Source organism: Miniopterus schreibersii (assembly GCF_964146895.1).
Source record: "Miniopterus schreibersii genome assembly, chromosome: 2".
NCBI lineage: Eukaryota > Metazoa > Chordata > Mammalia > Chiroptera > Miniopteridae > Miniopterus > Miniopterus schreibersii.
The window spans coordinates 107919680-107980627 of record NC_138102.1 but is presented as its reverse complement, the minus strand read 5'-3'; the positions used below and the strand labels follow the sequence as shown (position 1 = coordinate 107980627).

At 47.2% G+C, this 60948-nt stretch overlaps 1 protein-coding gene across 2 annotated transcripts; it reads right to left on the bottom strand.

Annotated features, from left to right (window-relative positions):
• Positions 1-10537: 10537 nt before the first annotated feature.
• CCND2 (cyclin D2) lies at positions 10538-38726 on the bottom strand. Of its 2 annotated transcripts, none has more exons than XM_081127616.1 (5): positions 38262-38726; positions 36246-36461; positions 33478-33637; positions 24155-24306; positions 10538-14077 (listed from the first exon to the last, which is right to left on the bottom strand). In XM_081127616.1, exons 1-5 carry the CDS (start codon positions 38454-38456, stop codon positions 13928-13930), a joined length of 873 nt encoding a protein of 290 aa, XP_080983742.1. In that variant the 5' UTR covers positions 38457-38726; the 3' UTR covers positions 10538-13927. The 2 variants fall into 2 exon arrangements, with proteins under 2 accessions (XP_080983742.1, XP_080983743.1); XM_081127617.1 differs by having other exon boundaries at positions 24155-24303; positions 38262-38725.
• Positions 38727-60948: the final 22222 nt, after the last annotated feature.

Here is a 60948-nt window from a genome sequence, read left to right as displayed (position 1 = left end):
TTTTACTAGAGGGATTTTCTTGCGCCACCCACTGTCATGATTGATTATATGCTGTACCCTGATGGAGGAACAGAATTTCTCGGCCAACAGAACATCACAAATACATGGTAAACCATCTGCTTTGTCCAGCAACTGAAAAATAATAATGTGACCAGTGATCCAAGAGAGAAGGGGCTGCCAGGCCAACTGTGCCCAGTCTTCCATCAGCTTGATGTCTGAAGGTGGGAGGAGATTTGTTTTGGCAGCTGCCCTGCCAACATCTGACATCTGTCACCCATAGTTCCCCATTATTGCTGGTTCCAAAAAATCATATCTGCCAGTCAAACAGCTTTTCTGCTGATGGACAGTCGAAGGATGCCTTCTAGGCCTGACATGCTTCTGGGGAACTCCCCTTTATTTGAATACATGCACCCACTAATCCCTTTTCATGCCTTGCCTTTTGGTCTGTCACTTAGTGGGGAAAAAGATTTCTCCCCAAGCCCAAGTTCATTGCTCTTTGGAAGAATGGCTGAAGCACTAAGGGGATACTAGGAAAGTTGTAAATGCTTATGGTTTTACTTTTATGGGATCAAGAGTCATTTCCTCCTTCAGGATCCACAGAAAAACAATATCCCCCTCTACCTCTGCCTTTTGGGGAAGTTAACATTTGCATATATAACTCCTTTAAAAATAATTAACATGGTATTTGGTGTGTTTGCATGAATTCTTGTTGAAGCTTCCTATGTATTAGGCACTTTGCATAGACTACCTCATTTAATGCTCTAGCAATCCAGTGAGGTTTTGTATTTTATAAAAGACCAAGCAGAGGCGCAGCACTCCTATAGCTAGTACGTGGTAACTCTGGGGTTCAAACCCAGATCTTCCTGCTTAAATGAAACTCTCTGCCACAGCATCCTGACCCTCCCTGTCACGACATTCATGACAATTTATATGAAATATATAAATATATGATAGAGTCAGCAATACTCCAGGCAGGTAGCAAGCACTGGGGTATTATTTGGGAAGGCCAAGACTCTTGCTTTGGCCACAGCTCTGACAGAATGCTAAGGAAAAGAGAAGATGTTTGGGCCCTAAAATCCTGATTCCCTGGCCCTGGTTCTGGAAAAGACTCGGGGTATAAAGAAGTAAGGTGGTAGGAAGTGTCGTATCAAAGCAAATCTTCCGTAGTCCCTTCACTTTGATTTTACAGAGACGTGTGGGAAATATGAGCGATTGCTACTAAAACGTCTGAAGCATCAAGACATCCCAGGAAAGCATTAACCCAGACGTCCAGAGGCTCACTGAAGTGAGCCATGAATGGAAACCTGTGGAAGCTCGTTTTCTTATCACTTTAACTTCTCCATGGCTGGGTGACGCTAAACTGAGAATGGCACGAACCCTCGAAGGGCCTCAGGAGATCACATCTGCTGCAGAATGACATATTTTGAAATAGCAATCAATGTTTTTCCTCCAGTATCTCCCCTTGTTGTTTTGGCCCTTTATCCTGTGTCCCATTTTTCAGGGAAGGGAAGGTGACAAAAGAGCCAAGGAAAAGAATATCTCTCCTTGGAAGGTAATGAAAAGAATCTTGATGTAAAGGGCTTCAGAGAATGTGATGAGAAGAGCAAGGCTCCCTGTCCCCCGGACTGAGCAGGGGAGGGGTGTTGGAGAATAGATACGAGCCTGGATGTTGGTGGGTCCCTGCGCAGGAGGGACAAACTAGAAATGTGATTTTTTTTTTAAGTGGCATATGTTGGGGTTTGAGAGGAAATCAAAACCCATGCCCTTTCCCCACATGGAGTTCTGAGGTGGCGAGATCCCGGAGAAGTGGCTGTGCAGCGTGCTAGACAGGGCCTTAGACAACCTTTTGGCTCCAAGCCCCAGCATGGTGTGGGAGCAGCACAATCTGTCTTTTGCACCTAAGAGCAAAATGTCCAGAAAGCCACAGTTACAATGTTTGTGATTTTTAAAAAACGATTTCAGAATATGCAGCCAAAGTGGGTGATTTAGGTAAGCTATACCCCCGATGCTACAAGTATTATCTTAGTCAGCGCAGGCTGCTATAACAGAATACCACAGACTGCGTGGCTTAGACAACAGACGTTTATTTCTCACAGTCCTGGAGGCTGGAAGTCAAGATCAGGCTGCCAGCATGGTCCAGTTCTGGTGAGAGCCCTCTTCCAGGCTGCAGAAAGAGCAAGCTGGCTCTCTGGCTTCTTATTAGGGCACTAATCCCACTCATGAGGGCTTTATCCTCATGACCTAATCACCTCCCAAAGGCCCCACCTCCAAATACCATCTCATTGAGATTAGGTTTCAACATATGAATTTTGGGGGGACACACTTAGTCCATAACATATTCTAATCAAGAATGTACAATCTAAGGATGTTCTCCTAAACGGGAGAACCAGAGTCCACAAGAACTTCTGTATCTGCCTCTTGTTTGATAATGAATGCTTTGCTAATTCGTATGCTAAATTTCAGAAATGAAATTGTGTTGGTGAAAACAGCAGCCTGTCTACTATCACGATGCAAGAGAGACACGGGCCTCCCTGAAATCGAGACAGGTGCATTGGCTTACTTAGACATTGTGGAGACACTGGTCACCCTGAGTGGGCAGGGTGAAGAATCTAGGGAGACTGGCCTGCAGGCTCAGGACCTTGTTGAGCCTGTCACTTTAACAGCCCTTCCTCCAACCACAGGATCAGGAGGCCTTCTGCAATCTTGTTGCTGACTCTAAAGAAAGAGAATCCTACCTTTAAAATATCTGCCTGGAGAAGTGATTCTTTCATACAAGCTGGTGGTGGTTGAGACAGAGCCCTGGGGTGTCACACACTAGGGGCCAGAAGGTGTGAACTGTTTTGGATCTGCCCTTTGGTTTGCTAAATTTTGGATGTTCTGCAAAATTCAGTCTCAGCCAAAAGTAGGTTTACAGTTGTGAGTATGCAAAACACAGAGGATTTCCTTGTACTGTTTTCCACACAAACAACTGTAAACCTACTTTTGCCCCACCCTATAAGTTGATAACCAAGTTGTGAGGGAATGGCCAACGCTCACCCACTTTAAATTTTTTACTGACAGCAAATATCGATCAAAAGAATTTAAGTATTTACTTAATGTCAGTATGCAAAAATTGTTGATCCTGAAGAGGCTCTGCAGGCTTGAGCTGGAGGCCTGCTCCAGCCCCTCCATCCCACCCTGAGCGCTGTGGCTAGGTGACCCCAAACTAGAATGCAAACCTGGGGAGGAGAGAGTCCATGCTTAATGGCCTGGGAGTCAGATTCTTCTTCTCAAAAGGAGCTTTCGGGGAAGACAGTTACATTCCTGCACATGTGAGTTCTGGGCTCAGAACCATAGTATCTACCATTTATAAGCCACATGTCCTGGGAGAAAACTGAACAGAATTACTGTGAATAATCAAGAAGCAAGGCCAAAATGCCGGGAAAGGAAACGCTACTTCCAGACTATAAATCCCCAACAAGCTTCTCCTCCAACTGTGAGAGGCTGAGGTGGTGGTGCGCCTGCAGGCTACATAGCCTCTCAGGCAGCGAATAAAGAGAAACTGAATTTATTTAAGGAAAAGGGGGTGGGGGATGGGGCTATCCAAAGGGAAGGGCTACACAGCAGTGAGTCAAAGAGCATTGGGTCCACAATGGCAGCAAAATATACTTAGGACAGTGAAACAAGGAAGAGCACAGGAGAACAATAGGAGAACCTAGGCTGGGCTGCTTTGGCTCACTGAGGAGTCAGAGAGAGAAGCGGGCCTTGGAGACAGGTTCAGGGGATTAGCCCAGGATGAGCTGCCGCCGCCCACTGCTCCCCTCGGTGCAAGTGTCCTGGGGTCCCTTTGGAGGGATGGAGATGGGGCTCCTGTGCTCAGCCTAGTGGAGAGCTAGGCGCTGAGTCCTTTGCCCTGAGCCTGTTTCTCTCTCTCCTGCAGGAGGAAATCTTAGGGGAGGTCTCAGGGCAGTGTCCCAATAGGATATTCATCAGCTCTCCAGGTGTGCTCTTTCAGGGTCGAGGTCTACCCTGACTTGTTGGTGCCAGGGCAGGGGATCATTTGTCAATGTATCTGGTCCGGAGGCAGCCACAGGTGTCACTTGTTTGGTTTTGCTGCTTTCCTGGGCCTGGAGCTGAAATACAACTGAGGCCTAAAGGTTTTTTTTAGGGAGGAAATGCTTAAGGGGTCTAAACTGCATGACCTGTGATATTCTGGGGGAGGACAGTTTACCCTGGGGACAAGGTTCTTGTTTTCCCAGTTTTGCCCCTTGTTAGGCATCCGGGGCTTTCTGCCCTTGTGAGTCTCTGTACCTGGCCCATCGTTCCTTGCTCTGCTCATGTCTAACAGATTGTAAGACCCTTTTCTTTCTTCTTGGGCTTTGTGTACATTGAAGGTGACAGTCCATTTTTCGATGATTTCAACATACAGCTCACCCCCACCTCAGCTGAACATCTCACTCTTCCAGCTCAATTCTCAGTAAGCAAGATAGAAACATATAAAGCAGCCTGTGTGGTAGAAGATGGGTACTATTTGAAGTCAGCCACACTTGGGTTCCAGTCCCAGCCTCACTTCTTGCTGCGAGCAGTGTAACCCTCAGTTTACTCAGCTACAAAATGAGGAATCCAGTTCCCAGGGGGTTGTGAGGATTCCATGAAATGCTTGTGGAAAGCTCTTTTCACACTACAAAGTGCACTTCTCATCTCAGTGCCCAAGCTGGCAGTACGTATTGAGTAGCTAAAGGATTGGTCCTTGTCTGTAAAATTAACTTTTTAAAAAATATATATCTTTATTGATTTCAGAGAGAGGAAAGGAGAGGGAGAGAGAGAGACAGAAACATCAATGATGAGAGAGTCATTGATCAAGCCCGCAACCCGGCGTGTGCCCTGACCGGGAATCGAACCCCAACCGCCTGTATCCTAGGTCGACACTCAACCGCTGAGCCACGCCCGGCCAGGCTGTAGAATTAACTTTTAAAAAGACTGAATTGGGTGCCCCTCCGGCAGTCTGCTTTAGCCTTGAGGACAGATAACATTTATCAAGCTTCCGCTATGTGCCAGGTACCCTGGAAGTGCTAAAATGAATGAACCCAGGAGGTGCTGCTGTGTCACCCCATTTCACAGATGAAGGAAACAAGTCACTGAGGGGCTGAGTAATGTGCCTAGGATTCCAGGGCAGCAGTCTGCCGGAGCCCTGTGTTCTTTACCACCACGTTAAGTAGCAGTTGTCTGTGACTTGTCTGTTTCTATCATTAGAGACAGAGATCAAGGAGTGCCTGGAAAAGCAGGCGCCGAAGAACCATTTGTTGAATGAGGTGTTTGGTGCAGAGTGCCTGGCATACAACCAGCCCTCCTCTGCCGAATGAAGAGCAGAGCCCAGGAGCCCACGTGGAAAAGGGGTGATGAAAAGTCATCCTTATTGATGGATGGGATCATTGAAGCGTAGCCAGGGCATTTGTACTTTTTCAACAGATTCAAGAATCTCACAGCTTTGTCTTCTCATGGGCTCATTAAAGTGCCTTGAGAACTAAAAACAAATGACTGCAAAACCAAGCAAATAGCAGAGAAAAAAACTGACCTTTAACCCAGCCCACCTGGTGACCTCAGGGTGGGCTGACAACTCACCTGGTCTCAAAGGAATTTCAAAAATCTGGCCCAGCACCAACTAAAAACCCATAAAGAGATAAAGGGGATTACGAAGCCTAATAGGGAGTGCAGGTCTTTTTTATCTGGGGTAGAAAAGCCGAGGGAGGGTCTCGGGCCTTTTTGCTCCACCTGAGGCTCACAGGAGTCCAACTTCATAGCCAGAGAGGTGAGACAGACACAGTTTAGGCTGCAGAGCTACAAACTCATTAGGGGACAGTTAGGTGATGTCAATGAGTGAAGCAGGTTTGGTGGGTGCCGGGGAGGGGAGTGGCAGAGTGCAGGGTCCTCAGCTATAGCCCCTACTGCCTCTCAGGCCTGTTGTGGCCAGAGCATAGATTTCCCAAGTAGTTAAAATCCTGACTTGCATGTGAAAGCTCTCATATTAGCAAGCAAGTCCAAAGCAATTTAAATCACGGTGTGAGTCAAACTAAATACATCTACAGGCTGGAATTGGTCTGTAGCAGGCCACCTCAAGAATCGGAAGCCGTCATGAAGCACACCAGCCACTCCCAGGTGGAGTCAGACTGTGGCAGTGCTGAGAAGCAGGCGAGGGGACTGCTGGTGCTGCTGGTCGGCTAGAGAGAGGTGCATGGTTTTGGGCAGGGGACGCAGGCTGCACTGGCTCACGTTGTCTGTGGCACTGGTGTCACCTAGTGGACTTTTCAGGAAGTGCCCTATGTTTAGACCTCCAAGTTGAGTCCTGCAGAGGCCAGAGGGTGGGGGTAGGACCAGGGTGACAAGTAAAACCCAGAGGCAAAGCAAATCAGATGAAATGGAAGTGTGTTTTGGATAAGCTTGCACTCAAAGCTGCAGTGGGATACCGAGGTAGGGTCAGAGGGAAATCAGCCGGGCTCTGTCTCGCTGTTTTCTTAGGCCGCCCAGTCCTGCTGGACTAAGTCTGTGGTCAGAGCTGATAGATTCTGCCCCTCCATTCCGGGAGAGGCCCCCAGAGCCCAGAGCCCAAAGGCCGGCCCAGAGTGGGAAATATAAAAGTTATGAGTGGAGTCATCATCTTGAAACCTCCAGCCTCATTTCTGTAAGCCTCAGGAGAAATTAGGCAGGTGGGAATCCCAAATCAGTGTTTGTGGTGGAGTTTATCCTGTTTCATGAGGGTAACATCTGTGTTTATAGTGTTAAAATCCATTATTTTGTGTGTGCTTGTCAAGTTATTTTAATATTTTTTTCTTCAATTTTAAGATCACTTTTCATCCCTCTATTCTTAGAAAAGGTCAAACTTTGTTTCTACGGTTTACAAACCATGCTGCAACTTAGCAGAAGTGTCTTACTAAAGCCTATTTGCTTGATGACACCTGTCCCAGATCCTCAGAAAGCACCCCTCCCACATTGGGCAACACCTTACTCCGCAGGCATTAGCACTTGGGGTTATGCCTCTGTGCAGTCTCGTGGGCCTGGGTTTTGTCTCCCCGTGGAAAGTTCCTTAAACCATGGGGCATTAGTTTTGTTTTCGGTTTTTCCTTGAGGCCCCACGTACGCATTGCACACACGCTTTAGCTATGGACGCTCAGCTTTCCTTTCCTAGACACTGAACCCTCAAGCCCAGTCACCAGTATTTTTCTACCATTGTTACTGCTGTAAGATCAGGGCGGCAATAATCTTGTGTAATAATCAGCTTGGAATACTTGCTTCATGACAGTATGTTGAGACTATTACTAAGCCAAATGAAACGTTTTGTTTTGGTGTTAGCTCTGTGTACTGAACAAAAAGTTCCAGATCTCTGGAAAATTGTTAGAAATACAAACACTCAGTAGAACACAAACAAAAGACCTTGGGTTTCTAGGTCTTCACTCCGTTGCTGATTTCCACTTTCAGAAGGGGCACTTTGGTCTCAAATTTGAGACTGTGCACTTGTAAGATGAAATGGGTCTGAGCGCGCTTGTAAAGGGGCCGTGAGGTGTATCACGAGCCCACTGTGGGGAGGGGAGTGCCTGCTTTGTCTGTTCTTCCCACCAGTGAACATCCACAGCCCTGAATGGGAGGCACCCCTGGTGTCAGGACGGCATCTGAAAGGCGTGTAGTGTTATTAACAGGCACAGCCCCAACAGTGCAGGGCAAGCCGACGGGGGAGGAGGCAGAGGGGTCGCGCAGAGGGAATTCCGAAGATGGGTAAGAGTGACAACCTGGGAAACTTCCTGGAGGCCCAGCAGACTCCACTAGGCAGAAACTCCCCAGAAAACTTATCCCTGCTTGTCTGCAAGAACAGTGATGTAAGTAGGGGACGGAGACAGAGGGGAACTTTTAGAGTCCTTGTAGGATTAAAAATCCTATTAGGTGTGGTTATTTGAGATGAACAGGGACTGTCTTAACCCAGCTGTTCCCAGTAAGCAGCACTGATCTTACTGCTGACAGCTTGATCATTATTAAGCCGGAAAACAGCTTTCAGTGACTGAGAGAACTACAGAGAAAAGTTTTTAGAGTAACATCAAAATGGTGATTAAGCCACCGCCTTTTGCATTACCCATCACTCCTGGAAAGGAAGCTGGTCTGAGGACTTGAGGTCCAGGAGCTGCTGGGACCAGGGCCTGGCAATTCACCCCCTTCCCCGCCTCTCCACCAAGGGCAGGGAGGGATACAGAGGTCAGGAGTCAGATGGGAACCAGGAGTGCTGCAGGGGTGGGGCTCTCAGGGAACCCCCAGATGTGGAGATAGCACCAAGGCCTGCTGGCACCTCCCAAGACAGAAAACGCTCACACACAGCCAAGAGCGAGTAGCTGGCAATAACTGGGACCAGCATCATGATATATAGTGATTTACACACCTCATGAAGATGGGCTGAGGCTTCTAGTTTATAAAATGGTAGCATGGGTAACAAAAGGGAGAACAAAATGTCATCAATTACTTGGATTTGATAGCACAGATGCACACGTAGGTTACCTTCCAGGTTAGGATTTGTATTCTACATCACTACCGATTGTTGCCAATGGAGTTCTGACACGAGGAAGGTGTATTCCTTTGTGGGAAGTTCTGGTTTATAAATAAGTCAAAATGGCCAGAGGATTTAGGTCAAGGTGAGTTTATTGTCCAAATAGCATTACCTAATCGCATCCAAAACCATTTCCAAATCCATCTTTAAGCTAGTCAGAACAACAGGTTACTATTTCTTAAAATCACTTAACACCGAACAGATAGGACCTCTTCAAAGGCAGCTGACTATACCATGTCACCATCATAACCAATAAAACATTTTCCAAGCTTCCTAAAAACCTTTTCATACTGATCATGCTACTTTAGCACTTGCTAGCATCCCGACCAAATAAACACCCACACCTCTTATAGAGTACATTGTGAGAGAATTACATTGACTCGATATGGCATCACACTCGTTTAAAGCAAAAAAAAAGTTATAATAATAATAAAAGAAGTCCAAGACAAGAAACTGTAACTGAGAGAGAGATCTGAGGTACATGATACAAGGGTAATGAACATAATGGAAAAAATCCAATGGCCCGGTGGTTTGCTGGTGATTTAAGAGTTGGCCAGCAATAAGAACTGAAACCCATTTAAAAAAAAAAACCAACAACAAAAAGAAAACCCAAAAAACCCACCTTTTTTTTTTTTTTTTTTTTTTTAAAGGACAGGCACCTGTTAAAATACATTGGATACTATAATGGCTACACTCAGTAAGGCACTTTTTTCCCCAAAGTAGGCTGCAGGCAAAGGAATAAATGATGCGGCTACAGCATGCATGGATACATTTGCTGATGGCTTCTTGGAACCTGAGCCAAGAATCGGATCTGATAGCCCAGCCAAGCCTAAAGTAGAGACACACAAACGTAGGAGAATAGTTCTGAGAAATGTAGGCTGAATGATGTTCTGGGTTTAGAGTCTAGAATCATGAAAAGCCACATGGCGTGAGGAAGTTATTAACATCCTCGAGTCTTCCTGCCCTATTTTGTACAAATGGACAAATGGCATGAGCGGCTCTTGAAAACTGGTCCAAGCCCACACCAGTAGAAGCCTGCACTCATTCTATAGCTAGTTTGTTGGCTTAAGGGGACTTTACTGTCTCAGCATTAATTTCCCTTTTAAAGCTATTCTCAGGGTTGGACTGTCTCAAAGATAAACAAAAGGAATCCTTTTGGCTTAGAAGCCCACTGGCTTACTCAGACTTCCTCCCCATCCCTACCTCCCATTCCCACACTACCCATATCATCTTCTTGAACTAGAAAATCATTATTTACATGACATAAGGTGCAAGTCTATTTCTTCTCCCAGCCCTGCCCCCTTGGGCCCATGGAGAGAAAATTCCCCTGCCCTCTTTCAGAAGTCATCCAATCCTGCCTAATAGTCTTAACCTGTCCGTCCCAGAGCTCCCAGGGCAGTGTGGAGAGGCCCTAAAGGGGCTGGACTGCAGGAAAGCCAAAGCTCCCTCAGAAGCAAAGCCCACCCTGCTAGCGAGGGGTTTGCAGTCAGGGTAATGCAGTCAGGGTTGCTTCCTCCCCCGGCCATGCCACTTACGCCCCTGCGGGTTTCCGAGCCATGCGTGCCCCTGGTCAAGATGATAGGAGGCAGAACTGAGCCTCTTGTACAAAGCACAATAGACCAAGGAGGACCTGGCTGGAAGACGTGGGGAGCCCTTCTGCGGGGTCCTGGGGCAGTTCCAGCATAGACTCCTCTAAGAGCAGCCCGTTCTCTGAGGAGCTGCTCCCTCAGTACGTGGGACACCTTCTGCTGGGGGATCCATCCCCTGCTTCCACCTACAGGCTTCTTAGCTGATATGAACCCGCACAGAATTAAATTATGCTTAGCATATATTTTTGGCATACTAGGATTTTCCCCACTAGGATTTGGCCAAAATAGGGGAAGGAACAAAATTTGGCAGGCTAGGGGACCAACTTAGGCCCCACTGATGGAGAAAAACAAAAACAGAGAGGAGGAAGTAGAGATTTTTTTGTTATTGTTTAAAGGTAGAAAAAGATCAGAACAGGTTTGGAACCCCTTGAGCAGGAAGTGAAAAAAAAATAAATCACGAGAACTGAGCTTCTCCGAGACAAAATCTCCTACCGGGCAAACCAAGATCCAAGGAGAGGGTATCGGCCACTTAAACAATCAGAGTTCCTTCTTTTGTTTAAAGGAGAGGAAAGTCAGGAAAAGCCAGACAACCTAGCACCTTCCCCATCAGCAGCCTCACACCTAGCACACGAGGCCGCAGGACAGGAACTAGAAAAGGCTAGAAGGCCCCGGTGGCATCCGGGGGCTTCAGGAGAAGTGGAAAGCTACAGGCTGCCGGGAGCCTGTTGGCCTGTTTCCTTCCTCGTCAGGTTCTCTCACCTGCTGCTTCTCCCATCTGAGCTTAAGGGCTGGTGGGTCACTATGGAATAATTTGTACCTCAATTTGTCTTTAGGCTCCAAGACACCCAAGAGCTCTGGGGACCACACCTCCTTCTGTTCTAGGGAACCCCTCAGGGCCCAGAAGAGTGTCCCGTGCAAAGTGGGCTCTTGATAAAAGACCGCCTGCTCAGCCTTCCTCTCCAGAACTTCAGCATTCACCACCCGGTACCCCACCAGAAACTCCCTAGAATTTAGGGTTATACTAACTCACCAAGTCCTGAACCCTCCTAAACACCCTGCGAGAGTCTCGCTCATCGGGACTCGCATCTCTGGAAAGCAGCAGCCTCACCATCTCCCTTCAACTACCATCCAGTAATCATCTGACCTATTTTTTCCAATCATGCCAATTCAATGCGATTTAAGCCTAGAAAACACTGAGTGCTGCTTAGCCAAGGACCTGGCCTTGCCGCCCCCGTCAGAGACAAGTGGAGGAACGCATCCCCGCAGCACTGCGCGCTGCAGACTCAGACCTAGAAAAACCTCTGTCATCACTGTGAACTGGGGATGCTGGCGTCAGGGAAGGACAGAAAGGGAAAGGTCCTTGCAAGATGAGAGGACCCTAGCGACGAAAGCCCTGCTTTGGAAAGGGCTGTAAGATGAGGGTCTCCAAGTAGCCTGCTGGAATTCTCAGCCTGTCTCCTGATACCTAAGTGCAGTAACTTCTTGCCCACTGTGTAAATGTCTGTGCTGAATGTCTGCTGCGGGGGGAGGGAAATCCCTTGGTTCAATTGTATTTTTTCCATCATGAGGAGGATACCAGAGTCAAAATGGAAGCCCGATGACCTTCACGACTGAAAAGGTCCCTGGGTGTGAGACCCGGGGCCAAACCCACTCGCCTGCCAGGGGGGAGGCCTGCAGCCTCGCCCCGCCCTCTTCCCCCGCACTCACGGGCTCCCACGCAGAAACTGTATGGCTGTGAGGTATTATGAAAACAAAACTGTGAATCGCTTTCTTTTGTAGCTACTGATTTTGTCCAGTAAACCTGAGGTAAAGAACACTCTGTCTTACAAGAATGTGATCAGAGAGAAAAAAAAAAACCGAAAAGGAAAAAAAAACAACCAACTGTGAATACGCTACTAGAAGAAAAGCTATGGAAGGGCTTTTCCAGTACAAGGAACTCTTATCTTAACCATCTACTTTGGGACTTGGAGTTTAAGCAGTAAAATAATATATTATAAAAATGTTTATAAAATAGCAGCACACTGTGAAAAACATTACAGCTAGGTACTGTTAATGTGAATAAGGATGGATGATTTTAGCTTCTTAGCAGCGCAAAAAAAAAAAATAATAAAAAAATGAACAATAAAATGAAAGAGAGACCCTTAGATTTTTCACCATCTTCAACCCCTCATACTATGAAACAAGGCAGAATCTGTGTATAATTCTTCAAAGCAGCCCTGTTCTGATTTTTCTTCTTACTTAAAAAAGGCAAATATTTTAACAAATAGCTTCATCACCTGTCAATTATAATTGTGCAACAAAAAAAAAACCCAAAACAAAACAAAACAAAAACCCCAAAACTTGTTGCTCCAACCTCTTTGCTAACTGAATGTGTTTAAGAAGTGGAGAGGAAAAACTTCAAGTACACTGAATACAACTTTGCAATGAAATTAACAAAAAACGGAAAAGGGAACACAATGTCACACTGATGTTCAGCTGTCTGTCTTTGCACCAGCAATAACTTTTCTTTCCATGTCCAAAGGGGAAGTATATAGGTGGGAATTAAGATCCTTACATGCCATCAAAATGATAACAGATCTTTGTTTTCAGGCTTTTCTGAGGAATGTTGTGATGGGAATGTCAGCGGAAAGGGTTGTGTCTCTTCAGTCCTAGTAGGGACACCAGAACTATGTACCAGAGGATGTCAGAATCCAGAAGCGAACAATACCAGGACTGGCGGGGGAGGGGGGGAGGGCACCAAAGAAGGGAGGAGTCTGTTCAGCATAATTTGCATAAACCATCCCATCTATCCCTCAGGAACAAGTTTTTCAAAGTGCTTTGCGAATGGAATGGTTTATAACAACACTAAACTGTGGACCAGACATGCCAATCAGCACCAAAAATTAGTTTTCTCCTAATAAGGGATGCCAAGGTCACATTACTCTCTTTATGCATTGAACGATTCCACTCCAGATCCCACCCACCCCTGGTCTCCATCTGCCTTCATTTCATATGAGTTTTGGTAATGGCCCAGAGCCACACTGCCCCTTTAGACAAAATATGGTGATGGGTGCAATGAACCATGTTTGGAAGGAGAAGCAAGATGTCAAAAAACGTAAAACCCAGGATCTAATCACCTGTGTCCAACTGAAAAGTAAAACATCTTTTTTAGGTAGCAGCTACTGTAGACAGCAAGAGTTCCCAACTAGAGATCCAGCAATGCTCCGGACTTGTAACAGGTGGTCGAGACCAAAAGTGCTTCTACATCCAAATTGGTTCAGTCACGTTGAGAGACTGCTGCCTCCTCCCTCCCCACCATGTCCCTCCTTGTTTCTAATTCCTTCTCGAGCTCATGGCTTTGCAATCTAATCACGCCATAAATGGCATATGCAGTTCCTTGAAATTATCCTAGTAGAGGTGTATCATGTGCTAGTTTATAACATGAAAAAAAAAGCCTCCTCTAATTCGTCCCATATTGCAGGCGTACATTTTCTCTAGCTACTCTGCAGTTTTCCTATAAGCGTTTTACTATTACTTTTAACATAACCAAACAATAACTGTTCGAATACACAAGGGATTCTCTTCTGTTGTACTTCAAATAGGCACCAAATGCTTTTAATCATTCTGGTTATATAGGACCTTTTTCTCTCATTTCTAAAAGACTTTTCAATGATCTAGATGGGGGCAGAATTTTTTTTTTTTTAAGTTTCATCCTAAAACATAAAGAGCAAAACAACCAGAGAGAAGGAGAGAGCAGATGTGAACACGTCTCTCCCATGCGGCCCGACTGACATCCTCACAGGTCAATATCCCGCACGTCTGTAGGGGTGCTGGCTTGGTCCAGTTCATCCTCCGACTTGGATCCTTCCCCCTGCGCCTGCTGGAACTGCTGCAGGCTGCTGAGCAGCACCTCCTCAATCTGCTCCTGGCAGGCTTTGAGGCAATCCTAGAAGGAGAAGGGGCCAGGACAGAGCTGTTAGCAACGTCAACAGGGCACAGAGCATTTGATGAAGACAACACACACAGTTCAAGCCTCCCATTATTCCATGCTAGTTTTCTAGTAGAAATTAATCTAAAGTAAAGAGATGGGTTCATGAGGTGCCGTGGAACCTCATTACTCCAAGTCCATGCTGCAGCGCCACCTGGGAGCCTGTTAGAAATGCAGACTCTCAGGTGATGCGTATGCACAGGAGCATCTGAGAAGAACTGGCCTACATGCTGAGCCACAGATGGGCATGCAGTGCCCAGTAACCTAAGGGCCACACGATGCTTTCTGCTTGGAGAAGTTGGGGGGTGACAGAGAAAAGGGGAAGGCCAGCACTGCAGACAGCACTGGAGTACTAGACAAACAGCACCCGAGGGATAGGAAAAGAATGGGCCCAACTGTACTGGCTCCCACATGCACTGTGCAAGTGCTTAAAAACAAAAATTCTGTTGTTCTGCTTACTTACCATTCCCTTAACTCTCATAAAAATACAACACAGAATGTTTACAAAATTCTGGACACTTGTGCTGTCCAATTTGGATATAAGCAAGAATTTGCAGGATTGCTCTGATATTAGTCTATATTTGGTAGGGAAAATTCCAAATGTCTGCCCCAGACAGAAGCTTCTGTTAGCTGGCTGACGTGGAATGCAATGGCAAGTCATGGTGTCTGTCACTTGGGAGAGACTGGCTCCTACTAACAAGTAGGGAGTGAGCTGAAGAACTTGTTTAGTGGACATTTCCAACCCCTGTGCTGTGAGGCTGCTTTTCTGCACTTTCTTCAGCAGTGTATCATATACATACAGAAAACATTAAAAAAATTTTTTTTAAATATGTCTATTGATTTCAGAGAGAGGAAGGGAGAGGAGGAGAGAGATAGAAACATCAATGATGAGAGAGTTGCTGATCGGCTGTCTTCTGCACACTTACTGAGGATTGAGCCTGAAACCCAGGCATGTACCCTGACTGGAAATCAAACTATGATCTCTTGGATCATAGGCCAACACTCAACCACTGAGCCACACAGGCCAGGCTGTTAAATTGAATCTGCCTGGTTCTTTCCAGTTTCATATATGCTTGCCATTTGTCTGTTTCCACTGTGAGATTTTTCACTGAACAGAGGTGACTGTTTGCCAAGCATATAGGGGTTACCTTTACATTCCAAAATAAAGTTGGGAGTTTACTTGGGAACAAAATTTCCATTCCCCTCTCTCTCATCCACTCCACATTTCAAACTTTTTATTAAGAGTAGGAACAACTGCAGATAAGTGCTAAGGGCAGAGATGAAATATCACCCAGAATGTAAGGAGAACCGAAAGAAGGGTGGGTATTTGCTGTCCTCCCACCACACTTTCAGGCCGCAGCTAAGTTATTTAACTTCTCTGATCTCAGCTCCCCACTTGTACAATAAGAATAATGAAACACTCATAGAGTAAAGATCAACTGAGATGCTATGTATGAAGAGCTAAGTGGCAGTTCAATAAATGATAATTATTAATTATGAATAACAATAGATAATCAGCCCAGGAATCTGAAAGAATGCTTTAGACTTCCTTAAAATGAGTTATGTATTAGCAATTGCTGAAGATTGGTGAATGGGGCACTGTGACTGGCACTGAGGACTGAATGTCAACCAAGACACACATAACCCAGCTGCAGAAGTCCCCATCCCACCCTGAATAAGCTGAGGAGTCAAGGACTAGAGACCAAGAGACTTACTGATATCCCTCAAGTGTCCTGTGGCTTCTCCTGGTCACACCCTCTACCCTAACCGCCCTCACCAGTGATTAGCAAGCTGGTGGGCCTCCCTGCTTGGATCTTCTCCGTTCTCCCCTCCAAGACCACAGAACAGTCTGAGGTTCCTAAGTCACTCACCACTTTTCAAAAGGTCTAGGTGGTGAAAGCTAAGGCCATCATATTTCTAAGGACACTGGCATTTTAGAAAGAGACAATTGAAAACCTTAAAACCTTACAATCTAAGTAATAATAACAAAAATAATAATAATATAAAAGTCAAAGTTAATGTGGGGACTAACACATAAGGCAAAACAATACATGGTGAGTCAAAACTAGTCTTGCCCTGGCCAGTGTGGCTCAGTAGTTGGACTGTCCGCCCATGAACTGAAGGGTCTTGGGTTCGGTTCCCAGGCAAGGGCATATACCTGGGTTGCAGGTTCAATCCCCAGCCCCAATCAGGGCGTGTGCGGGAGGCAACCAATTGATGTGTCTCTCTCACATTGATGTTTCTCTCTCTCTCTCTCCCCCCTCCCTTCCACTCTAAGAAAAAAAAAAAAAATGGAAAAAATATCCTTGGGGTAAGGATTAACAAAACAAACAAACAAACAAACAAACAAAAAATACATCCTCAGGTAAGGATTACTTAAAAAAAAAAAACAACAAAAAATCCACAACTCGTCTCAACTGTCCTTTAGGAAGGTCCTGCAGAGGTGGGCAGTGAGTCCCACTCTGTTGGTTTTCCTTAAGCTGGCACGGACAGCTCATGCTCTATTTGGGCACCGATTGAAGAGCTGACTTGTTCTTAGGAGCCACATGGTGGGCATAACATCCATCTTCAAATGCTAGAACCCTCACGGTGCTGTGAGCTGCTCCCCCAGGAGAGGTGAGAGGAGCAGACTCAACAGCAGCACCCTCCCTCACCCCCAGGGTTCCTCACTGAGGAATTTAATATTATTTTTCTTTCTCTCTTTTTTTTTCTTGCAGAGAATAATGAAATGAATCCAGGCAGTTACTGCATGATGCCTCTTCTACTGTAAAGGTACCTCAGGAGCTATTGAGGGTACATTTAAAGTTTTGTTTTCTCAGAGTCAGGGGAAATGAATCAGAATTTTTCCAAACCACAGAGATAGTAACCATGGCTTCCATGGAAGACAAACCCTATCCAAAGTATATGGTATGAGAGAGCGCGCTTTTGTTATCTAAAAAGAATGGCAGGATTCTCAGTTGTTTGAGGGATCATGAGCACACACAGACACACACACGTATGTATGTTGTGTGTATGGACAGATCATAGCTCTGAACCATTAAATTAAAAAAGGAATGCCCATTAGGTGTCAGCAATGAGATCTTTTTAGAGGGCCTCACTGGGCACAGCCACCCGGTGAAGACATCCCACTGCGAAGTTCCCACGGAGACCTTAGTGCCTCCCGGCCAGTCCTGTCCTGCGTTCCTTCCTCAGAGGCTCCACCTCGCCCCATGGAGAGGTCATCTGATCAACACACCTCTTGCACCAATAATACGACCATCGCAGTGCTTGGCCACACTAGCATCCCCAAGATAGATGGTCTTCCAGATATGGAGACAGGGCTCCAGAAAGCTCAAGAACTACCAATGTTCCTGCTTTTCCTGGTTCTAGCCTTTTCTTCCAGCAGCCTAAGGCCTAAAGGAACATTTCTGAGAAAATCTTACTGGGAAGGCTGAGATATTTGGCAGTCACTTTACTGAGCTTTCAGAGCCATGCGACTGCAACACACACATGCGTGTCAAGTGTCACACCTATGTGAGCCCCAGCCAAGAACACGTGCACAGGTTTTTCTGAATAAAATGAAGATTTCATATGGAACACACACTCTCTGCTTTCTTCAGTCCCATTTTAGTCTCCATCTGAATCATTACTGCCGCTGACCAGTCCTTCATCTTTGATCCTTATGGGAAGGGGAAAGTGACAACTAAAGCAGTTGCCCCAGAAATGAGGGACCCTGAATGCCACCCCTTGGTCTCTCCTAGATTCATCCATGACAGAGCAGGAAGCTAACTTCTCTGGGGCCAATCATGTCCCTTTCCTGGAAAGCTCTCAGGGGTCTCTGCCTAACTCTCCTGCAGGTTCCCCTTCTTCACAACTTGGCCATGATCAGCTCGAGTTTCAACGGCAGGGATCCCTCATTCGTAACTAGAAGGAAAGCTGAAGGGCAGAAGCCTGTCTTGTATGAACGATGTCCAACATCCTACTCTCTGAGGGTGGAGAGATCAGCACCCCCTTCCTTGAGATGGAGCTCACTCCCTGTACATTAACACCCTGGTTTAGCATTTAGATCCCTCCCTGGACTTCCAAGGAGCATGTGAATCTCCTGTGAGCTGGTGGAAAGTGAAGGAGGAGTGGTGGTGCCATTACCTGCAAGCAGGGTGCCAACTGTACTGTACACAGTCCCCTTCCTGCCTCAGGAGCGCCCAGTCTCCCAAGCCGCAGGGCAGGACAATGCCTGGGGTTGGGGCAGGGCAGGCAGGGACCTGGAGGAGAGAGGAGCCCTGCCTCCGATCCTGCTTGTGCTAGGAGGTCAAGCTGAGGGAGGGAAACAGAAGGGGCGGGCCAGCTGGAGAGCTTGAAGGGGAAAGGAGGCAAAGCTAAAAAGAGTGCGATAAAGTATTTCCAAAGGGCAGAATTATAAGCGACATACACAGATAATTATAAAACCTGAGAATTTGGGGGTCCACAGGGATTTGGGCATTAAACATCAAAATGCCCTGAATTTACAGCTAGACACTGAAGCCTGGCTTGTCCCCCAGTTACTAGTGAAAAGCTAAGACTGGCCTTAAAAAGGTAAGCCTCCAGCCCTGGCCAGTTTTGCTCAGTGGTTAGAGCACTGGCCCGAGGACTGAAGGATCTTGGGTTCAATTCCGGCCAAGGGCATGTACCTCGGTTGCAGGCTTGATCCCCGGCCATGGTCGGGGTGCATGCAGGAGGCAACCAGTTGTCTCTCTCTCACATTGATGTTTCTCTCTCTCTCCCTCTTCCATACTTTCTGAAAAAGCAACAGAAAAAATATATACATATACACACACATACATACATACATCCTCTGGGGATGACTTAAAAAAAAAGATAAGCCTCCAGTTTGAGAACTCTTTTCTCTACATCTTCCCTTTCCTCCCCAGCTCCAAGTAAAGCCATATAGGCCCAAAAATCTCCAAGGAAAGGAGACCTAGCTCCAGTGGCTGGGAAAAATGGACAGCACCCCCAATGGAAAGATGCTACGTGCATGTAAAGCGTAGTGACCCTGGGACCTCCGCTTACTCCGGCCTCCGAAAGCACCAGCCACGGTGGTTGGATGCCCCAAATTAAGCTGATTAAGAGGAGAGCCATAATGCTCATCTGTCAGCCAGGACAGGTGGCACTCCACAGCGCTGGAGGTCGGCAAGCCTCCAGCTTGGACGGTGACGGGCCCCTCCTTGCCCACGCCCCCAGCCTTGGAGCCCTGACAGCCGTGCCTGTGACCTCCAGCTCCTTACACGGGCCTCCGACTTCCTCCGCTCGCTGGCTCGGGCCCCGCGCTCTGCACCCTCCTCTGCCTCCATGAATGGGCTGACGGAACTCCTACCATTAGCCCTCAGTGTAACGGCACCACTCCATTGTCACCACACACGCACTGCACTCAACAGGGGGACAAAGGGCTGAATGAGCCCCAGACCCGCGGCCAACTCAGGCAGAGACGACTTAGGAAACTGTCTCATTCTTTCTTTCTTCACAGGCTGTTTGGCCTATTTCCTTGCATACCAAATGAGGCCCGCAGCAAAAATAAGGCAAGAGAGGGAAGCATCAGCCTCCAATTCTGCTCCCCCGCCTCCTACCCCCAGCTTTCTTTCCAGCAACCTTCATGAGGGTCTTGACCACAGGCCCCGTCAAGTCCACAAAGGACGGTCTGGGTGAGACTGGCCGATAGGACACGGTGTGCTGCCAGGCGCTGCTGCTTCTAGCTAAGAAGGACCAACATACAATGCGAGGGACCCTGTGAAAAACCTAAGTCAAAACAGAGACTTCTTGCCCTTCGCTGCTAACTTTTTAAATGGTTCACTAACAATCAGGATAGTAACATGCCAGGAGGACCCTAAGGAAAGGGCATCTTGGAACCTCCCCTGGGCGGTATTTTAGAATGGGACAGAGAGCTCTGATGTAACCTAAGCAGGAGGGGATAAATATAATGACCAGGTGACTAAAGTCTGTGTCTGTTCTGTCAAATGTCTTCCAGTAACTTCATAAAGTCGTCATGGCCTGTCAGTCTCACTTCTATTTTTTCATTAGTGAATCAGTAAAATTGGGCCATTTGAAAATGAAGAGACTTGCTCTAAGACAAAGGCAGGTAACACTTTCTGAGAACCCTGACATATGAGATTAATATTAAGAAATACGTAGCTTTCGAAAAGACCTGGAAAGACCAAAGGATTAGAGACACATTTGAAACGCATGTGCCCAGCCCTTGTCCTCCATTCCTTCCTTCCTCCTTCCCTCGTCTTCAGCATCGTTCCCCAATCACTGTGCCAGGGGCTCTGGGGAGAGAGCTGAGTAAAAGCTGGGTCTTGTTCAGAGGTTCTATAGACAAGCGAACAGTGAGATAAACGTTGGCACAAGGCATGAGCAGAGTGCCCAGGGGACGGAAGAGGAACCCCAATCTGCCTGGGGAAGCAGGGAAAGGTTCACGGGGAACCAGGACAGCCGATCCCTCCTCTCAAACTTACCCTTGGCAACGGAAGCCTGGTAGAGGTTCCCCCGAAAGCCAGAACTGCCTCTCTGGCTGGTGTCTGTTTTTAGCAACACTTATGAGTGGAAGGAAAAGTACTTAAAATATACCACCCTCTGAGACTTTTATTCCCTGTAAAACTGTCAGGCTTCTCACTCAGCTTTCTGTTTGGAATGAAGCGTTCCGGTTTATTTTGGCAACCAGGGGGAGCAACAAAGACCAACTTTCTCAGAGCCACATGGGTCCCTCCTATCAAAGCTTTCTGCTGCGGGCCAGGGAGCCACAGAAGCTTGTCCGGCTGTCTCCAACCAATCAAGGGGACCCCCTTTTCAACAGTTTGATTGCTGACAATCCCTGCATAGTAAACACTGTAAGCTTGAAGAGACCACAAGTAACAAGGTGCATGGGGCAGGCCCAGAGCTGCGGGACTCTAGGGTAAGATGTTGGCTCCTCCCGATTCCCACTCAGAGCCTAGAGCCAGGGGGGCGAAATGCAGTCCTGAGGCTTGACTTCCCCGTGGGGGAGCTCGACACAAACCCAGGGACATTTCACAGTGTGGCCCGAGGACACTATGTATGTGTACTGTATGTATATGTTTTATGTGACAAAATATGGGTAACATAAAATTACCATCTTAATCACTTTTAAGTATGCGGTGGCATTCAGTACAGTCAGTTTGCTGTGCTACCATCTCCAGAACTTCTTCATCAGCCCAAACTGAAACACCACACCCATTAAACAATAGCTCCCCACCCCCCCAGTCCCTAGGCCCCGGTACCCTCCACTCCACTTTCTGTCTCTATGAATTGGACTACTCTAGGTACCTCATATAAGTGGAATTATAAAATATTTGTCTATTTGTGTCTGGATTATTTCACTTATGATTTCAAGGCTCATCCATGTCGTAACGTGTCAGAGCCTCATTTTTTTTTAAGTTGAATAATATTCCTCTGCCTGTACATACCACATTTTATTTCTCCGTTCCAAGGACATTTTCGATCGTCAAGTTTATGCTATGGAGAGGCCTGCATTTTCCATTAGGCCTGGCTTGATTTCCTACTGCATTTATAGTGCCTAACACATGACTTACCCTTCACTCACCTGTGACCTGCATTTGCGAGGGTCTTACGTACTTTACTCTTGATTTTCTTTACCGTGGCTAAGTTCCTTGAAGGCAGGAACCTCATCTTTTCTTTTCCATGCACAACCCACACCCCCAGTTTCTACCATGGTGCCTTGAGTACATGCCTTGCTCATAATGTAAAGTCTGCCTGCATTCAGTACTTCCAGGACTCAATGGAGAGGAAGTGCTTGAATGAAATGCACCACTTAACTCATGAAATGGTGAACAGAGCTCAGGAAGCAGGACTTACCTCCCTCCAAAAGCTGATGCATTCTAAATATTATGTATTTTTTCACTCTGCACTTCAGCCCTTCAGAGAACACAGGCTGACTGATGGGTGGAGGAAGTTAGGCGCACAGACAGCCTGGCCCAGTTCTGCTCAAGCCTTTCCACTAAGAACTTTCCTAGTGAGAAAGTAAGCAAGCCTCTGGGGACTAGAGGTAAGCTTGGGACTTACTGAGGTCTCAAACTGTTATCTGAAAAAATGGTATAAATTTTGGATTCTACTATGTTCATGCTTGGTTTTTAATATTAAAATGTTTAACCCCAGGCCCACCAGTGGGAAGGAGGCATGTCCATGCCTCTGTGGTTCAATAGGTTGATTTACAGAGCTCTGAAGGAGTTTGTATCCATGTAACCCAGTCTGACAGTGGTCTTGAATGGGCTGGCTATATAGTATCTGAAAAGGGCAAGAAGTTTCTCCAGTATGAAATGAGAGACTGGTTTGCAGTCCTGAAAAGCAAGGCATAGCCTGAGAGCCTTGGTGGTAACCCAGCAGTGACCTCTATCTACCCGAAACCAATAAGGGGGGACAAAAAGAGAGATGGGAGAAGTCTGGAGACCCACTGGTGGGCAATCAGCCAATCAGAGCAGGTCTATAAGTATCTGAAAAATGTTACAATGCCTGGGGTCGAACTCTTGTCACTGACATTTGTTTTTGTCTCTAGGGGTCGAGGAAGAGCTTGTCTTAAGCTGGTTAGGAGTCCTTGTTGCAAGGCAGCCTTAATAGGAGATACTCAGAAAAGGGAGGAAGCGAGTCATTTCTATAAACGTTAAGTTCTGTCTCTAGAGGATTCAAAAAGCATTCTCCACCTGGAGCTGCCCTGGAGGGGTCTTTTCAATCTGTGTTTTGGAAACCATGTTTCAAAAGCCAGCATTTTAAAAGCATATCTAAGAACTGTTTCAGAGGAGGATGGGGTTTGTTTTATCACCCCCTCAGCACTTCCCTGCGTCATTTCCTGGAGATGGTCATAAATGGCAAAGCAAAATACAGGTGGGTGGGTGAGAAAACCAGCAAGTGGCAGCCTTGGGCTCCCTGAGGTTTAACCTTCTGCTCAGCGTCCCCGGTGGGGGCATGGGCCACGGGGCCTGTCAAGCACATTATTCCTTAACTTAATATATTCCCACAGCACCGACATTCAGAATCTCCCTGGAACACCCAGAGGGGCCATCATAAAGTCCCCCTGCATTCCAGAGCCTCTCCATGGTGACTCACAAGGGCCTCAGAGCTGACACCCGCTCTGGAGCTGCCTTTAAACCAAAGGCCTTTTTCAAACAAAAAGATCTCAGGGCTGCAGCAAGGGTAGAGAGCAAAGTTCCCAGACCCACGTCAGCGCTTCCAGGTTCTAGTCCCAGCTCCACCACTACCTCCCTGCCCCCCAGGCTGGCTACCTCGGCCCTCTGTGCCCCCCTGACCTCTCAGAACCTCCCTGGCTCAGACCTTCTAAGGACTGGAAACCCCTACCAGCCGAATATGAGCTTCACTTCACCCTGGTCTGTCTCAGAACCTCTCTGCTCATTAGGAGCTTCAAATTCTGACAACCAGAATTACAGCCTCTGGGCCTCCCACAGGGCACACAGCATGGAAAATCTACGTCTAATAATAGTTCCTTCGGTTGGTATGACACTTTATTCTGTTCAAAGTGCCTTTTAATCCATTACCACCTGGAACAAAAGGGAAGTGAGAGGCAGGCGGGGCCGAGAGGCTTGTCAGGGCCCGTTCTCATGGTGGGGACCTCCTGCGTGGCCACTCCCCTCTAGGACAGCAGATCCCTGGCTTTAGTTGTCCCTTCTCTCTGTCCCTCCCAGCCCTAGCGTTAGCAGACACGAAAACTGGAGGAGAGGCAGCCTGGCGTGTACATAAATGGAAATGAAGCAACAATTCAGGTCCATTGGGAAGCCCATGCCATAAAGGAAAATTAGTAACCAGCCTGCCCCCCCCTTGCACCTGCTCGCGAAGTTCCTTCCCCTATTTTATGGCACACAGGCTTTTGAAACCTTAAGAGGAGGCCTCACCTGCTGGATTTTGTACTTCCTTGGATGTCGATCTTAGGAAACAGAAACCAACGACAAAAATACCTCTATACGTTATCATCAAATCAACTGTCTCTTTCTGAGCTGAAAAAGGAGACATCCGGTCTTAACCAAGAAGGTGGCTGTCACCTACCACGTCGGTGTTGGTGATCTTGGCCAGCAGCTCCACCAGGGCATCGCCGGTGAGCGAGCTCACTTCTTCATCCTGCTGCAGCCCACAGATGGCAGCTCCCACACTTCCAGTTGCAATCATCGATGGTGGGTACATGGCAAACTTGAAGTCTGCTAAAAAGGAGAGGGGTGGAAGGTCAGGGCACAGGAAGGACTGGGATCCAGGAGAGCCTCAGAAATAGACCAGGACCCGACAGACCCAACCTCTCCCGAGAATTCCCTTCACAGGACACCCTTCCTTTATTTGCCATCTCAATGGTGGCAGTTTCAGATTTAAAATGAAGACACCGTGGCAGGGAAGGCAGGGAATTCACAGAGGACTCAGGTTCCCAACCCCAGTGACACAATCCTATGAGGGGTTTTCAGCTCTGGTGGAGCAGGATGTTGAATAAGACACAGCGCCCTTTGGGGGTGATGGCAAGAGCAAAGCGGGCAGGTCTGAGACCTGTGTGGATAAGATAACCCATGTGCCATCCAAGTGAGACAAGCCGAGAGCTTTAGGTGGAAGGAGAGACTAGTATAAGCTCGTAAAATACTATGAAGAAAAACGTAACATCCTGATGTGACCATGCCATATTCCTTGGACTAATATGACCCAAAAGAAAAAAAAAAAAGATTTTATAAAGTAAGAGAAGCAGCAATGGTGGGGATGGGGGGACGGCGGCCAAGTCTCACACAATTCCTAACTTCTAGCCCAATGCCCAGACCCTCAGGACACTAGGAGAGTGCACAGGAATTTATCCAAGCACCCTAATCAGATGGATGAGTAGGTTTAGTGTTTAAGGCCTTAAGATCCCACTTTCTTGCTGGACAAAAAAAAAGAGTGGTTTGCTAGAGTAGTGCAAAATGAGGCAAATCTGTGGGGCCCAAACCCTCTCCGCTTCCATTTCTGCAAAAGCAAGTACAGAGGCGGCTCCTGTGCGGAGGGCTCAGCTGGGGAGCGTGGACACCTCCGTCTCCTCTGAGCACTCCCCCAAAGGGGCTGGGCCAAGATCACCACTGCTCTGTCCGTGGAGGGGGAAAATCCACACATCAGCCATATAGGGTGTGCACAATTATGGCCCTAATGTGGAGGAGAAACCCAAGACTTCTGAGTGTCTAAACTGTCCCCATCCCTGCCCTGTGTGGATACGTTAAGGAGGTTAGTGGTTCCTCCTGCATCTTTCAACAGTCCTGGCCTGGAGCAGACCTTCCTGGAGCAGTCTGCTATCTCCAGTGAATCTGCTGTGTGCAGGGGTAAGGGTGTAGAGGGAAGACATGGGTTGCACTTCAACTTATAGCAAAAACATTAGGTTGAACCTTCATAAAATAGTTCAGCCTCTTCTCTCCCCTTCTACCTGTACAATGCCTGATTACAACAGGCCACAGAAGCCCTTTTATCAGTGGCCCCCTGACCAGCACCAAGTTAGTGGTGTTCCTGGAGACACTGCTGGCTCACTGAACCACACTCATACCTCCCTCCCGGCTTGGCCGAATCCACGAACGCAGCAGGCCTGGCCATCTGACGGGCTGGCTCTCTCCCCTTAGCGCAGTCACCATTTCTACCTCTTGAGGGACATACTATCTCTGCCCAAAACTTGCTGTCCACTAGCTCCTCCAGCGGATGCTAACAGCGCCAACCTCCCTGCTCCTGCTCTGCTGTAGGTCTCTGCCCCAGGCGGTCACAGGAGCCTTTCTCTGCCCAATAACCTCATTAGCTTCCCACTGCGACACTCACAATGCACAGGAGGAAGCCAACCCATGGCCCTGGGCCCAAGAAGACCTGGGTGGGAGCATCTGGCAGGGAAAGGCAGGAGGGTATCCCTGGCTTCTCCCTCCACTCAGGCCTCAACCAAGAGGCACACCTCACACACATGCCTATCTTGCTTGTCCCTCTGTATGCAAAACCAACCCTTATTTTTAGCAAATTAACTGCTGGAAGCCAGGAGGTATCTACAGGTGGTCCTGTGGTGCAGCAGGCACTAGAGTTGTCCAGGACTATCTCTTTTTCTTGTTTTGCTAGGAAAACAGAGGGGAGTCCTGGGGACACTGTCCCCTACCTCCCGGAACTGGGGAGCACCGTGTGCATGAACCCACCTGCCTCTCGACAGCTCAGAGCACTCCCATGGCCAGAGGAGCTGCTGGTAGTTACGCTGCTCATTGCCACTCTCTGTGGCAGCACACCAGTGTCTTCCAGAGCCCGGAGCAGCTGCCCAGCTCACCTTCTTAGTCAGACAGGAGGTGATGTTAGCACTAAAAAGCTAGGTCTAGGCTGTGGGTCCTTGAACAAGTCACTTCTTCCCTTGGAACCCCATTAAGATCAGCGTTTTTCTCACCTCCTGTTGCAGCTCATTAATGGGTCATGAAACTCATCAGTGGGGCATGACCAGTGTTTCTGGTTGTTGTTTAATGGAACACATGAGGATAGTGAGTGTAATAAGAGTAAATACCATTATGAGGAACTTTTGTATCAGTCTGATGTATTTGTGTGTCTCTTGAGTTGTGTTATAAAGTATATTTCTTCCTTCAAGGGTTAGGTCAAAAAGTTTAAAGATCTCAGGCTAGCTCATCTCCCAGGTGCCTTCCAGCTCTAATTTGCTTTTACTCAAATATCTGAAATAGGAATGACTCGTCCTAGCCAGTGCGGCTCAGGTGGTTGGAGCGCCATCCCGCACACCAAGGTTGCGGGTTCAGTTCCCTATCAGAGCACAGAGGTTGCCGTTCGGGGTTCGATCACCGGTCAGGGCGCATATGGGAGGCAACCATACTATGTTTCTTTCACACGGATGTTGCTCTCTCCCTCCCTTCCTCTCTCGCAAAAAATCAACAAAAACATATCCTCACGTGAGGATTTAAAACAAAAACAAACAACAACTCCCAAGGAAAAAAGCAAGGAAGAGAGGACAGAATGCAGCAGCCAGCAGTTACAAGGCCCCTCCTTCCACATGGCATCAGGGGCTGCCCCAGCACCACCTCAGGGACGTCCCCTCCGTTGGGAAACAGCAGAGAGAAAAAAACACTAGAATGAAACATCTGAAGGGTCGTGTCCTTGCACTAGCCCTAATTAGCCAACCCCCCACGCTCACCTATGGAACTCTACCCAACCCATGTAGCCATTCTTGGAAACCTTAAAGCTTTGGCCATGTAAGTGGATTGAGAAAGGCTCCCAGTATCATTTGGGGGTGTGTGTGCAGAAACATGCACGGGTGTTAATATTAGGGCCTTTCATAAATATGTAAACACATATATACACATGCATAGGGATGAACTAGGAGTGTACACAGAAAATGTATACAAATTTTACTACCATTAGGTTGGGGAAATAAAATCTTGTAAACTTTCTTCTAGTACTATTTTACTTTAGCAAACAGAAACCAAGTAAAAATCTCGCAAAAATCTCTAAATCTCTTGGTCAAAAATTCCAAGAGGCTTTATCTTGGTGCAGAAGGCCCACTCAGGGCCAGGTTCTATCTCCACCCTCAGCTGCCTACCTGGAAAGGTGAGATTTTTGTGACTTCCCGAGACTCCTCCTCCTGAAGCAGAGTGAGAAGCAATGAACTGGCCAGTGATACATTCCAACTGAGTTATTGCAACGTGATCCTCCCTGCCCCAGGCAACATGGATGGTTCCCACAGGATGTAAAACACAGTAACGGGGTAAAGCACGGTGCATTCCAAATGAATAGGGGTACACATGGTAACTTGTAAAGAAACTTCTCAAAGAAAGGAGGTACTCAAGTGGATAGAAACATTGGAGAGAGTTAGGAGGACTCTCCAAGGAGATGGGTAGAATGTGGACAGCAGAGCCAAGAAGCTCCAAGAATTGTAAAGTAGAATGCATGAAGACTGATGTCCCCCCACCTACAGCTGTGTGGAGTTGGGCAAGTTACTTGACCTCTCTGAGCCTGTTTTCTCACCTGCAGATAAGGATAATAATTCTACCCACCTCATTGGGTTGTTCTGAGGATTAACTAAAATAATCCATGTAAAAGCACAGTGCCTGGCTCACGTAGCAATCTGTCAGCCGCCACCACTGTTCTCATCACTGGAACCTCCTGTGGGATTGTGATGGCAGTTCTCATACTTGGAGAGTCTGCTCAGCAGATGTGAGGAGAAAGGTACCCAGCATCCCTGGACTGCAGGCAGATGCTGAGTGAGAGGAGGCTGGCGAGAATGAGGGCTCTGTGCTACCTGGAGAATCTTTCACTATCAGCTGTGGATGCATCTCAGAAATGACCTCATCCAGGCCCCAAAGCCTCCTGCTGGTTTGTCAGGAGTGGGAGAAACTGAGGCCTCCACAGGGGAATACATAGTCACAAGCATACAAGGAATGAAAGACAGAAGGTGGAAACTCTCCTCCCAGTACAGTCCATATTCATTCACATATGGTTCACCCAGAGCCAAGGAACTAGAAGCCTCTGGCACAAGCTCCCAGCTCCTGGTGAGGTAGTGGGGTTAGGGGCACACCTGAGGGGAATCCAGCTTTAGGGGTGAACAAAGGCAGTTCTGATGCTATCTGTTTGCTCATCCATATGGTAGGGCTGGTGAAGTATTAATAACAATGTAAAATTCATCTATTTGAAACATTTCCTTTTACCAGTGAATCAATGAAGTCTTGAGAGGTTAAGTGATTTTTCTAATGTCTAATGCTGGGCTGGGGTTAAGATCAAGACTTTTGGACTCTGGATCCAGCTTACCAGAAGGTGAACACTCCTCAAGGCCACCTTCCACATCCCAGTAAGGAATACAGGGTCCTCTTTCCTATCAAAAGTGGAAGTGGAAGAAAAGCCACAAAGAGTGAGCCTTGGCTCAAGGGTCAAAGAGATGGGTACTAGTCTCTGCCATGGCACCAGAATGCTGCGTGACCTGCACAAGCCACCCAAGGACACCACAGGATCCTTCATCTGTGCAAGGGCAGTGAGATGTGCTCATATCTGTCAGGTTGGTATTTGTACTTCTTGGTAAGATTTCACTGAAGAAATAGTTATGAGCTTAACAGGTTTAAAAGCAGGGATTCCATGGCCTTGCGGGTAAATTTAGCGCAGATGGTTTTGGCCCTGGCCACCAAGGCCTTGAAGCACAAAAGCAACTGCTCTGCTTGTGCTCACCACTAGGGGGCGAGAGACCCTTGTCCTGAGGCTAAAGAGAAACAGAATTAAACTCCCCCCTCAGGCATTTTCCTGCCCCCCCCCAACCTGCAGTGAGGTGGAAGTTTAGAAGGCCAGAACCCAGGTGGCTCAGTGGCCAATGAATGACACTGGCAGCACACACCTCGCCTGCTACCCCCAGAATAGGCTCAGCACACGCTGTCCTTGTGGGACGGGACTGCCATGACAAGCTAATGCCAATTTAACTCCAAAGGCCCAGGGGGGAGGAAGAGGGGAGGAAGGCTGGAGAAGGGAAGCAGCCTGCTCCCCATTCGTCTGACAGCCAGATGGGAAGTGAGAGAGCCCCAGTCACACTGCCTGTCCCCAAGGAAGCTCTTACAGAACCGAGACTCAGGTTCCTCCCAGTTCAACTCTCTGCTTCCCCTCAGCCCCATGACCTCTCAGCTGTGGAGGCAGCTAGAGACTCACAGCTGGAAAGGTGGTTTCAAGTCTTCCTTCCGGGCAACCATAAAGGGCCAAATCATGGGCCCTCTCTGGGTCTCCAGTGTCTCCCTAGAACTGTACCTGGTGACGCAAAGACATGAAACATCTTTTGGTAAAGCTAGAAGGGCCGGGCGAGCACATGGTTATCACTATCATCATCAAGGAGCTCAGGCCTTGGGAAGGGAACCCAGGGAGGAGCTCTCCCGTAGGTGACACAAATAGCTAAGCGGAGCATCTTGAGGTGGGGCTCCTAGGCAAAAAGAGCTGGGAGATGTGGGGTGCCATGGGTAGGGAGGTTAAGCACCTCCTCCCTGACCCCTACACCAACTTCAAATTCAATGCCATTGGCTCTTCTAGACGAACTGGAATCATCTGCTGAGCATGATTTCATGCATCAAGAATCCCCCAAAGCAGCCCAGCCGGGAGTGGCTCAGCGGTTGAGCATCGACCTAGGACCCAGGAGATCGAGGTTTGATTCCTGGTCAGGGCACATGCCCGGGGTGCGGGCTCGATCCCCAGTTGGGGGTGTGCAGGAAGGCAACTGATCAATGATGACTCTCTTATCACTGATGTTTCAACTCTCTCTCCCCCTTCCTCTCTCTGAAATCAATAAAGATATATTTAAAAAAATAAAAATCTCCCAACGCAGGAGTGCTATCCGGAGTCATCTGAAATGTCTACTTTCCTTGCCTGCAGACCTGGGGGGCCTCGACCATGAGAGCTACGCCAGGGGGTGCCGAGGCTCAGTTCCGCTGCCCCAGGATCAAAGCCCTAAGGAAAGGGAATCCAGGAGCTAGTAGTTACGAAGGCCTCACCTTCACAGCCGTGCCTCCACCGACCAGGACATCTCAGAGAGGGACACCAGGCAGTTTGAGGCAATCTCTTCCAGAAGCCATTTTTGGCTGAACAGGGAAGGGAAGGGATGGAGGGCACCTTTCCGTCTCGCCACCATCTTACCCTTCAGCCCCAAAAGGAAGGCTGACTCCCTGCTACCCTCCTCGTGGCCCCACGGTGCTCTCCGGCTCCCTCTTCCCCTTTTGCACACATTCGCTCTCCACAGGCTGCACAACCACTGCCAGCTCTTTCACAACCAGCTTTCCCCATAAACAGCCGCAGAGCCTGCGGCTGGCTACCACCTCCTCCAGACCCTGCGGGCCTCCAGGCCTTGGCCGCAGGTGCTTCTTCAGCTCCATGAAGACCCAGGGTTGGGGGAGGGACAGAGATGTGATGTGGAACAGCAGGCTGGAGGGGCTCGGTCACCTACCTGTGGTTCGCATTTACCCTGTGCCCGCTACTTACCAGACAGTCCTGGGTGCTCACCCATTTGTCACACTCTGGCCCTAGAATGTGGAATTTCATCTAACTAGAGGGTGTTTTCTCCAAAAACACCCTGTGGCTTTTATACTGTCTGTCCGACTGCATAAACCTGCACACGGTAGGGATACTGCATGACTCGGTCATTCAAACCACTCAAGGGCTGCTCAGAGAAAGAGATAGGAACATCCTTTCTAGGCCCAGAACACTTCTGAGAATCTTCTTTTGCTCTGACTAGTTCACACCTGAGGCTTAGGTGTGAGGTGTTCTTTGGTGAGAGGTGTTCTTTCTCCTATCTGTCCCCAACCCCTGCCCAAAGCCAGCTCGTCATGACTTCCTCTGCCTCCCCTCAGACCTCTGTCCTCAGTCCCCGAATCCCAGGCTCCCTACTCTGGCCCCAAAGTTGGCAGCCACCCCAAGGATCTGGGTAAGAAGGCCAGGAGTGGGGGATGGGATCCCCAATTTTAGAGAATGGGCCTTTACAGAACCTGGGGATCTGACCATGCCTGGATTATTCCACTCACCAGCCCTACCCCAATCAGCAATCAGAGAAGAGAAATGGGTGGACAGACCCCAAAAGATCTGTCAGTCAAGAGACAAGGTCAAAGCACAGCTCTGGCTACCAACAGCTGGGTAATGGGGAGCTTAGGGTCGGGGTCAGCTGTCCTAGGGTCAGAGGAAAAAAGGACTGGTTGACCCCTCCCCCCCCATAGTAAATCATGACAAGGGAGAGGAAAGGGACAGCCGGGCCTGGGAGACAAAATGACAAGTCAATGAGATCTGACCTCTAGGGCCCAGGCTAGACAGCAGAAGGAAGGAAGCAGAAGAAAGGCTACTATCTAAACGCAGCAAGAATCCAGGGGGCTCTGAAGAATGGCCCCCGCGGCTGCAGGGAGGGCAGCTAACTCTCCCACAAAGGCGCACAAGGGCACCCACACACACACCCACCATGAGGTCTGGTCTGGACCTGGAAGGACCAAAGAAAAACAGCAAAAGGAATCCTGAGCCCTGGAATCAAGTGGGTGGCATGGGATCCTCTATTCAAGCCAGCGAAGGCAGAGCACGGGAGTCCCACCGGGGCTGGCTGAGGGCAGCTTGAAGGGTAATCATATCCATCTCAGCCAGAACAGTGAAAGCGGGAGACGGTGGCCCTTTCAATTAGCACCACAGCACACTGTCCTGCACATTCCTTGGTTTGCAAAGTACTTCCCTGCATATCCTCTGCTTTTCATTTTCTTACCACCCTGGAAAGGCTGCAGAATCATGTATCTATAGGTGTGTTTTGCACATGAAGAAGCTGAGGTTCAGATAGTTGAGCAGCCTGTCCAAGGTCTCCCCAGTGATAAGTAGCAAAGCCTGACCTTTTGACTGTGAACACCAAACATATACACTATTGCATACTATAAGACCATCTGAGCACACTTAGAAATAACATGTAACAAGATATTGAAAAAGTTACACCCCCCCATCCCCGAGTCCCACCTCTCGGCCAACGTGAGCTAAACTCCCCTCCCAGCAAAAGGTCTTTACCTAACATTTCTGGCTGTGAAAATATGAATTCCTGACATCTTTCCCCTGCACAATTAAGGTTCCAGGTTCTCTCCCATGGCCACTACCAGGAAGAAAATGGTAGACTGGCCAAGGTTCAGTTTAATGAGACAGGATCAAACCACACTGCCTTTAGTTTATTGGGAAAATGCAATACAAACGGGCCCACAAGAACTATGTATCAATTGTGGGACCAACATGGTGAGTGGAAAGATTTTACCATGAAAAAGCCAGTTGCCGTTGCTATATTAAGGCTGCAGGCGAAGTCAAAACAGCAGCACACGGACGAGGGCATCAGAACCCAGCAGGAAAAGTGAGTCCCTGCTGAAAGCCAACCAGGTTCACTCCCCCACCCAGCAGAGGGGAACAGCCAGGAGGGAACAAATGCCCTACAGTAAGAAGAATTCCTTTGGCCTCCCTCACCACTTATCAGGGCAGACAGTGTATTTATCTTGACAGTGTTCCTTTCACCTGTATTTGCTCCCACCCCCAAATTTCCTCTTGGGCTTATCTCCAAACCATCCTTTTCCTCAAAAGATTAAAGATTTAAACACAACCAGAGGACGGTATATATAATCTGCAAAGAGCACTTTAGACATCATAAAGAATTTTTTAACAGGCACTACTTTTTTTTCCTTACCACACCTGTCCTCATAAACCATTTATGGGTTTAGTAGAAAAACAGAATATGCCAGTTTACATAAAGGAAAAACAGTCCAGGAATGAAACCTTGGACTCTGTATTACTGGAGACCACCCCTCCCCTAAGCCCCAAACTCAGTCTGCCTCCCCTTGACCACCCCCCAAAGGGCTAACTGGACTCTTCAGTACCCGCCCGCCCCAGCCTGCTCATACCGGTGGCGCACAGAGCAATGAAGGTCTGTGCGTGCTTGCGGACCACAGACACCTTCTCACTGGGCTGGGGCAGCCTGCGGAGGATGGGCTCGATGAAGTCGTGAGGAGTGACGGCCGCCAGGTTCCACTTCAATTTCCCCAGCACCACCAGCTCCCACTCCTGGTGGGGAAGGGAGGAGAGAAGAGTATAAAACCCACAGGCCGACCTGGTATTGTGGGGAACTGGGGGACTAGGATCCAGACGGTTTTAATGATTAGGACGCTGCTGGATTGTAAGGCCCCCCATTGGTCAAAGTGCTCCTCAAGCTTTGAAGTTGCTGACGGCTCTTCTTATGCTCCAAATGTCAGGCTCCGCTGAAAATAATGAGCGCTCAGGTAGTGGCTGCCAAGATTCTACTTTCTTCTATTTTTTTCCCTCCCCAGCTCCCCCATCCCCACCCAACTCTGACTTCCATGCAATGCTGTTGCCTGGCCCCCCCAGAACGTTGAACCTACAGCACGATGCTGCCAAGGTCATTATGGCCCTTTGGGAGTAATTTATTATATATGTCTCCATCACTGGGTGAAGTCTCTTTAATCCTCATGGAAAAATGATGCACACAGATAAAACTCAAAATAAGGTTCCTTGGCCCAAATCCTTGGCAACCAATTAGCTTGCTTATAGTTGGTGCCAAAAAGTGCTATTTTTCTCTCTGCTAAAACTTTCCCCTCAACACATAATGCAGAAATCTTGGGGCAATGACACTCAGCCACAGGGCACCCTTCCACCTAAAATGTTTCATAGCCTTTTGCCATCAAGACTGAAGGACCAGGAGAGTCATGAGCAACCCCACTGTGCACCTGGAGGTAGTTCAGGGTAAGGTAGAGGTACTTGTCAAGAGTGACAGGGCCTCTTAGTGCAAATGCTGAGGAGGGAAAATACAACCTTGTCTCTTTTGGGCCTTTTGCCAGTAGCCAACCTTGGAAAAAACAAAACAAAACACAAAAACCTTGCTTTTCTCCTTTATTGAGATGCTTCTGGGGAATTGTGTTCAAAGGGCAACAGGCCAAAAAGAACACCTTAAAAATGTGTAATTGTAGGAAAAATGGGCCTATCAATTGATCATTTTCAGAAGCAGGAGAGGCAGAACCCAGCTTGTCATGTACCCTGCTCTCCCATTCCCTAAGAACACTGAGCGGGCTCTCTTCCATCTGCTACGCCAGCCATGGGGCCCTGTCTTGCTCCTGCAGCATTGACTGGCTGTGGGCCTGGGCTCACTCCCTTCCCGGGGCTCAGCTTTCCCAGTTGTAAAATATGATGACTCCTCAAGACCCTGACTTCTGGGATCCAGAGACAGGGAATGGAAAAGGCATACTTGTTTGGAGCAATATAAATTAGCCTGGTTGGTCCTGGAAAAATGGGGGTGTCTTAAAAAACACCTCAGTCTACCATCACATTGAAACAAATGAACCACATGGAAGATTAGTTTTCCTGGTCTCCCGGGAGAAAAACAAACTGGTTGCCAACTCGAACAATTTTTTTCTTTACAAAATCTAAAGACTGCCTTGGCTTTTTACAGTGTTGGGGCAAAACAAAATCCCTGATAAGGCTACTAAATAACCCGTGTCTTCTGAGATGTCTTGAAATTCCAGCTCTTTCTTCTCCCAGGGGAATGTGAATATAAACCTCTCATCTTGTACCATTATTAAAGGAAGCAGATCTCCCAGTAGAAAGCACCTTTCTGGGCCTCTCGGACCAAACCAGAAGCAGCTGAAATCTGGCAGCGGTTCAAAGGTGAAGTCATTCAGGCCCCTCTACATTCTCGGCAATTCCTCCCCCACCCTTGCACATGTCTGCCACTAGATGGCAGCACAGCCCCAGAAAGGAAGGCCTCTCACAAAGAGCTCAGTCCTAGCAGCCAGTCAGCTCTGTGGACTTTGTGCAGGCCTTGCCAGTAAGGAGGGAGAAAGGGCGGTAGGAGGTGGGGGGGGGGGGGGGGCGAGGGGCCTTTTTCTAAACCCTAGGAGGGAGAAAGGTGTGCAGACCACTGAAGGTGGGTCGCTCTACCATTCCACTGCTGCAACATGGACGTCTTAAGTGTGAAGCTGCAGAGAAAAAGAGTTAGATTAGGTGGCAAAAAGGTTTGCTGGCAGAAATCCAGTCAAGATAGGACCCCTGTGGTTGTAGAGATCACAGCCCCAACCTGAGGCAGGAGCCCATGTCTCAGATTCCTCCAATGAGGGCCACGTTGTGACTTTGATCAAAAGTCAGTGAGCTATTTAGTGAACAGCTACTATGTGCAGGTATCTTGGGACTTTATAGCTATATATAAGGCACTACCTTTGAACCTCAAGTTCTTAGGGGGCACACCACACACATTCCTATCACATGAACACATTCCTGTCTTGTAGTTGGACTGTTTTTTCAGGATTCAGTGACTGAAAATTTAGAATTTTATTAAAATACTATCGTCGTGTTCCATGCCTCCCCTGCGCACACACACACACAGCAAATGAATCTCACCAATACAAATCTCCCTGAGGATCTTATTTGTGGATGTAACCTCAGTACTCAGCACAGTGTCCCGCACACAGTGGGAACACATAAAAAAATCTCTTAAAAGAAATATCTCCCCCATACGTGTGAACATTCCAGTGGTGGGTAATTCTGCATCGTAAGGATCTGACTGGAGAACCGTGATAGAAGTGTAAGAGGCCAGAAGAGAGCTAGGAGAGGGCTGGAAGAGAGGGACAGGATGAAAGGGAGGGAGAAAGGGGACGGTCGTTACCAGCAGTTCCTGAGGCTTGATGGAGTTGTCCGTGTAAATGCACAACTTTTCTGCCGTCAGCGGAATGGTCTCTTTGAGCTTTGAGGCCAGGAACATGCAGACAGCACCCAGGAGCTGAAGGTGGGTCTTAGGGGTTGGGACCCCAGCCAAGAAGCGGTCCAGGTAATTCATGGCCAAAGGGAAGACCTCCTCCTCACACTTCTGCTCCTCACAGACCTACAGTGTGGGAAAGAGTCGGAGGAAGGGGGGATAAAACAATATCAGGAAAAGAGGGGAAAAATGAAAAAAATCATAAGTCTATGGAAATTACCAAAAAATATTTATTTTTTTTTTTGTGGGTGGGAAGTAGAATATGTGATAAGAATAAAGATGAGGAAATTGGGGTAAATCTAAATAGCCCATCCGTGCTGGGGGATTCCCCAAAAGCCTGAAAAAAAGAAAAAAAGAGAGAGAGGTGAAATTAAATATACAAAACGGGGAGGCGAAGAAATGCGCAGCGACCGCCCGCAGCTCCACGCCGCTCCCTCTGGCTACTCACTTCTCCGCTCCCTCTAACTCAGTCACTCTCTTTTTTGGATTTCGTCATCTTTTCAAAAAATCAATAAAAATATTCTGGAGGCTCCGGGGGTCTTCTTCTTGGTCCCATCCGGACCCCCAGACCCTGCTCTATCATTCCCGACAATTGGAAAAAATGTCCCGGGGGGTCCCCGCGGTCCAGGCGCCGCAATTGGGGGGGTGGGTGGGAAGAGGTGGGGGAGGGAGGGGGAGGGCCGAGAGGAGGAAGAGCGCCGCGGCCGCGGAGTCGGAGCGAGGGGGGACGCTTTCAAAAAATAATTAAAAATCGAGGAAATATCCTAGAGAAGCCCTTTTGGCGTGAAAACCCCAAAGAGGATCCAGGCTTCCCGAAATGGAGGTTTCGGGTGCCGGGAAGGTCTGTTTCTCGATCCCTGGGGCTTTGGATCCCGAGGGGAAACTTGGAGGGGTGAGCGCGGCGGCGCGAGTGTCCGGCTGCGGCCCACAAGGGCAGAAACGAGGGGACACGGTGACGAGCTGGGGGAAAAACGAGGACCCGGGAGCCGCCGGAGAGAGGCACGGGGGCTCTGACCGCTTCTTTAGGGGTGCCCCGTATCCCCCCCTACACACACCTCCTCCCCTCCCCTTCCTACCCCACCCAAATCTCCGCGCCGAGGAAACTGGAAAGCCAAACTGTAAGTAACCATTGTGAGGCGGGGGCTGGGGGCGAGGGCGCCGAGAGGAGCGCCGTGGCCGCGATAATGGGGTGCGAGGGGGAGCGGGCGATGTTTTCCAGCCTCTCCAACCAGAGTTTTGCAAAGCAACATGGCGAAACCACGGCAGGTCCAGAGCTGTGCATACGTGGGCACAGGGCTTGCTCTGGGCAAAGATTTGGAGCAAGGGTAAAAAAGTGGGTCTTTTGGTCTCCCCTAGAACACAAACGTTTCTCCAGCGTGACTTCCGGGGCTCCTAAATTCCCCGTTCCCCTCTTCCTCCCTCCCCCTCCCCCCTTAAGTGCCAACGCGGAGTCACGACCACATGCGGGGACCTGAGGCTGGGACGAATTTGCCCTAGCCTTCGGGGGGCCGCTTTTTTTTTTTTTTTTTAAACTTCTGGGTCCTGATTTCACGGTCCTACTCCCTCCTTAAGCGCACCGAAGGCTGCCGCCGCTTCGCCAAGGACAGGTCGGAATGGGGGTGGGAAGACGCAGCAGCCACATGCAAGCGCACACGCGCGGGATGCTCCCCCACCCCCACCCCGGACAGCCTCGTTTCTCCCAGATTTTCCTCCTTCCGCCCCCTCCTCCTCCCCCGGTTAATATTAGCATCCCGCAAGGAACGGAAATAAAGCCACGCGTCTCGCCAAAGGGCTCGGGGTAACCTCGCACTCAGGGGCGGGGAGGCGGGAGAGGCGGCTGTCCTCTCCCAGTTTTAGGGCCCCAACGTGGTGGTGGTGGGGGAGAGAATGCGGGTGGGAACAGACCGCGTGGATCTGCAGACCTACCTCCAGCATCCAGGTGGCCACCATCCTGCGCATGTAGGGCTGGATGTCCTTCTGCACGCATTTGAAGTAGGAGCACTGGGGAAGGTAGCGCTCCTCGATGGTGAGCAAGTTCTGCAAAACGCGGTCGTCGTGGAGCAGGTTGCCGTCGGGCACAGCCCTGCGGACGCGGTCCACCTCGCAGCACAGCAGCTCCATGGCCAGCCGGGTGCCCGCTCGGTCCCCTGCTTTCTCCGGACTTGGAAAAGTTTTTTGAAGGGGGGAGGGGAAAGGGTTCCCCTTACCTCCTTCCTTTGGCTAAGTGGGGTTTTCGGGGGGAAAGTTAAGGGCCGAGAGGGGAGCAGAAGGAGAAGAGAGAAAAGGGATGGGCGATGGGAGAGGAGAGCCGCGGGGTCCGCTGACTCTGCCTGCCCTCCCCTCCAAATTGCCTCGCTCTCCCCAGCTCGCTCTCCTCTTCTGCTCGGCGAGGCGGTGACGCAAACTGGCTGGGCAGTTCTCCTCCCTCTCGCCGCGCTCCCCTCCCCGGTTCCTCCTCCCCTTCCCTCCCCTCCTTTCAATCTCTCCCTCCCTCTCTCCTTTCCCCTCTTGTTATTAAGGAGAACAGCAGCTGGCCCGACCTAACTTCAAACGCGGTCCCCCGCTCCCCCACCCCTCTCCTTAGCTCTCGGAGGCCCTCTCCCTCCATCCAGCCTCTCATGCCAGGGGCCCCGGATAGGGGAACCCACAAAAAAACACCGGTTCCTATTTATTCCCTTTAATTTCGCACATTCTAGATGTATCATACCAAAATACGACCCTCTCCAACTTTGGCTTCTTCGAAACTCATCCTCTCTCGCCTGCCCATATATTAAAGATCCAGGACTGAAGGGTATTTTACTTGAAGATGGGGTGGGCTCGGACAAGCTAAAAATAGATCCCTTAAGTGAAAAATAAAGAGTGCGATTTTAGAAAATTGCAACCTCGCATACCCAGAGATAAAGGTTATGTCTCGGAAATTTATGGTCCTGGTCATTTTGAAGCTGTTTTGTAAGCCCAGCTAAAGGGACCAGAACAACGTCTTCCCTGCATCACCCCCACCGCACCCCCCACCCCCACCCACACCCAGAGTGTGTGGCGAGGGAGGGGAGGGTGATAGGAAGGAGGAGGCTGCTTCTCCGACGTGGTAGAATGTGACCCTGAGCAGAAACCGTCCTGTTTTGGGGGCGCTACGGGCGCCATTGGGACACACGGCGAGGCGCCCAGAGCTGCTGCAGGCCGGGGGCAGGGCTGCCAGCGGTTCCTCCAAGGCCAGCGGCCACGCAGGAAAAACCCGCTTCCTCGCCCTTGCATTTGCTGACAAGCCGCCCGAGGTGTCGGCGCCGAGCGTGGCCACACTGATACAGCTTTCTAGGAAATAGCCCTGGAGGGGGAGGGGAGGAGGGGGAGGGGAGGGCGAGGGGGGCTAGCGAGGGATTAGGTTTGGCTCACCCTCTTTCCCCCTGCACGAACACCACCCTTTCCTCCCCCCGAGGCCCCCGACTTCCACCCGCGGCCCTTCGTCTGCATCCTCGCAGACCCCTCGGGCTCACGCCTCGCTCGCCGACCAGGCTTTCTCCCCGGGAGCGGTGCGGCGGCGGAGGCGCAGCCCGTGCGGGCGGCTGTGACACGTGCTCACAGGCATCCTCGGGTCAGGGCTGCTCTCACTGGGGACATGGTGGCGTCTCCACACCTCTTCCCTCTCGCCACCCCGCACCCTGCCTTTCAGTATGATTTCACTTTGGGAGGGAGGGGAGCGAGCCCAGCACCCCAGTGTGTTGGCCGAGCTGGCACGTGCGGCGAGCGTGGCGTGGGTCCGGGCTCTGGACGCGCGGAGGTCCGCGGAGCGCCGCCCTTACCGAGAACTGGGGCCCGAACCGGGGCGTGCAGAGCAAGTGTGTGCGTGGGGGGGGGGGGCTGGGTGAGCCGCTCACTCGGTTCCCTGAAAGGAGGGGGGAGTGGAATAGAGAAGGCGGGGAGTGAATAAACCAGAGGTGCTAGCGCTGAACTCGGGCCCCGGGGCCAGCCCCTAAACGAGGGTGGGGCGGAAGGGGGAGGGGGAGGGGATATCGCTTTAAAAGGGTGTGTAAGAGTTTGGGGCGCCGTCTCCCCTCCCTCTATTTGCATAGCCAATGGCTCTGGGGCTCCTGCTACTGCGCGCTGATTGTTACCGGGCAGATTACTTTTTTTTCTTTTCTTTTTCTTTTCTTTTTTTTTTCTCTCTCTCTTTTTTTTTTTTTTTAGTAGGAAGAGTTCCCCGCTACATCAAAAGGAAGCCAAGGCGGGGCGGAGGGAGAGCGGGGACGCGCGGGCGAGCTGGGGAGAGGCCGGGCGCCTCCGACCTTATCAATAGCCGCGGGAATTAGTGTTCAATCTACTGTATGGAAAGGGAGGGGAGGGGCGGGGAGGGGCGGGCGAGGAAAATGACTAATTGCTGTGGAAGCCATTAGCTTTCGGGAAGGAAAAAAAAGCTCAATGAAAAACCCAAGTTGCAAACTCAAAATGAAACAGTGCGCTGACAAAGCGAGGACCCTCGGGCCGGGTAGTGTTCCCCGGAGTGCAGTCGGTCCCTAACAATCAGCTATTGATTTTTCTCAGCTTGGACTTCCCGACTCGAGCTTTTGAGTCACTTCGGGTAAATACATTAACTTACGTTTTAAGACCCCCATAAAGGAAATACTCAAACTTAACCTCAGCCACCTTTGAACGGATCAAAGCGAGCTGCTGGGGGCGGGGAGGGGGCCGAGAGAAGTATTTTTAAAGTATAAATCTACCCCCGACAGGAAAGAACAGAAGCCAGGGAGGGCTTCCAGCCTCCTGACATCACTAGATAACTAACCCAGCGGGGTCCTCTCTCCACCTCCCCGCGGGGAATGCACCCCCAGTCCTTGGGTCTGCTGGAGGGGGCGGGGAAGAGGCGGGTGGTCGTCCTCCGGGCCTCGCCCAGCCTGGGGAGAAAGCCTGGGTGGCTAACCCTCAAGTCTCTGGCCCTCTCGCCCCTTCCCTCCGCCCCCAACTCTACCCCCGTCTGGCTTTGCAGAGAAATTCCAGCGGGGAGCGGGGCGGGGGCCGAGGTGGCTGCGAAGGGGAGGGGAGCGGGTGGGTTCCCCCTTCTCAATTCACGCGGACCCCCGAGTTCGGGCGCCTCCCGCGTGGCACACCTCGCCTTTGCAAGTTCCCCCATTCACTTCCCCTTCCTATCACGGACCGCTCCTGAACATCAGCGTCGCAACGAGCGGGTCTCCCAGTCCCCGCTCAGCCTCCGACGCGCGGGGTGGGGCGCCAGAGGGTGCGGAGGTTGGCAGGAATGTCTCCGAGAGGCTTGGACTAGAAACCGAGTTTTCCCTTTTGGTCGCCACTCCGATCATGTGTTAAAATCTTAACGTTGCTGGGTAAAAAAAAGCACTCCATCTAGCACGCCGGGGGAACGCACGTTGCCTCCTGGGCAGAAGTGCGCGTTTTAAGTGCAGACTTGGGCTTAGAGAAGGACCTAGCGCCGGTGCTGGGCTTCGAAGTAACTGGGCACTTGGGGGTGGGGGATGGGGGAGAAAGAAAGAAAGAAAAAAAGAATGTTGGTTCCTTCCTACCCCTTTTTCACGCCTCAAGGGGGTAGGGGGGATATCCTGTCCTTTGCGGGATCAATGATGAACTTGAGCGAACGACTCCCTGCTCCCTACTCTTCGAGTTTTCGAGTTTCGGTTGGAAAGTGTACAAAACCCTGTAGGTGCAGGGTGCAGCCGGGTGTTGGGTGCTTATAGGCACATTTCTGCAAGAACTTGCAACGCTGAGCACACACACTCCCAGGCTCACCTGGCGGATGCCCGCCAGCCAGGTGATCCGGTGGCCTCCAAGCTTCGGAGTCGCGAGGGTTCGAGACCCGCTGCCTCCGCCTCGGGGAGCTCAGGCGGGGGAGGGGGGGTGAGTTCAGGTTCAAGGGTGGGAGCCATCGCCCTCCCCGACCTCCCCCGAAGAGTAGAACTGTGTGTGTGTTTATCCTTTGAGGGATGGACGGTCCGACTACCAAAACCGAAAACCCGACGGTTACTTAAAAATAGATGATGGTATGTGCCAGTCCCAGCTCCGGGCTCCGGGCTCACCGGGCAGGAAACGAGGAAGTACAGAAAGAGGAATGGGGGGGGGGTAATAAGAAGGGAGTAAGAGCAAGCTATAAAAATGTGGGAAAGGTCGGCAACTGGAGAGCACCAGGGGAGGTGGGTGGGTAGGAAGGAGCTGACGGGAGTCCCCCCAAGCCTGGGCAGTGCGATTCCAGGTGTGAATAGGCTTCCGGGGGCCTTCTCGCCGCATCCCCTCGCCCGTCACGTCCCTGGGCGCTTGGGGTCCTGCGGGGGGCACAGTCGGCCCGGCCTGCGCCCTTTAGACGCGCCGCAGCTTGGAGCGGGGCCGCGTGCGGGGGGCAGCAGATGCGACAGGCGTGGGCTAGGAAGAATCGCGCCTGCCGTCTGTTCACCCACCTAGCATCTCTCTCCCCTCCCTTGGAGGGAAAAGAAAAAAAAAAAGTAAAAAGACCCGAACTTCCCTCTCTTCCTGTCTGATTCAGCTATAGGACAGCCTCCCACGGCCGAAAATAGCTCTGGAAATGCATTCGCCTTATAAACGTGAATTTCCCATTACGATTTGGGGCGGGGGGCGTCTGGCTCCGGGGAGGAAAAGGAACGGCCCTGCGCGGGGCCGCGCCCTCCCTGGGGCGCCCCGGGAGGGGCCGCTGGGCCGCGGGATCGCGCCTCCGCTCCGGGAGCCACCACGCGGCTTTTTCGCGGAATTTTGACGTCACCCACACGTGGGGGAAGGGGCTGGGAGAGGGAGAGGAAGCGGCGGGGGAGGGGGCCGGCGCGCGGGCGGGGAGCGGCGCTGGGCGGCGGCGTGTCCGGCTCCACGCGCAGGGCCCGGGGTGGCCGCCCCGCCGACTCCCGGGAGTGCGAGGCTGCGCTCGTTTGCCCGCAAGCCGCAGCGGCCGCGGTGCCCCAGGCCCGCCCCGTCCCCGCCATCTCCTCCCCCCAATCTTCCACCCCCAAAAAGGGGTGTTGTTTTTGTTTTGTTTTTGTTTTGTTTTTGTTCGTGTGGTTTTTTTTACTTTGAAATCGGGAGCAGCTCTTGACTCCGGAAAAGGCTTATTTCTTTGGCTTGCGGTCCAGTTCTGCGCCATGGCGACATCAGCCTGAGTGTCGCGACTGCTGGTCGCGGGACCGCGTCACTTAGCTCTCGACCTTCTCTTCGGGGCGGGAGACGTGGATGTGTGTTTCTGTCCCGCGGGTCACGAGTTCTGCACTTACTTTTACACCAGGAGCGTTTCACGCGCGACCTGTTCCTTCCTGCACCCCGCCCCATCCACCCTTTAAATCCCAGCTCGGTTGGTTGGTCCTGTGATAATCACCTGTGAGATCAATCTGCTGATGGCGGCCGGGCGCGAAACTGGACCGATTTTGTTGTTAGGAGCAAATTCGCCCAGAAGCGTGCTTGTCAAAAGAGTGCCACAAACAGATGGGCAGAAGCGCAGGGGGCTCCTCTTCCACTCGCGGGGCACCCATGTGGCATCCGACTCGTGGAGAACCTTCTAGACTGCAAAGGGCTGGAAACTGCAGCTGCAGAGTGAGCCCACGCACCTTCATTTCCCCTAAACTTGGGCAAAATCTTTTTAATCTTTCAATCTAGGGGATGATACATGAAATATGTCATTTCTAAACCCATGGCAACAATTCTGAAATTATGCTGAAATTTACAATCAACTTCAGTGGGAATGTTTTAAATGTGAACCGGCTTTTACCTCAATGAGGTAAAGAAATTGTGGCAGGAGTCAGATGCAGAAAGCTAGGGGCTTCTTTGAAAATGTGGATTTGAGTTGGAATTATTTGTTTCGAGTGTAAAGGAGAAGCTTTCTGTTAGAATCACATTTCAAGTGTGGAAAAAAAAATTTTTTTTTAAGATGACAGTTTGGTTATGAGCAGTACTTTCTTCATTTTAACACAATCCCTCTATTTTTAACTTATTATTTATTTCTTTTTCGTTTAATGGTTGCTGATCTGACCCAAGTGACTGTGTTTTGTTTCTTCTGGGGGAAAAAAAAGTTAAAATTAATAAAAATGTCAATACTTGCTGTGGATGCTCAGAGTGAGTGAACTGTATTTGAGTGCTTGCCTTTTGGTGCCTGATTTGACCGACACTTGGTTTGTGTGTACAAAGGCAGAAAAATAGGGTAAGTTATTGAAGGGAAAAAAGGAGGAGGAAGGAGCCAAAATAAGTATTTTTAAAAACCGGAAAGACAACTGTTCTTTAAATTTTGCTGCTGCTTAATTTCAGACATTTAAGTGGTGGGAGGTCAAGTTAGGCACTTTATAGATCTAAATTCTTAGTAAAATGTCAAGACTATCCCCACCAGAATTTTTTTTTTGAGCAATAGTCATTTTTATTTGTTTTCTAAACACTTTAATTTTGTCAAAGTTCAGACATTCATTTCCCTTAAAAAATGTCCACTTTCTCAGTATGATTAAATATCTTTCGATTTCATGGTTTTATTCAGCTTTATAACAACCAAATTAAAACAATATAAAATATTTCTAATAAATATTCCTTATTTCATTTTTCAATTTCTAAACATAAGGATTGCCAGCATCTGTTAGTGCCGTTTGTAGCATAATTCTACAACATGCTGAATTCATATTCTCCAAACTTTTAAAAACTAATTAACAAAAAACGGAGAAATAGTTTTCTTATTGAGGCTTTTTTTCTCCTGGTGGCAAATATCAGGAGGCAGATTGAAAATTTTTCTAAAATTATTTTCATGGTGGCTTTTGTTAGCATTAAAAGGAATGAGCTTTGAAATGTGAAACAGGTTGTTTTTTAAAATTTTATCATCTTCAAAATATGCATCTCTAGCGAGATATGTTCTTTCTGTTTTAGGATTAACCCGAAAGCAGGCAGTTCGTATAAGTACGCTAGACAACCCAAACTAAGTTGGATTTAGACTCTTAGGAGGAATGCATTTCCTCTTCGCTCAACCTAAAGTAAGGGCATTTGCTCTTACATGAACTTGAAACAAAGTGTACACCTTAGGAAAGCACAAATCCAGAGCTGAGGGGTTTATGTGGAAGGTGAAATTAGAACAAAAATCCTAATTTTTTTCTGCTGTTAGCCATCTCAAATCACACTTTCACTGTGGTCCCATCAGCTATAAACCAAATAATTCTTGTGATGTACAGAGGTAAGTTCCTTCAAGCCCTATTTAATAATGACGATGATGATGATGATAATTCCACTGCCTCTTCTTTTTTCAATGAGTGTATGTGTGAGCCTTCACATTATTTTTCTTTAAAAATTGTCATCAAATTGTAAAAAAATTATGGATATTAAAGTTAGGTTTTTGTCCTAGAAATAACACCAAAAGCACTCAATTTTAAGCTTTTGAAAATAAAAAGACTAAAATTTAATATACCTATTGCTTAGGTGAAGAAAAAACACACAGGATTAAAGAATAACAAAAGAATTTCTTTGCCTAACTTCCAAATTCTTTCCTTCATCGTGCCCACATATGTTTCTGTTTTTGAGAGCAGATAGTCTATCAGGCAAATGCAAACCCAGGACCAAAACTCTCTCCTGGTGTCAAGGGAAATGTCTAAAGCAAATGTTTTGGATTAGTTTACCTAAGGTTCCAGGTGAAATGTCTTACATCTGGCATCCTATGGACACCAATTCTTTCAGGATTGTGAGATATTATTTTTTAAAAATATTTTGAGAGAGGGGAGTCTAAATCTTAGGTTAGATGTGTGCAGACCGTTGTTTTTTTGTGTGTGTGTGGATCTTCCTGAAATTTAGTTGTATCCAGGAGCAGCACATGAGATCTTTATTGTGTGATTCCAATTAACTGGTAAATAGCAAGTTTTTCTTCCCCTTACTTCTGAAGATATACTCTTCTAATGTTTCTCTTTTTAAATAAAATGGTATATCTAATGTAAAATTCCCTCAGCAGAACATTGAATAAGGCTTCCATTTACTTGCCTTTGTACAAGAAAAGTTCATAAAATTACTCTTTATAGTGTAATTACCAGCAATTTTATGTCATCTGGCAAATTATTTAAGTCAGTCCGTAATGGAACACCAGTGAAATTTGCTACACTTGAGATGAAAACCACACTTACCTTAAGAAATCAAAGTCTGACCTCTCGTTTAGACACGTAGGACTTCACCTAGGCTCCCTGTAAATTTTGCTGAGTGGAAATCTTTCAGATTTAGGCAAACCTTGTTCTCTGCCATGGATTAGATGCAGTCGTGTCTGGAAACAAGGGAATAGACTATAGAGCCTCATGCCGTTTTGGCCAGTCATAGAATATGCCTTCTGTGTCTGGGAGTCTGAGATTGAAATCCTATATAGTATTCATCAAGGTTATTCAGGCTGAGCGATCACTTGTGTTAAACTGATAACATCACAGGTCTGTGCACAGATACATCAGAGCATGCGGGGGGCATGCTTCGGATTTGTAAGGTACAATGTAAATGGTTTTAATGGAGAAGTCAAGTACACTGAGATTTCTGTGCTTCGGAAATGCCTTTGGTTTTTGTGATTTATTCATTCATTTATTTGATAAGAACTGAGTCCTTAACATGTGCCAAACTGTGCTAGGCACTGGGGATGTAGTGGGCACATAGATACTCAGTGAATACTTTAAAAGGCAGGCAGGAAGGAAAAAGAGTTGAATAATACAGTCCCTGTCCCTGAGAACCACATTGTTTAGTGATTAAGTATGGGAAAGAATTAATATCCCATAAATGGATGCTTTAAAAAACACACCAATAAAACCAAAGAACAAAGGACATAGAACAAGATGCCATGTTTTTATTCATGTTACACAGTCTACCTTAAACCAAGAACGTGGAAATTTACCTTCCCTTAAAACTAGTCTAATCAAATAATTATTACTTGGATTACATAGTATTTTTATTATGTTCTTAAATTATGTCCTTAATTTGTTTATAATTTATTGGAACTACCAGTTGGTTGGGTGTCTGGGTCACATGTTTGGGGTTTGTTATGAGTCCTTTTAAAGTAGCCAAAGATAGAGCAGCTTTCTTAGTCTACCATTCTAAGAGCATTCCTTTCTTTGAGTAGCTGTATTTCCCAGAGCATCTGTTTCTTGTCTGAATGAACCCACCCTGAATCTGACAGGGTATTGATTAGTGTTTCACTTCTTTGGTTAGGGAAGCTGATGTCAGAGTGGCTCATTAACTTGTCCTGGGTCACCTACACATGGGCAGAGCAGAATATAGACCACTGATTATTAGCTTGGATGTCTCCTAAAATTGATACAGAAAATGTTGTCCTTGTCATTGGCACCATGTTGGTGAAATTACACTAGGCTAGAAGTCAGAATACTTGCACTCTGGTTCCAACTCTGCCACCAACCAGCACTGTGTGCCCTGGGAACAGCTTAAATGTTTTCATTTCTGAAGTTCCTCATCTATAAAATTTAGCTAGCTGTAGTAAAAGACATTAACTTCCCTTTCAGCTCTAGGTTTCTCAAGTCCCAAATGGCTTTATCAGTCATCATCATAAAAATAAGAATCATATCTTACAGCATGTTTTATATATTTTATGTTTTACATAACATCCTTAAATTGTGGAGTTAGGTGTATTCTCACTCCCTAGGTATCTGGGAGATACTAACTCATCATGAGTTGGAAAGTTTTAAATTCATTTCCTTCTATAGGTAGACACAGTGCATGTTGTCAGGTGAAAGAGAACACAGTTTTTCTTATCCTAAGTCAGTAGAATAGAATGGCAGTTTTCAAAATTACATGGAATGTAAAAATATATGGAACATATCACTGTTCCAGGGTGCTTAAGGCAATCCCAGCCCATAAGTTAAACTAACATGCTTATTCCTACAACTCAACAGAGCTCCCATTAGAGCACATACTGACATTCAGTTTTGAATAGACCCTAATTTGTAGATCCTTCTTTAAGTGACTAAGTGACAGCTCAGGGCCACTGTGGGACTCATTAAGTGAGGGTCATCCTGAGCTACATGGAACTCATGGAACATCAGGTGGCTCTTTTGGTAACAATGGTGTAAAGCAAATTTCCTAGAGTTGTAACTTTAGACAAGACATCCCTCTTCAGTTTCTGACATGTTCTAATAACTAAGGACAAGCAAGTAAAGCTGTCTGCTGTACCCCACTTTTCTTCCCACTTTTCATTACTTTGAATGTGTGAGAAACTTCACACACCAGGGTCCTTTGTACTCCAATAAAATCCACTTAGGTATAAATTATTTCCTTTACAAATTTATGTTTTGTAGACATATTTTCTTCCTAACCTGTGGCTACTGAAAGAGAAAATTGTAGTAATTAATAATTACACTTGGGATGAGTTCTGGACAGCATTCTATGTAATTTTTTTAAATGTGAGACATACAGCGTCATGGAGAGAGCACTGGACTTAGGGTCCGGGGAAGTGGATTCTAGTCCCCGCTATGCCACAAGCTGTGTAACTTGGGGCAAGATTTCTATGAGAATACAGTATTTTAGGGTTGTAAAGGAATCCCATGGGTCTCCCTGTCTATCACAGAGGAATCCCTTTAGAACATCCCTAAAGGTGATGTCTTTGTTCAAATATTTCTTCTGATAAAGAACTCATGTCTTATGAGGTAACCCCATTGTCTATCAATTCTAAGTTTATACGTTGCTTTCTTAGGTTGAACAGGATGCTTTATCAGCATCTAAACTTGGCAACACTGGTGTCTACTTACTATTGGTGGACCTTGAGCTAGGTCCTTTGCCTTAGAGGATCTTCCCAAGAACCATGTTCCATTAGGATCCTAGAGGACAGGGAGGTTAAATAACTTATTGAAGGTCTCTCAGCTAGTTAGGGGCCTGAACTTCCTGCTTCCTGGTGATTTCTGCCCAGAAATGCTGTCTCTGGCCCACTGAAACAAAGTAGAATTAGCCATCTTCCTCATTTATGCTGACAGTTGGTCAGATATTTGAGGATGCCATCTCCTCATCCATTCTCCCCCAGGATAGATTACCCTTTCTCTTCAGCTTTTCAGTTGGACACTAGCCCTCACTAGCAGGCACCCTCCTTTGGACCCCTAATAGTTTACTGATATTCATCTTAAGGTGTGGTATCCTTCTTAATGTGAGGCTAATTAGAAGGCAACTTGGAGCAACTTCAGAAACCTTCAGACAATCAAAGTGGTTATAGCAAAACACACTAGGTCCATGGACCTTCCCTTACCCCATTTTCCCAGAGCAAGCATCCCCCAGTACCATTGAGGACTTACCTGCCTAGATGGGAAATATAAAATGATTGTCCCATCTTCTGGAGGTTCCTCTGATGAATAAAACCCCATAGTGCACTCCATTTTCTCATCTATACATTGGGTGAATTGAACTATGGATGATCATACCTTATCTGTGTTCTTTGGCCCCGGAGAACAAAACCAGTGTATCTAATAAAACATTAGAAGGAGGCATATTTCTGCTCATATAATGAGCTTTCTCTGCAATCCATCCCAACACGGCAAGAGTTACCATCAGCAGCCAAATAAAGAACCCAGTAACTCACTAGGAATGTTGTGAGGGGATTAATTAGTCTTTTTTTTTCTCTCTCTGAGCCTTGGTTTCCTCATCTGGAAGATGGGAATAATATCTACCTAGCAGAGTGGTTTAAGGAGTAAATGTCTATAGTTTGCTTACCACAGTGCCCTAGCATACAATAAGCACTGAAAGAAATAAGCACGTGTTTTGTTTTTTTATTACCCTTAAACTCTATTTGTGTGTTCTGTCAGCTCTAGGAGTTATGGAATTATTAATGTATTTTATATCCTCTTATCAAAGTGTAGGTATTTCTGTACCAGATCTCAGCTCTGGGTGTCTCTACCCACTGTTTACCACCACCATGGATCAGTTACTCAGGGCTACTGCCAACATGATTTAATCTCAAACCAGTCCATTCTAAACTCCAGATTACCTTGTCCTCAGAGAGACATGTACTAAGAGGTAATCTGAGTAAAAGGGACGGGAAAACTCACCCACACAATCCCGGAAGTGGATTCGATGTATAACTTTAAATCATCATTATTTCAAATATAAAGATGTTCAAAGCACTAAAGGAAGCCATCTCTAAAGAATTAAAGTTTAAGAAATAAAGAATATCAACCAAGAGGCAAATAATTAAAACAAAACAAATATAAATTCTGGAGTAAAAAAGTTTAATAAGTAAAATGAAAAATTCACTAGGGGGCTCTCAATAGAAGATTTGAACTAGCAGAAGAAAGAGTTAGCTAACTTGAGGGTAAGTCAATTGAGATTATTCAGTCTGAGGAACAAAAAGAAAAAAGAATGAAGAAAAGTGAGCAGTCTCAGAGATCTGTGGGACACCATAAACCATACCAACATACATGTAATGGGATTCCCAGAAGGAGAGGAAAGAGAGCAAGAGGCAGAAAGAATATTTGAAGAAACAATGGCTGAAAACTTCACAGATTTATTTTAGACCTACACATTCAAAAAGCTCAACAAACTCTTAGGAGAATAAACTCAAAGACAGCCACAAACACACATATTATAGTCACACTTTCAAAAGACAAACAGAGAATCTTAAAAACAGCAAGAAAAAAAGCAACTCATCATATACAAATGGTCCTCAATAAATTTAAAAGCTGACTTCTCATCAGAAACTATGGAGGCCAGAAGGCAGTGAGATGACATCTTCAAAGTGCTGAAGGAAAAAGACTGTCATCCAAGAATTCTATATCTGCCAAAATTGTTCCTTCAAAAATTAAGGCACAGTTAGGACATTTTCAGGTAAACAAAAACTAAGTTTGTGGCTAGCAGACCTTCTCTACAAGAAATTCTAAAGGAAGTTATTGTGGTTTAATGAAAGACAGTAGACAGTAACTCAGATCCACACAAATAAAAGGCACTGATAAATGTAACTACATAGGTAAATATAAAAAACAATCTAGATGTAGTTTTTCTTTTCTTTTTTGGTAACAATCTTCTTTTCCTATCTAATTTAAAAGCCAATTACATAAATCAGTGATTATAAAACTTGATAAGCTTATAACATGTAAAATGTAATTTGTATGACAATAAGAGCACAAAGGAGTGAGGAGAACAGTAATGTATGGGAGTAAAATTTTTGTATATTATTAAAATTAAGTTGCTAATTAGATGAGACTGATGAATGTCAGAGGGATGGAGGAGGGCGGGTGGGTGGAGGGGGAGAGAGTAACCAAAGAATTTATACGCATATATGCACAACCCAAGGACACGGACAATGGTGGGGAGAGGGACTGGGGAGGGGGAGGGGGAAGGGACGGGGTGGAACGGGTCATTGGGGAGAAAAAGGGACATCTGTAATATTTTAAAGAAAAATTTTTTTTAAAAAAATTAAGTTGCTATTAATATAAATTACATTGGTTTAAGATGTTAATTGTAATCCCTATGATACCCACTAAGAAAGTAATTTTTTTAAAAATAAAACATCAAAAAAATTTAAATGACACACTAGATGATACTATTTAACACAAAAGCAGGCATTAATGGAAAAAAGAAGAACAAAGAAGACATAATACATTTTAAAAAACAAATAACAAAATGGCAGATGTAAATCCTACCTTATCAGTAATTGCATTAAATATGAATAGACTAAACACTCCAATCAAAGGGAAGTGATTGGCAGAATAGATTTAAAAAACCATGATTCAACTATATCTGTCTACAAGAGACAAAATCTAGTTTCAAAAATACAAATAATTTTAAAGTAAGAAGGTGAAAAAGTATATATCATGCAAACACTAACCAAAAGAGAACTGAAGTAGCTATACTAATACCAGACAAAATAGACTTTAGGACAAAAAAATGTTACTAGGGCATAAAAGAACAATTTATACTGACAAAAAGATCAATTCATCTGGAAGACCTAATAGTTATAAACATATGCATATAATAAAAGAGCCCCCAAAATACACTTTAAAAAATTGTTTTGTGTTGATCAGAAACCTGCCTCTGTTACTTTTGCTCTTTGGTCTTACTTCTGCCCTCTAGAGCCTCACACAAGAAGTCTAACTGTTATATGACTAAAGAGTTTTTTTCAAATATTTGAAGCTAACTCTCCTGCCTTTTCTTGCTTCCAATTTTTATGTGACTTTTGCTCTATATAAATTTTCCTAGAATTCAATTATGCTACCTTATAAAGAAAGTTACTATGGTTCTAAGAGCAGGAGCTACTTTAACAGAATTTCAGAGTTAGAAGGAAACTAAGATTATTTTTTCAAATCTCTAATTGTATAGATGAGTAAGCTGGCACCCACGCTGATTAGATGATTGAGCTGGTTAATGGCAGGCCAACATCCGAAATCTTGATTTCCAAATGCCTTGTCTGGTGCTTATTCCAACATTTTTCTTTTATCATAGTTTCCCCTATTTTGGGTACTAAGGATGGTTGCTGGCTTTGGGTGAGAAAGAAACTTAATCACTCTTCTTTCTTCCTCTTTCTTTCAGTGGTATCTGGAATTTCTTTATCTCGAATGTGCCATAAAACAAAAAATGCTAAAAGAAAATAAAAGCTACGCTGGGCATTAGAAGCCATGGATACTCATCTTGTTTGGTCACTAACCAACTTTTGAGACCTTGGATAAGTTACTTCAAAAAATAATAAGAATTACTATTTATTGAGCACCTACTGATTGCCAGGCACTATGCTAGGCATCTTACCTATAAACTTCTCTATAAAATATGTCAAATGTGTCTTTCTATCAAATGTGTCCTTTCTCATCTTTAAAATAAGCAGTTTGTACTACATGTTGTCCACTGTTCCATCCAGCTCTAGAATTGGATGATTTTTTTTTTTTATTAAGAGCTATTTTTATTAGGATATTCTTATAGTTCCCAAGGATTCATGTTTATCCCCCTCTTTCCTATTTCCTAGCTGGCAGTGGTAAGGTTGCCCTAGACTTGTCACTCTAGTGAAGCCATGGGTTGTGGTTTCCTACTCTCTACCCTCCCAAAGGCCTTTCCATTTTCATGAGATTTGGCTGACCCTTACTAGTCCCTTTCAGGGTTTCCGAATTGTATTCTCTGCCCTCTTCTCTCTTTAGAGTCTCCCCCATGGGCCTTTGATTCACTCTGATGGCTTCTTATTTTACCTATGGGCTCAGAGAAGTCAAATAACTTGGAAAAGGTCACTAGGCTTATATACAAGTGGCAGACTTGACAGCTGTCTGACCCCACTGCATTTGTTATTTCTGCCATAATGTGATTCCGTGTCTGAAGGTTCACTTGATCTAATTTTCCTTGCTTAAGACCTATCACAAGCCCTGCCTTCTCATCACCTCAGCCTGGCTAAGTTCTCTTGTCTCTCAATTTACCCAGCAGTTGTCATCTGCAGTATGCATCAGGCACCCACTTGGGACTGATGCCTTGATTGATTCTATGGTTTGGTGGTTATGAATGTGGGGTCTGAAGTCAGGGGGCCAAAATATGAATCTTGCTATAATACTTATTAGCTGTGCGACCTTGGGAAAATTATTAGCTTCTCTGGACCTCAGTTTCCTCAACTACAAACTAAAGATGCTAGTAGAACCTCATAGGGTTGTTGTGAGGATCCATTTGTACAGCCAGGTAGTACAGTGCCTGACACATGAAAGAAGCATTTAATAAATTGACTCCATCACCAGACCTAAGGGTAAGCCCCAACTGGCTCAACCTGATCAACATAATTCCATTCATCTTGCCAGAGTGATTGAGCTAGAAATAAGTACGTGAACTTGACTAGTCCAGAGTGACTCTCAGGACTGCAGTTTGATGATGTGGTCTCAGACGCGAAGCCCGGAATTGCTAAAGCTATTTTTTTTTTTAACTAGCAGGAAGGCAGCCTAAAAACAAAGCTGACACCTGTAGTAAGGCAGAGCTGAAAAATCAAAGAGAACTAGAAGCAGAGGGCTGATCTAGTACCTTCCTGAAGTCCCTCCAACCTCTGGAATTTTCCAGGGCTTGGACCAATTAAAAAGTTTAGTATTTAAGCTACTTTGTTTTGTGTTTTTTTCGTTTGCAGCTGAAAATATCTTAACTGATACTCTATGTTATCATTATTATCTTCCATGTATATTCAGCCTTTTGTCATTAGATTGTGATGTGCTTCGGAACAGCCACTAACTTGGTCAGCTCTGTGCTGCCGTGCACCCTAATCCAGTTCTCATGCACCTAAACTTCAGGCCACACACTCGCTCCTCCCCTGCATCTTGGAGGCAGAAGCAGAAGGTGGCCAGAGTGCCATGTAGGGTGGTCCTCTGCTGCTTCCTCGTCTTCCTACCGTGGTATAATAATAGAAAATAAAGTGCTTCCTAGATTCGCTGAGCCTTATTGGGCACTACGCAGTTTTCATTGTGCACACAGGATCCTCTGTTTTCCCCAGTTGCCTATGGCTACTCCTATTATGCCATGTGTAACACTTGAGAAACTGATGCTCAGAGAGGTTATTTAAACTGCATTGGTCTGCCCCAGCTGGTTTTGCTCACGGGTTAGAGCATCGGCCTGAGGACTGAAGGGTCCCGGGTTCGATTACGACCAAGGGCACATGCCTCAGTTGCAGGCTTGATCCCGGCCCCTGGTCGGGGCACGTGCAGGAGGCAACCAATCCTTGTGTCTCTCGCATCGATGTCCCTCTCTCTCTCTCCCTCCCTCCCTCCCTCTCTCTCTCTCTCTTTCCCCCCCACTCTCTCTGAAAAGCAATGGAAAAAATATCCTTGCGTGAGGATTAAAAATAATTATTATTATTTTTAATTATTATCATTATCCAGGCATGGCTCAGCGGTTGAGCGTCCACCCAGGATCCTGGCGATCGGGGTTCGATTCCCGGTCAAGGCACATTCCCGGGTTGAGGGCTTGATTCCCGGTCGGGGGTGTGCAGGAGGCAGCCGATCCATGACTCTCTCATCATGGTTGTTTCTAACTCTATATCCCTCTCCTTTCCTCTCTCTGAAATAAATAAAAAGATATATTAATTAAAAAAATAATAAAATAGATAAATTGCGTAGCACACACAGCTTCTACATAGCATTAATTTAGAATCCTGAACTCAAATGACTATATCCCTGTCTTTAAGTTTTCATTCTACTTTACAGAAAATAAAAGTAGGACACTTCAGCAGGGCATTATGGGTGTGGCTTACATGGAAAAGATGGTGTAGAACTCTAATAATCAGACCTGTGTTAAAAAGTAGGCTTTGGACTAACATAAAGATATTGGTAAATTAATATATGTTAACTTCAAATAGGTGTTTAAGGAATATATAATTTTTTAAGTGATTTCTCACTTTCCCAACATTTTCAGATAACCCATCACCTTCCGAATCACATCAGGGAGGTTTTTTTTTCAATGAGTTTAAAAACCTGAATGGATCATGCCAAACATACTGATCTATAACTTGATTTTTTTTTTCCAGTTAACAGTAATTGCTTGGAGTTTTTCTGTGCCGGTACATATAGCTCTATTTCAGTCATTATACATGCAGAATGTTTTTCAATAGCAAGAAGGTATCATAATTTAACCACTTCCTACAATGAATAGGCATTTGGATGCCTTCTCTCACCAATGTTTTGCTTTTATAAATATGTTCAATCAAGCATCATTGCACTTTGTTTTTTTGTGCATTCAAGTATCCATAAAAGGAGGAAAATATTAAGGTCTTTGATTCTGTAAATTAAGTGTGCAGAGATAGAAAATGAATGTCTGAGGTCCCTGCAGACAACAACCTTACAGTGTATAGGGGAGCAGACACATACACACATAGCTTTCACTTTAGTATAAGAGAGGGGAAATAGGGGTCACCTCAATGAGAATGCAGGAAGAGGGAGAAGGGGGTTCAGCTGAGTGGATGACTGAGAAGGCTGCCTGGAGGAGGTGGTACTTGAGGCTGAGCTTGGAGTATGGTAAGTCTGCTTTGTCTGCTCATCTTTCTATCATTGCCTGGTAATGTGCCTATTATTTGGTTGGACTCTGTTAGACCATTTGGTTGGATGAATAGTGACAGAGACGGAAAGGATGGATGCTCTGGGCAATGGAAACAAAGCTCAGGAACAAAAGTGGAAAGTGCACAGTATGCTCAGAGGCTCAGGAACAGCTAGTGTGGCTGGAGTATCTGGAGCATTGGTCACGGGGGCGGGGGGCGGGAGCTGGGAGAGATGTCAGGGGCATGGACTAAAAAAGCACCCAAGAGGATTCAGATTTGCCTGGAAAAGAATTTTTCTTCGGGGTGTGTGATCAAGAAAGGGTAGAGAATTTAAGGATAGAACAGACAGCTCTCTGATTGGGGTGAGATAAGCCAGATAGATGGATCTATGTTCTTCACAGGTGGCGTAGTAGCCCCAGGTTTTACTGAATCTGTTACTATGGCAATCTCTCTGCTTCACTTTTGAAGGTTGTTTCTGCTTTGAGTTCAACTGAAATAGCCATATAGAAGAAACACTACAAAGTTTTCGTGGAAAAAAACCCAATCTACTTTTAGCTGCCACTGTGTCTACATCCATAAAAATTCTTTCCATGCCCCATGAAATTCAACATGCAGTTTATCTTGTTTGTTCCATAAAACATCAGATGCAACTTTAATGGCCTAACCCCAAAAAGATAACTTGACAGACATCAAACATTCAGCAGCATTCCAAATAACCTTCTGCTAGAGCCTGCCTTCTACGGGGCCATGTGGATGTCAGCCACACACGACTTGAGTCACGCTGACATAGCTGGCATGCCTGCATTGCAGTGGAATCTCAGGGGTACCAATCACAGGCCAGAGAGAAGCCATTGGCCCGAGAAACAGTTTGAAAGTGTTCACATCTCTGCAGAAGGAGGGGTGTCAATGGTGATGGAAGTGACAGTTGCAGCCGGAGGAGGACGCTGACCCCAAAGCAGGATGGGCACATGTCAGTGATGATGGGCCACTGGGCAGGAGCATTCCAGGGACTCAGGCCATGGCCACACCCTTCTTCTCCTGACCCCCAACCAGTAAAATTAATCAGATACCAGATTTTCCCTAAAACAACTTCCTGAACAGAATGCCTTGCTGTCTGTCCTCAGGGGTTTGAGAAATCCAGAGTGGATAATAGTGGCCAAAATTTATTAAGCACTTAGATCTACCAGATACGGGGCTAGGCGTCTTACAAGCAATTCATTTAATGCTCACATTAACTCCATGGTGAGGTCATTTCCCCAATTCCCATTTTAGGAAGGAGGAAATCAAAGCTGGGAAGGAGCAAGAAATTTACTTGGATTCCATAGTCAGTAACTGGCAGAATCGGAACTTGAACCACTGTCTTTCAAAACCCAAAGCCTGGGTTCCTGACCACTGTGCTGAAAGTCACATGGCTGATTCATGCAAACTGCCACCCACAGCAGCCACCCTCCCACGAGGTGGAACTCTATGGGTTGAGCAAGTAGAGAAAAATTCTAAAAGGGATTCTTTTTACTCTCCTGGTTTCCTGGGGTTCGGGTCGGCATTTAAACATACTGTTCATTTGCCCTGGCCGGGTAGCCCAATTGGTTTGGGCATTGTCCCAATACGCCAAGGTCGCAGGTTCGATCCCTTGGGTATCGGCCAGGGTACATACAAGAATCAACCAAAGGATGCGTAAATAAGTGGAATAACAAATCGATGTACCCCTCCCCTTCCTCCCTCTCTAAAATAAATCAATAAATAATTGAAAAAAAAAATAAACACAGTGTTCATTCAACTCTGGTTTAGCTCAGTGACTGTGCTGTACAAGACTCCTGGCTAGGCACCGGGAGGGAGGTGAGGATGCCGAAGGGGGCTCTGCAGGGGCTGCAGACCCCAGGCGAGGTTGCAGCCGCCTGCGTGTGGGAGGCTGGGCTGCAAGTCTTAGATCTGTAATGAGTTTTCTCTTTACATTTCTAGCCAGAGTCTTTCTTTCTTCCTCTTTTCTTCTTTTTTTCTTTCTAAATTTTTTCTGGGTGTACCTTTTTCTGGCTTAATGTGTATCAAGTATTGTGCTAAATAATTAACAACACCATGAACATGCAGATCTCTTTGGTTCTCCAACAACTGAATGAAGTAGGTACTATTATTGTTTCCATTTTAAGGAGATGACGAAGTGAAGCTCAGAGAGGCTAATGGTGTCTGCTGATGCGGCACCCCGCCCCCCTAACCCCGATAGCAACGATAGCACGATACCAACGGTGCCCCGCTTTGTACAAGGCAGTTTCAAATCCTTCTTTTACAGTCACCCACTCAGGCCTCACAAAAGCGCTATGATAGGGACTGCTATTATCCCTGCTTAACAGGTGGGGAAACAGGCACAGAAAGTTGTGGGGGTTTTTGGTAATTTGCCCAAGCTTGCCCAGCTGGTAAGTGGCAGAAAGGGTATTATCTTTTACTGTTTATATTTTGTGATAAAATAGGAAGACTTTTCTCAGTTTCTGTCTTGTTTTTCACTTGAAATCTGTGATGGCCTGGAGTGGGGGGTGCCAGGGGACTGAGAAGAGAGTCTCTGAGCTGAACTGGGAAAAGGTGCCAGTGACCACGTCCCTGCAACTCTGGAGATGGAGGGAGGTGGAGAGGGTGATGGGACAGCAGCCACAAGCCTGGGGCGTCGCCAGGGAAGGCCTCAGAGCCCGCTCATGGCTTGGCACCCCTGTGCTGGGCAGGGCACAGCAACGAGTCGTGGCTTCTGGGAGACCAGCAGAACATGGTCCTTGGGAGGGGAGAAAGCAGGAGGGAGGAGCTGGCACGGCCTCAGCCTTCAGATCTAAGGAGGGCTGTTCTGTGGAATAGGAGGTGTAGGTAGCAGCTCTCCCAAGAGCAGGCAAGAAAAGTAGGTCTGTTTGGGCAGCAGCAAGGGGGTTTCAGGGAGAAGGAGGGACAGATTCCCAACAGCGTGCAGTGTTCCACCAGGGAGAGGTGGCCGCAGACCTGGGCCTCTAGAGAGGAGATGGGCCATCCTCAAGCTGACCTCTTCATTATCTCTGCCCCTAACCTCTGAGACCCTATCCATCTTCAAAGCCTTGACTCCAATGCCACCTCCTTCACGAAGCCCTTCCTGACCTACAATTCAACCCCACCCTCCCCCGAGAACTCACAGGTCTATTCAGGGGACAGAAAGCCTAGGTACTCCGAGGTCCAGGCCAGTCCACGTTCATTCTGGGCAGGGGTCCCCACTGGGCTGAGGCTCAGACCGGCCACTTGGGTGACAGAAGCCTCAGACACTCAGGAAGCCAGCCCAGTGAGTCGCAGGACCTCTCCCCACAGTAACCCCGCTCTGCTGTTCATTTGGTCTCAGGTGTTGGTGTCTTGTCACCTCTCTGGTATGCTGTCTCCTGGTGTTAGTAGCTTCTTGCATGAATACATTTTTCAGATGTTCAGACAACACTTCTTAAGCATTTACCATGTACCAAACACTGTTGTAACTGCTGTTCTGGGATTATCTCATTTAATTCTCCCAACCACCCTATGAATCTATGTTATTATTACTACCATATTCTGTAGAAGGAAAGAGAGGCCCAGTTTGCAGCAGCTAAGGAGAAAGCTGGGACTCGAACATGATGTCGAAACCCCAGGCATCAAAGTCCGGGGTTTGTCTCTGACTTGTCCTCAACCAAAAGAAGTCAGGGACCTTATGGCTCCTTTGTATCTCCTAGAGCTCCTAGCAAGTGGCTGTACATGGTAGCTGTTCAATAAATGCTGGCTCATTGACTGTCCAAAGACATTTGTGGTCTGCTTTTGCAGTGATCAGGGAGTTAGGATGTTTTCGAGAGAACAAAACAGGGTTGAATCCTTGATAGACAAAATCATGTACTTTTTGGAGGAAGTGAGATTTGTAGTCAATGTTCTAAACAATTTTATTCCAAGTCTTTAGGGTAGCTGTGCTATATAATAAAATGTATCTATTTGGTTTTTGTCCCCTGACACAGAGCTCCTAAATCCCTTGGAATTTCCTAGGTGATAGAAGTGACAGGAGAGTCTTTTGTTCTGATGAGGCCACTCTTGGTGGGCCCCTAGGGAGTTTCAGGATGGGGGCTGGTGACCAAAAGGACCAGGCATGACTAAAGGGTTTTGATTTTGAGCCCCACCCCCCCAACCTCTGGGAGGGGAGAGGGGCTGGAGATTGAGTTAATCTACCAATGGCCAATGATTTAATCAATCACGGCCGGAAGAGTGATGTATGCCAACCCCACGGAGACAGAAGCCCCTGTGCTTCGGATCCTTCCAGACCTCACCCTATGCACGTCTTCATCTGTTTATTTATACCCTTTATAATATCCTTTAAAATAAACTGGAAATGTCCTGGCCAGTGCTCAGTTGGTTGAGGATTGTCCCGTGCACCAAAAAAAGGTCGCAGGTTCGATTCCGGTCAGGGCACATGCCCTGGTTTCCAGCTTGATCCCCAGGAGGGGGCATTCGTGAGGTAGTCAACTGAAGATGTTTCTTTCTCATCGATCTCTCTCTCTCTCTCCTTTTCCCTTCCTCTCTCTAAAATAAACTTTTTAAAACCACATTAAAAAGATAAAATAAACTGGTAATAATAAGTAAACTGTTCCTGGGTCTTGTGAGCCCCTTTAGCGAATTATTGAATCTGAGGAGGCTGTGTGGGAAACACTGAATTTATAGCTGGTCAGTCAGGGCTATGCTGGCAACACGGGGCTTGTGACT

Bases quoted from the DNA above. Each gene is read 5' to 3' on its own strand.
- CCND2 (XM_081127616.1), bottom strand. From the start codon at position 38,456: ATGGAGCTGCTGTGCTGCGAGGTGGACCGCGTCCGCAGGGCTGTGCCC. The intron at 24,307-33,477 runs GTATGAGCAGGC...TCTCCTTTTTAG, and splicing joins CATTGCTCTGTGCGCCACCG to CAGACTTCAAGTTTGCCATG. The intron at 14,078-24,154 runs GTAGGTGACAGC...TTCTCCTTCTAG, and splicing joins AGATCACCAACACCGACGTG to GATTGCCTCAAAGCCTGCCA.